General features: G+C 44.1%; 1 protein-coding gene across 1 annotated transcript; it reads left to right on the forward strand.

Moving 5' to 3' along the window:
* Positions 1 to 5,537: 5,537 nt before the first annotated feature.
* chek1 (checkpoint kinase 1) lies at positions 5,538 to 56,370 on the forward strand. The gene is made up of 13 exons (XM_038986416.1): positions 5,538 to 5,910; positions 9,168 to 9,233; positions 17,317 to 17,431; positions 21,241 to 21,349; positions 21,466 to 21,530; positions 22,371 to 22,440; positions 22,533 to 22,721; positions 23,002 to 23,106; positions 29,025 to 29,178; positions 29,458 to 29,620; positions 32,499 to 32,630; positions 55,473 to 55,574; positions 55,695 to 56,370. Exons 2-13 carry the CDS (start codon positions 9,169 to 9,171, stop codon positions 55,788 to 55,790), a joined length of 1,365 nt encoding a protein of 454 aa, XP_038842344.1. The 5' UTR covers positions 5,538 to 5,910; position 9,168; the 3' UTR covers positions 55,791 to 56,370.
* Positions 56,371 to 72,089: the final 15,719 nt, after the last annotated feature.

The raw sequence follows: 72,089 nt of genomic DNA on the forward strand, positions 1-72,089 counted from the left end.
AATATAATAGAGACAGTAAATGTAGCTGATATTTTGTAATATAATTGTAATAGTAGATTTAGCTGATCTGCCATAATTTAAATGAGACAGTAGATCTAGCTGGTCTGTTATATTATAAAAGAGGCAGTAGATCAAGCTGGTCTGACATAATATAATAGAGACAGTAGATCTAGCTGGTCTGTCATAATATAAATGAGACAGTAGATCTAGCAGGTCATTCGTAGTATAATTGAGAGAGTAGATCTATCTGGTCTGCCATAATATAATTGAGACAGTAGATCTAGCTGGTCTGTCAAAATATAATAGAGACAGTAGTTCTAGCTGGTCTGTCATAATATAATAGAGACAGTAGATCTAGCTGGTCTGTCATAATATAAATGAGACAGTAGATCTAGCAGGTCTATCATAATATAATAGAGACAGTAGATGTAGCTGGTCTGTCGTAATATAATATAGACAGTAGATGTAGCTGGTCTGCCGTAATATAATAGAGACAGTAGATCTAGCTGGTCTGTCATAATATAAATGAGACAGTAGATCTAGCTGGTCTATCATAATATAATAGAGACAGTAGATGTAGCTGGTGTGTCATAATATAATAGAGACAGTAAATCAAGCATGTTTTTCATAGTATAATTAAGAGAGTAGATCTAGCTGGTCTGTCATAATATAATAGAGACAGTAGATGTAGCTGGTCTGTCGTAATATAATATAGACAGTAGATGTAGCTGGTCTGTCGTAATATAATAGAGACAGTATAACAAGCATAAATTAGTAGAGACAGTAGATCTAGCTAGCCTGCCATGATATAATAGAGACAGTAGATCTAGCTGGTCTGTCGTAATATAATAGAGACTGTAGATGTATATAGTCTGTCATAATATACTAGAGACAGTAAATCCAGGTAGTCTTTCGTAATATACTTGAGACAGTAGATTTAGCTGGTCTATCATAATATAATAGAGACAGTAGATGTAGCTGGTGTGTCATAATATAATAGAGACAGTAGATGTAGCTGGTCTGTCATAACATAATATAGACAGTAGATCTAGCTGGTCTGTCATAATATAATAGACATAATAGATCTAGCTGGTCTGTCATAATATAATAGACATAATAGATCTAGCTGGTCTGTCATAATATAATAGACATAATAGATCTACCTGGTCTGTCATAATATAATAGAGACAGTAGATGTAGCTGGTCTGTTATAATATAATAGAGACAGTAAATCAAGCATGTTTGTCGTAGTATAATTGAGGCAGTAGATCCAGCTGGTCTGCCATAATATAATTTAGACAGTAGATCTAGCTGGTCTGTCATAATATAATAGAGACAGTAGATGTAGCTGGTCTGTCATAATATAATAGAGACAGTAGATGTAGCTGGTCTGTAATAATATAATATTGACAGTAGATTTAGCTGGTCTGGCATAATATAATAGAGACAGTAGATGTAGCTGGTTTGTCGTAATATAATAGAGCCAGTAGATGTAGCTGGTCTGTCATAATATAATAGAGACAGTAGATCTAGCTGGTCTGTTGTAATTTAATTGAGACAGTAGATCTAGCTGATCTGTCATAATATATTAGAGACTGTAGATCTAGCTGGTCTGTCATAATATAATAGAGACAGTAGATCTAGCTGGTCTGTCATTCAAAAATAGAGATAGTAGATCTAGCTGGTCCGTCACAATATAAAAGAGACAGTAGCGAAGTAATTACAATTTAGCAAATTAACACTGGAGTGATAGGTGTGCAGATGATGATGTGCAAGTAGAAGTACTTGTGTGCAAAAGAGCAAAAAAGTAAATAAAAACAATATGGGGATAAGGTAGGTAGTTGGATGGGCTATTTACAGATGGGCTGTGTACAATTGCAGCGATTGGCTAAGCTGCTCAGATAGCTGATGCTTAAAGTTAGTGAGGGAGATATAAGTCTCCAACTTCAGCAATTTTTGCAATTCGTTCCAGTCATTGTCAGCAGAGAACTGGAAGGAAAGGCGTCCAAAGGAGGTTTTGGCTTTTTGGATGACCAGTGAGATAAACCTGCTGAAGCGCGTGCTACGGGTGGGTGCTGCTATGGTGACCAGTGAGCCGAGATAAGACGGAGCTTTACCTAGAAAAGACTTATAGATGACCTGGAGCCAGTGGGTCTGGCGACGAATATGTAGCGAGGGCCAGCCGACAAGAGCATACAGGTTGCAGTGGTGGGTGGTATATGGGGCTTTGGTGACAACACAGATGGCACTGTGATAGAGTGCATCCAGTTTGCTGTGTAGAGTGTTGGAGGCTATTTTGTAAATGACATCGCCGATGTCAAGGATTGGTAGGATAGTCAGTTTTACGAGGGTATGTTTGGCAGCGTGAGTGAAGGCGGCTTTGTTGCGAAATAGGAAGCCAATTCCAGATTTAATTTTGGATTGGAGATGCTGAATATGAGTCTGGAAGGAGAGTTTACAGTCTAACCAGACACCTCGGTATTTGTAGTTGTACACATATTCTAAGTCAGAACCGTCCAGAGTAGTGATGCTAGTCGGGCGGGTGGGTGCAGGCAGCGATCGGTTGAAGACATGCATTTAGTTTTACTAGCGTTTAAGAGCAGTTGGAGGCCACAGAATGAGTGTTGCATGCCATTGAAGCTCGTTTAGAGATTTGTTAACACAGTGTCCAATGAAGGGCCAGATGTATACAGAATGGTGTCGTCTGCGTAGAGGTGGTTCAAGGAATCACCCGCAGCAAGAGCAACATCATTGATACATACAGAGAAAAGAGTCGGCCCGAGAATTGAACCCTGTGGTAGAGACTGCCAGAGGTCCGGACAACTGGCCCTCTGATTTGACACACTGAACTCTAACTGAGAAGTAGTTGGTGAACCAGGCGAGGCAATAATTTGAGAAACCAAGGCTGTTGAGTTTGCCGATAAGAATACGGTGATTGACAGAGTCGAAAGCCTTGGCCAGGTCAATGAAGACGGCTGCACGGTACTGTCTTTTATCGATGCCGGTTATGATATTATTTAGTACCTTGATCGTGGCTGAGGTGCACCCTTGACCAGCTCGGAAACCGGATTACACAGCGGGGAAGGTACGGTGGGATTCGAAATGGTCAATTCTCTGTTTGTTAACATGGCTTTCGAAGACTTTAGAAAGGCAGGGCAAGATGGATATAGGTCTATCACAGTTTGGGTCTAGAGTGTCACCCCCTTTGAAGACGGAATTTCGGACAATACAAAAGAGAGGTTGAACAGACTAGTAATAGGGGTTGCAACAGTGGCGCCGGATAATTTTAGAAAGAGAGGGTCAAGATTGTCTAGCCTAGCTGATTTGTACAGGTCCAGGTTTTGCAGCTCTTTCAGAACATCTGCTATCTGGATTTGGGTGAATGAGAAGCTAGAGAGGCTTGGGCAAGTAGCTGTGGGGTGTGCGGAGCTGTTGGCCGGGGTTTGGGTAGTCAGGAGGAAAGCATGGCCAGCCGTAGAGAAATGCTTATTGAAATTCTCGATTATCCTGGATTTATCGGTGGTGACAGTCTTTCCTAGCCTCAGTGCAGTGGGCAGCTGGGAGGAGGTGCTCTTATTCTCCATGGACTTTAGTGTCCCAGAACTTTTTGGAGTTAGAGCTACAGAATGCAAATTTCTGTTTGAAAAGGCTAGCCTTTGCTTTCCTAACTGACTGTGTGTATTGGTACCTGACTTCGCTGAAAAGTTGCATATCGCGGGGACAATGCTATTGCAGCACGCCACAGGATGTTTTTGTGCTGGTCGAGGGCAGCCAGGTCTGGGGTGAACCAAGGGCTATATCTGTTCTTAGTTCTACATTTTTTTTAAAGGGGAATGCTTATTTATGATGGTGAGGAAATTACTTTTAAAGAACAACCAGGCATCCTCTACTGACGGGATGAGGTCAATATCCTTCCAGGGTACCCGGGCCAGGTCGATTAGAAAGGCCTGCTCGCAGAAGTGTTTTAGGGAGCGTTTGACAGTGATGAGGGGTGGTCGTTTGGTCGCAGACCCATTACGGATGCAGGCAATGAGGCAGTGATCGCTGAGATCTTGATTGAAAACAGCAGAGGTGTATTTGGAGGGCAAGTTGGTCAGAATAATATCTATGAGGGTGCCCATTTTTACAGATTTATGGTTGTACATGTGTAGGTTCCTTGATAATTTGTGTGAGATTGAGGGCATCTAGCTTAGATTGTAGGACGGACGGGGTGTTAAGCATATTTACCTTTAGCCTTTGCTTTCCTAACTGACTGTGTGCTCCTGACTTCCCTGAAAAGTTGTACATCGCAGGGACTATTCAATGCTAGTGCAGTACGCCACAGGATGTTTTTGTGCTGGTCGAGGGCCTGTATAATTATTTCAAGCAAAGATATCCAGTTTAGGTCACCTCACAGAACGAACTCTGAAGATAGATGGGGGGCAATCAATTCACATATGGTGTCCAGGGCACAGCTGGGACCTGAGGGTGGTCTATAACAGGCTGCAACAGTGAGAGACTTATTTCTGGAGAGATGGATTTTTAAAAGTAGATGTTCGAATTGTTTGGGCACAGACCTGCAGGCTATCTCTGAAATAAACTAAAGTAAAACATTAAATAAAAAGTAATAAAATAACAATAACGAGGCTATATACAGGGGGTACCGGTACCGAGTCAGTGAGCAGGGGTACAGGTTAGTCGAGGTAATGTGTACATGTAGGTGGGGGTGAAGTGACTATGCGTAGATAATAAACAGCGAGTAGCAGCAGTTTAAAAAAAAGGGGGCGGGGGGGGGGGGGGGTCAGTGTAAATAGTCCGGGTGCTCATTTGAAAAATTGTTCAGCAGGCTTCGGGGTAGAAGCTGATAAGGAGCCTTTTGGACCTAGACTTGGCGATCTGGTACCGTTTGCTGTGCTGTAGCAGAAAGAACAGTCTATGACTTGGGTGACTGTGATATATGTTTCAGTAAGATTGGATTTTTGTAAAAATATCATTTGTTATCAACTGTACTGCAGGGATGGAATGGAGTCACAGAAAAATTAGGTGGTGGTCGCAGCTGAAGAGAGGTATTTGGGTGTGCGAGACTTGACATCAGAAGATTTGCAGGGAGTGTCCTATCCTTTCAGGCCTGAGGTTTTTTTATTCAACCTTTATTTAACTAGGCAAGTCAGTTAAGAATAATTTCTTATTTACAATGACAGCCTACCGGGGAACAGTGGGTTAACTGCCTTGTTCAAGGGCAGAACGACATATTTTTACCTTGTCATCTCAGAGATTCGATCCAGCAACCCAACTCTCTAACCACTAGACTACCTGCCGCCCCAGGACCAAATATATTTAAATAGTGGAGTAGTGTGGTGGGTTTTTAGTGGTAGGGTGTTTGTTTATTTATTAATACATTTATTATTATAATAATTATTTCAAGCAAAGAATAAGGGAGTTATACTCCAGTCTAGTAGGTGGCGGTAATGCAATATTTATTGGATGCTAAACGCCTTTAAACCTTATTGAAGAAGAAGATTTGACGACTTGCACATGCGCAGTTCGGCGTGAGAAAACCGTTAGACCCGACGACGTGTTCCTACGCATGAGTTTAGCTAGCTAACTTCGCCATGACATCGCCTACAAGTGTGATTGGGGACTTATATTGGAGAAGCAGTTTTAGCCTATCTTCATACTGTACTGTCTTTGGAGGTGTCTATCTATGGTACAAACTCTGTGATTGTAACCTCTGCCTTCTCTTTTACTTCCGTAAACATACCGTTTACAGGAACTGACGCTGTAGTAAATACCACCGGAACGGAAGTCCATGTAGCGCGCCAAATTTGTTGTGCAGCTGCGTTGGAGTTAACTTCGCTTTCAAGATTTTAGATAATATATATATATATATATAAATGCTGATAAGGAACCAGGACTGCTGAAAGACTCAAGGTAAACAACACACGGTCATGTGGCCAACACAGACTAGTTTGCGCTTACTTGACAGGAATTGGGGAGAGCTATTAAAGCCAACGTCAGTAAGGTTTAGACAAAGTGTGGTTTTGTTAACAAAGTAACTTGACTAGCTAGCATGTTTGGCAACGCGTATTTTAGCTAACTGACGTGAATTTCAATTGTTGTCGATATTGTATAGTTTAATACTTCGGTTAGATATAGAATGACTTACCGCGTTTACATACTCGTCGGTACTAGGAAACTCGGGCATTTCCTACTTGCTAATTGGTTGTAGTTATACACGTTGAACCAGTTTGCAAGTCGGACATTTCCGATTTTCCAAGTTCCGACTAGTACGTGAACGCGGCAACAGTAAATTTAAACTACGGTATAACTGAACCAGAATCTGCAGAGGAGAGGGTGAATGACTGAGGAAAACCTCTCACCTGTGCACAGATTCTGGTTCACCGTATAACGTTACCTGTCATATAGCGAACTAAATTGATAATGATATTGCTTCCTATTGTAGTTAGTCATGTTAACGTTAGTGTTGTTTTGAGTACTAGTTGGCTATGCAGCTAGTGACGTTGGCGCAGGTTTGTGCAAACTAGCTAGCCAGTAGCGTTAGCATTGGTTTTGGTTGGCTTGGTTTAGCTAACTGCCTTTGTTAATTAAAAGCAGTTAGAACAGATTATTTACAGTCACGGGCTTGGATGGATTGGTACAGAGAAGCTCAGAGCGGTGTTCGAATACTCATACTAACCGTACTATTTGTGACGTAAATTCAGTATGTAGTATACTTATTGGTCATAGTGTGGATATAGTCAGTATGCCAAACGTTCCTGGATGTCGTACTAAATTCTCCAAAATACGAAGTATACAAACAGTGGACACTATTTCTGCACTTTTAGAGCCCATAATACAATTCTTCCTAAAATGGGCGTGGCTTCACGTTTCCGACGAGTGAATACAAATTCATTGCTTTAACCAGTTATGACAAATGTAAAGAAATGTTGAGCAATGTAATAAAGTAATAACTTTTTAAATCAAATTACATTTTATTGGTCACATACATGTAACCGATGTGAAATGACTAGCTAGTTAGCGGTGCTGCGTGCTAATAGCGTTTCAATCGGTGACATCACTCGCTTTGAGACCTTGAAGTAGTGGTTCCCCTTGCTCTGCAAGGGCCGCGGCCTTTCTGGAGCGATGGGTAACGATGCTTCGTGGGTGTCAGTTGTTGATGTGTGCAGAGGGTCCCTGGTTCGCGTCGCGGTCGGATGGAGGGATAAACTGTTACATACACGTAGGTAGCAGATGTTATTGTGAGTGTAGCGAATTGCTTGTGCTTACAGGTTATGTTGGATGACAATTTGTTAGTTATGGTATCCTTATGAACCGCGTATCATTACAGCAGTATGTAACGGTAACGGTAATATATGTAAGCTAGCTACCTAACGTTAGTTGGCTACTATTAAATAGATCTTGCCAGTATATTAACTATGTGCTATCCAACTACCTACATTTTATTGATTTGATTAATCTCGTCATTCTTAGATTAGGTAAATGGTGGTGTAGTGGTCCTGCGTTTCAATGGACATTGTTAATTCACTCTGGCTATCTACTCTGATTTCGGAGCACTCTCGTCTGTGTGCCAGAGCGCAGAATATTGGATGAATGTCCAAACGCTCAACACCCATTGAATATAACCAGTGCCAGTAAATGTGGGCAAAAAAAAGTAATTAAATTGTTGCCAGCAGCACATTTAGTCACCAACGCTCAGGATAACATGAAAACAGTCTAACCAGCTCTGCTGGGGCAAGTAAAATGGTCAGTGAGGTGTTCTCTCATTTGTGTCTGGAAGTAGCTAGCAAGCTAGCCAACGTTGGCCAGTTAGCTTGGGTGCTTGACTGCCGTTGTGAAGTCAATCCTGCTCATTGGCCAGAGCGTCCAATGTGCATACTGAACGCTCTGAATTTACGAACAGAATGGAACAATCTGACAACGCTCTGAATTTACGAACACCTAGAGTGCATTCTGGCACTCCAGAATGAATTTACGAACGCCTAGAGCGTATTCTGGCACTCCAGATTGAATTTACGAACGCCTAGAGCGCATTCTGGCACTCCAGAATGAATTTACGAACGCCTAGAGCGCATTCTGGTACTCCAGATTGAATTTACGAACGCCTAGAGCGCATTCTGGCACTCCAGATTGAATTTACGAACGCCTAGAGCGCATTCTGGCACTCCATAATGAATTTACGAACGCCTAGAGCGCATTCTGGCACTCCAGATTGAATTTACGAACGCCTAGAGCGCATTCTGGCACTCCAGAATGAATTTACGAACACCTAGAGTGCATTCTGGCACTCCAGATTGAATTTACGAACGCCTAGAGTGCATTCTGGCACTCCAGAATGAATTTACGAACACCTAGAGCGCATTCTGGCACTCCAGAATGAATTTACGAACGCCTAGAGCGCATTCTGGCACTCCAGAATGAATTTACGAACGCCTAGAGTGCATTCTGGCACTCCAGAATGAATTTACGAACGCCTAGAGCGCATTCTGGCACTCCAGATTTGAATTTACGAACGCCTAGAGTGCATTCTGGCACTCCAGAATGAATTTACGAACGCCTAGAGTGCATTCTGGCACTCCATAATGAATTTACGAACGCCTAGAGCGCATTCTGGCACTCCATAATGAATTTACGAACGCCTAGAGCGCATTCTGGCACTCCAGATTTGAATTTACGAACGCCTAGAGTGCATTCTGGCACTCCAGAATGAATTTACGAACGCCTAGAGTGCATTCTGGCACTCCAGAATGAATTTACGAACGCCTAGAGTGCATTCTGGCACTCCAGAATGAATTTACGAACGCCTAGAGTGCATTCTGGCACTCCAGAATGAATTTACGAACGCCTAGAGCGCATTCTGGCACTCCAGAATGAATTTACGAACACCTAGAGCGCATTCTGGCACTCCAGAATGAATTTACGAACACACCCAAAATCGTATAATGTCTAGCTAGTAATTTGTTTTGCTAGCAATACGTTGCATAGCAACAGCATCATCTTCCGGTAGACAGGTGAAGCGCTTGTACGCTCAACTGAAAGGATACCGTTCAGATACAGTATACTAAAATGAACTAATAGTATACAGTATGTTAGTATGGGTATTCGAACACAGCTCATGACTTGCTATCAAACATCCTTTCTAACGTGTGTGCGCACATGCATACATGCAGCATGGCGGTACCTTTTGTGCAGGACTGGGACCTCATCCAGACGCTGGGAGAAGGAGCATATGGAGAGTGAGTACACACACACATTGTATGGTTGAGAGGGACGAGGCAAAAGGAATGGCAAATAAGTCTGGCTGCACAACCGATTGGCAAACGTACTGCAAATTTAGAAATCATGTGATTTAAACTGAATAAAAAGAAGAAACTACACTATGAAACAGAGATGAAGAATGATAGTAAAAAGCTTTGGAGCACCTTAAATGACATTTTGGGCAAAAAGACAAACTCGGCTCCATCATTAATTTAATCAGATGGCTCATTCATCACAAAACCCTCTGATATTGTCAATTACTTCAATTATTTTTTCATTGGCAAGATTAGCAAATTTAGGCATGAGATGCCAGCAACAAAAGCTGACAGTGCACTACCGGTCAAAAGTTTTAGAACACCTACTCATTCAAGGGTTTTTCTTTAGTTTTTACTGTTTTCTACATTGTAGAATAATAGTGAAGACATCAAAACTGTGAAATAACACACATGGAATCATGTAGTAACCAAAAAGTGCTAAACAAATCAAAAATATATTTCATAATTGAGATTCTTCCAATAGTCACCCTTTGCCTCTCAATCAACTTCATGAGGTAGTCACCTGGAATGCATTTCAATTAACAGGTGTGCATTGTTAAGTTAATATGTGGAATTTCTTTCCTTCTTAATTTGTTTGAGCCAATCAGTTGTTGTGACAAGGTAGGGGGGTATACAGAAGATAGGGCTTGGTCTTTTTACCAGATAGGGCTTGGTCTTTTTACCAGATAGGGCTTGGTCTTTTTACCAGATAGGGCTATTTGGTGAATTCCAAGCCCTATTTGGTAAAAGACCAAGTCCGTATTATGTAAAGAACAGCTCAAATAAGCAAAGAGAAACGACAGTCCATCATTTTTTTTTTTTTTCTCTTCTTTAGGGGTGGATCAGCTTAATATTGCGGAAAGAATGTTGCTTCCAATGTAATTGTCTGCATCATTTCCAATCCCCCATATTTTTTGGGGTAAATATATATATCCATACACGTATGCATACATATACACATATATACATACACATACCTATATAGACATACATACTTTTTTAAAGAGTATACCTTTATTATTATTCCCCGCAAACCCTACCACCGATCCCCCAATTGGAGTAAACTGATAAACATTTCTGTTTTTACCTTCAATTTATACATCTTATACACATTTTACAGACACAGTCTACTTTATAATAGTTCTCTCTTGTTTGTTCTTAGTCCTTCCTCTATTTCTGTTGTCCATCCAGTTTGATTTCCACTTGTAACTGTGCTATTTCACAAAGGCTCCGCACCTATACACATTTCACAGATCCCGTATGCCCTACATTGTTTATCTTGTTATTAGTCCCACCCTTCAGCTCCACTCAACCTTTCCCATCTATCTTCCAACATCATCCATTTCGGATTTTTATTTGCCATATATTTTTCAACTGTGCTGTGATGCTTCACAAAAGATTTGAATCTTCCTATTCTCAAAGCTTCCACGGATTGTAAATTAAAAATAAACATTTTTGCTAAAATAATTATTATATTATTGATTGATTGATTGACTATGGCTTTTCAAATCCCCCAGTATTGCTATCTGTAGCGTTAGTTCTACGCAAATGTTGCAATTCTTCAACCATTCCTGGACCTGTGACCAAAAACGAGCTACATACGGACAATACCAAAATAAATGGTCTAATGACTCTGCCTCCTCACAGCAGAATCTGCAGAGCTGGGAAGATTGTATCCCCCATATATATAACATTCTATTAGTTGCAAGAATTTTGTACAATAATTTAAATTGAAAAATTCGAAGTTTTGAATCCGGCGTTGTTTTGCGTATCAATTCATAAACCATGTGCCATGGAATGGGTACATCGAAAATCTCTTCCCAACTATTTTGCAATTTATATGGCACAGCTGTCAGTTTTTTGGTCCTTAAATTAAATTGGTATATGTTTTTATTTATCACACTTTTCTTTAACCATTTATGTTCTTTAATATAGGGCCGACATACAAGTTCCTTACTTTTTTCCCCTTCTACTTGCCTCTTCCATTTTTGTGGTAATGCTGCAATTAATTGGTTGTAATTTTGGGTAGAGCAGACATTTCCATATGTCTGTGTTAGCTGCATGTGTGACATTACTCCACCAGTCCTATTTATGATATCATTCACAAAAATTATACCTTTTTTAAACATTTCTTCGATAAATACAGTTTTTTTATCAATTACTATATTTGAATTTAACCACAATATTTGTTGTACTATTTGTTCCGTCCTTTCAGGTGGATTAAACTGAAATTGCAACCAACTTTCTAAGGCTTGTTTAAAAAATAAAGATATTTTGGAGATTATTTCCTTTTCAAACAACCGAAAGTGAGCAGGTGTAATCTGAATAAAGGGAAAAAGGCCCTTCTTGAACATAGGATGAGACATTCGTACCAATCTACTAGAGAACCAGTTTGGATTTAAGTATAACTTTTGTATGACTGATGCCTTTAGTGAGAGGTCTAATGCTTTAATATTTAATAATTTCTGCCCTCCGAATTCATATTCGTTATATAAATAGGCCCTTTTAATTTTATCTGGCTTGCCGTTCCAAATAAAATTGAATATTTTTTGTTCATATAATTTAAAAAGCAGGTCACTAGGTGTAGGCAAAACCATAAGCAAATAGGTAAACTGTGATATGATTAAAGAGTTAATCAGGGTGATTTTCCCACAAATAGACAGGTATTTTCCTTTCCATGGTAGCAAGATCTTATCTATTTTTGCTAACTTTCTATAAAAATTTATTGGAGTGAGATCATTTCTTTCTTTTGGGATTTGTATACCGAGTATGTCCACATCTCCGTCAGACCATTTAATTGGTAAACTACATGGCAATGTAAAATGTGTATTTTTTAGTGATCCAATACGTAATATGGTACATTTATCATAATTTGGTTTTAATCCAGAGAGGATAGCAAATGTATCTAGATCCTCTAAGAGGCCGTGGAGAGACTCTAGTTGTTTTTTTTTTTAAAGAAAACATGAATCATCAGCGTACAATGACACCTTAGTTTTTAGGCCCTGGATTTCTAATCCCTTAATATTAATGTTTGATCTAATTTTAACAGCTAACATTTCGATGGCAATAATAAATAGATATGCCGATAGTGGACAACCTTGTTTTACTCCTCTAGATAGTTTAAAACTTTCTGAGATGTAGCCATTATTTACTATTTTACACCTAGGGTTACTATACATCATTTTAACCCATTTTATAAGAGATTCCCCAAAATTGAAATATTCTAGGCATTTATATATAAACTCCAGTCGTACTTTATCAAAGGCCTTTTCAAAATCAGCTATGAAAACCAGGCCTGGTGTCCCGGATATTTCATAGTGTTCTATTGTTTCCAGTACTTGCCTTATATTATCTCCAATGTATCGTCCATGTAAAAAACCTGTCTGATTAGGATGAATAATATCTGACAACTTTTTTTATTCTATGCGCCAAGCATTTTGCTAGGATTTTTGCATCACAACACTGAAGTGTAAGAGGTCTCCAATTTTTTAAATGGACTGGATCTTTATATATACCACTTGGGTCCTGTTTCAGTAATAATGATATCACACCTTCTTGTTGCGTGTCTAATCTATCATTTATATAGGAGTGGTTAAAACAAGCTAATAATGGTCCTTTGAGTATATCAAAAAAAAAAATTGTATACTTCCACTGGTATGCCATCCAGTCCTGGAGTTTTCCCATCCTTAAAGGCCCCAATTGCCTCAAGTAGTTCCTCCTCTGTAATTAGGCCTTTACATGAGTCTTTCTGTACAGATGTTAATTTTACATTATTATTAGGGAAAAAATCCATACAATTAGTTTCAGTTAGTGGAGATGGAGGAGCCTGAAACGAAAACATATTCTTAAAGTACTTTACTTCCTCTTTCAAAATATCATTTGGTGAATCATGCGTGACTCCATCATTTGTAACAAGTTTTAATACGTTTTTTTTGGTAGCATTTCTATATTGAAGATTGAAAAAGAATTTGGTGCATTTTTCCCCATATTCCATCCAGTTCGCTTTATTTTTATAATATATTACACTGGATCTTTCTTGAATAAGTTCCTCCATTTCTTTTTGTTTTTCCTCTAACTTATTCTGTGCCTCTATGGTACCGTTTTTATTGTTATCTAACTGTACTGTTAGTCCTTCAATTTCCTTTGTTAATATGGACTCTTTTGATCTAAATTGCTTTTGTTTTATAGATGAGTACTGAATTGCATGGCCTCTAAAGGCACACTTAAAAGTGTCCCATACAATATGGGGATCTGCTGTACCTATGTTATGTCTAAAAAAAGTCAGTTATAAATTCTTCTGTCCTAGTTCTAAACAATTTATCATCTAGTAGGCTTTGATTAAATTTCCAATATCCTCGCCCACGTGGAAATTCTGTAAGAGTAATATATATGCCAATTATGTGATGGTCCGACCGCATTATGTCCCCTATCAAACACTTTTTAACTTTTGGTGCCAGAGAGAATGATATAAGAAAGTAGTCAAGGCGACTAGCTTGATTAAGCCTCCGCCATGTATATCTCACTAGGTCAGGGTATTTAAGTCTCCATATATCCACTAATTCCAATATATCCATGACATTCCTGATTTCCTTAAGTGCCTGAGGGTGATAGTTTGTAGTGTGATTTCCTTTCCGGTCCATAGAGGTATTTAAGACCGTATTAAAATCTCCCACTATAATAATAGAGTCTAGTGTTGCTTGTAGAGTTGATACATTCTTATATATATTGTCAAAGAAGCTTGGATCATCATTATTCGGACCGTATAGGTTAATAAGCCATATATGTTTATTGTCCAATAACATATTTAAAATAATCCATCTACCTTGAGGATCTGTTTGGACAAGTTGCACATTTGGATCAAAGTTATTATTAATTAAAACCATCACCCCTTTTGAATTTCTTTGCCCATGGGAGAAATATATTTCGCCCCCCCAGTTCTTTTTCCACAAAACTTCATCTAAAACTGTCGAATGGGTTTCCTGTAAACAATAGATATTATAATCCTTCTCTTTTAGCCAGGTAAATACTGATCGTCTTTTCTTATTATATGATAAGCCATTACAATTGTAACTGGCTATACTTATTTCACCACTTACCATAATGAGACACACCTTTCAATTATTTTTATCAAAATATATGTTTGTAAACGTCCTATTAAAAAGTAACATAATGATTGAGTGTCTATATAGTTGTACCATGACATTTGCATCTCCACTAAGCAAACCTCCAATTGGTCCCCACTATTCCACCCGCCAAAAGCCCCCATCTCGAGTTGGGTTGTCATCCCAATGCCCGGCAGACCACCCCCGACCCCCCGCATCCCACAGCCCCGGACCGACTGGGATCCATCCTTCGAAAAGTGCACACAGCGCCATCCACCGAACCGAAGCAGATCCATTGCCAAATGCATTTCCATCGCCCTCACCTCGATTTGTATTATATATAGCTGTGGATCATCCTCTATAGTCCCTAACATCTTTTACTTCTTCCTTCGCAACAGTTGTGGGATACACACATACACCCACACACATTCAGCCCTTACCCCCACACAACCATAAGCTCACCCTCTCAACAATCCAGTCCATCATTACTTTAGGACATGAAGGTCAGTCAATATGGAACATTTCAAGAACTTTGAAAGTTTCTTCAAGTGCAGTCGCAAAAACCTTCAAGCTCTTTGATGAAACTGGGTTTCATGAGGAACGCCACAGGAAAGGAAGACCCAGAGTTACCTCTGCTGCAGAGGGCAAGTTCATTCGAGTTACCAGCCTCAGAAATTGCAGCCCAAATAAATGCTACAGAGTTCAAGTAACAGACACATCTCAACATCAACTGTTTAGAGGACACTGTGTGAATCAGGCCTTCATGGTCAATTGCTGCAAATAAACCACTACTAAAGGACACCAATAAGAAGAGACTTGCTTGGGCCAAGAAACACGACCAATGGACATTGGTGCAACTTTGGTCTTGAGTCCGAATTTGAGATTTTTGGTTCCAACCACCATGTCTTTATCAGGCGCGGTGTGGGCGAACGGACGATCTCTGCAGGTGTATTTCCCACCGTAAAGCCTGGAGGAAGAGGTGTTATGGTGTGGGGGTGCTTTGCTGGTGTCACTGTCAGTGATTTATTTAGAATTCAAGGCACACTCAACCAGAATGGCTACCACAGCATTTTGCAGCGATACGCCATCCCATCTGGTTTGGACTTAGTGCGACTATCATTTGTTTTTCAAAAGGACAATAATCCAACACACCTCCAGGCTTTTGTAAGGGCTATTTTATCAAAAGGAGAGTGATAGAGTGCTGCATCAGATGACCTGGCCTCCACAATCCCCCGACCTTAACCAAAATGAGATGGTTTAGGATGTGTCAGACAGCAGACTGAAGAAAAAGCAGCCTACAAGTGCTCAGCATATGTGGGAACTCCTTCAAGATAATTGGAAAAGCATTCCAGGTGATGCTTGTTGAGAGAATGCCAAGAGTGTGCAAAGCTGTCATCAAGGCAAAGGGTGGCTATTAGAAGAATCTCATATAATATTTCGATTTGTTTAACACTTTTTTTTTGGTTACTACATGATTCCATATGTGTTTTTCATAGTTTTGATGTCTTCACTATTACTCTACAATGTATAAAATATAAAAAATAAAGAAAAACCCTTGAATGAGTAGGTATGTCCAAACTCTTGAGACACACACACACACAGGTATTTGGCTAAGGTGTATGTAAACCTCCGACTTCAGCTGTGTGTGTGTGTGTGTGTGTGTATGTATATTTTTTAATTTAAAACACAGGGTGTGTCTATGGAAAAATACACTTTTAAAAACTTTGTCCAATTGATTGGTCGAATGAAGACTGCTTTTTTGTTGTTGTCAGACTGCCCTAGCCAACTTGAATGCTAGGTGTCTTTTTGCAGACTATCAACAGTAGCCAGCATGTTGCTAGTATGTTCACTATTGAAGTTCTCAGCCAGTAGATTTATTATTTTTGCTTCGGACTGCTTGCATGTGCTTTAAGGCATCGCCTCATGTACTGCTCGAAGTTGAGTCTCGGGAGTGTGGTCGTGCTTGAATGGCCAAATCATATTGCTCAAATGCTAATAGCATGACATTTCCGTGTGTAGTCTTCAATGGTAGACTTCGCAGGGAAATGTTGAACTGGAATGCAAAAATCTGTTAAAGTTACTGGCCACGAGATGTTTTTACTGGCCCCGGGCTAGCGGGCAATTAATGTCGGACACTGGATGCTAGCTAGCTAGTAGCAGGCACGCTACAAGCTAAATCACCAGCGAGTGATATGTAGAGAAATGTTGTTTATTTCTTCCAACCATCTCCCTGTCTATCAGTCTGTGTCTGCCCCCCGTGTTTCCCAGTTCGTCTGTCTGCCCCCCGTGTTTCCCAGTTCGTCTGTCTGCCCCCCGTGTTTCCCAGTGCGTCTGTGTCTGCCCCCTGTGTTTCCCAGTGCGTCTGTGTCCGCCCCCCGTGTTTCCCAGTGCGTCTGTGTCCGCCCCCCGGGTTCCCAGTGCGTCTGTGTCTGCCCCAGCAATCCCATTGCGTCTGTGTCCGCCCCCCGTGTTTCCCAGTTCGTCTGTCTGCCCCCTGTGTTTCCCAGTGCGTCTGTCTGCCAGTGTGTGTGTGGCCGCCCCCCCGTGTTTCCCAGGTAGACAATGCTCGCCAATGGTAAGATAATTTTGGACTATTGATAAGTGTCAGTTGGGAGGTAGATTGAGCACCTTCTTAATGCTCATTTTGTCAGAAACACCTACAGCCTCGAGTGATCACTATGGAGCACATCAGCAAGAGGCCACTCCATAAAGGGCCAAGTGTTCAGTTTGAGATTTAGCCTATGACTGTTGTGGATAGAACTTCATCGCCCTCTAGTGGTCATACTTAATAGGACTATGTTCTGCATTGTGAATTTGTGTTTTTTTTTTTTTCGTTCTATCGGTTTAATGGAAAGCAGATTATTATTTTTTTCATTTGTCACATCCCTAGTGTGTGTGGTATTCATGGTGTGTGTGTGTCTCAGGGTGAGGCTGCTGGTGAACAGACAGACAGGAGAGGCTGTAGCGGTGAAGGTTATTGATACGTCTCAGGGGAAGGAGTGTTCTGAGAACGTCAAGAAAGAGATCTGCATCAACAAGGTACCTATCTGATTGTCTGGTATGTCTGGTATGACTGTCTGGTATGACTGTCTGACTGTCTGGTATGACTGTCTGACTGTCTGGTATGACTCTGTCTGGCTGACTGTCTGGTATGTCTGTCTGGTACAAGGTTGGGGAGTAACGGATTACATGTGACGGGATTGCAAAAAACGGTAACTGTAATCCGTTACTTTACCAGCTAAAAAATTGTAACAGATACTTTAGAAAATCTAGATGATTACTTTTAAAATGTTTGCGGAAAAAAACTTCTCTATTTTCTCAGACATTTTAAATCAGCATTGAAAAAGGCGCAAGTTTAAGTTTGTTCCACCTGAGCGAGTCTGACCACAAGTCAGAGACCACTATGATGTCAGAGACCACTATGATGTCAGAGACCACTATGATGTCAGAGACCACTATGATGTCAGAGACCACTATGATGTCAGAGACCACTATGATGTCAGAGACCACTATGATGACACACCAAATGGGTTTGATGGATGGCAGAAAAAGAGCAGGAATAGTCACTTTTCGGCGAAATTTTCCGTTTTTAATCCAAAATGGGTGACCTACGTGATTCGTTGTATATCCAATGAAAAAAGTTTGGGCGGGGGGGCTTTTAATCACTACTAGCTGTAAGTGACCGAGTGATGCGCTTTTGGAGCAATACTGGCTCTATCCAAGGCTCAGCCAATCGTTCACATAATAGATTGCAGCACCCGACTGAAGAGAGATGAGACAACCAGTTTGCTAGGTGTACAGCATCAGCGTGCACTCTGGAAAGACCGCAGAGAGTAGAAAGGCTGTTTGGCAGTTACAGCAGCGCATCCCCTGAACGATAACGAAGAGGTAACGTTAGGTGAGACACCTGACTACGGAGACCGGGGTGAGAAGGTGATGAAGCGTACTTCATGAGCTGTAACCGAAAAACAACTGACATTTGGAAAGTTTGAGCTGAGGGAGAAAGTGTGGTGGAACAAGTATGATTTGCATTGTTAAGTATCTTGTTAGCTGGATCGAATTCTCCGTTAGCTAGTCAGAGAAATGTTGAGCAACAGTAGCCAACTTAACTGATCAAATAATTGCGTTTATGGTGTGAAAAATTAGCTGGCTAAGTGTCAGACGGCTAACGTTAGCTAGCTAACGTTACAACATCAGATTTAAAATCTCTTTTTCAAGAGCGTCCTGGCCAAGATAGGCAGCACCAAGTCATTACAAAAATTACAGACAGACATCATGAAAAACTACAAGTAATCTAGTAAAAAACGTTTAATTCACAAGAGCATAACAAAATCAAAAACAGCAAATGAAAAACATTGACAGGTCAGGGAATCAGCCTCAAAATCTTTCATCAGTGATTTAAGAACACCAATCGGGACGAGTTCTTCCAGTTTAAAAGTATTTTGTAAGGCGTTCCAATACGATGGCGCAGAGTACATAAAAGCCCTTTTACCAAATTCAGTTCGGACATTTGGAACAGTTAGCAGGATAAAGTCCAGCGAACGAAGAGAGTACCCACCACATTTCTGAACAATAAAAATGCCCAAATAAAAAGGTAGTAAACCCAAAATGGCTTTGTAAATAAAAGTATACCAGTGACTGAGCCTACGAGTGACTAGAGAAGGCCAGTCAACCCTGGTATACAAAGTGCAGTGATGCGTAAGGGTTTTGCAGTTTAAAATAAATCTCAAAGTGCCATGGTAAAGAGTGTCAATTGATCTCAAACACTGAGCGGAAGCATTCATATATAAAATATCCCCAGTTGGCTTTTCATAGCCGAGCATTCAGAGGTCGAGACTAGAGGTCGACCGATTAATCGGAATGGCCGATTTTTAATTAGGGCCGATTTCAAGTTTTCATAACAATCGGTAATTTTGGACAATGATTTTGTCGATTTTTATTTAAAAAATATGTATATATATTTTATTTTTACACCTTTATTTAACTAAGCAAGTCAGTTAAGAACACATTCTTATTTTCAATGACGGCCTAGGGACGATGGGTTATAACTGCCTTGTTCAGGGGCAGAACGACAGATTTTTACCATGTCAGCTCAGGGATTCAATCTTGCAACCTTGCGGTTAACTAGTCCAACGCTCTAACCACCTATCTCACGAGGAGCCCGCCTGTTACGCGAATGCAGTACGAAGCCAAGGTAAGTTGCTAGCTAGCATTAAACTTATCTTATAAAAAACAATCAATCATAATCGCTAGTTATAAGTACACATGGTTGATGATATTACTAGTTTATCTAGCGTGTCCTGCGTTGCATATAATCAATGCAGTGCGCATTTGCGAAAAAGGACTGTCGTTGCTCCAACGTGTACCTAGCCATAAACATCAATTCCTTTCTTAAAACCAATACACAAATTATATATTTTTAAACCTGCATATTTAGCTAAAAGTAATCCAGGTTAGCAGGCAATATTAACCAGGTGAAATTGTGTCACTTCTCTTGCGTTCATTGCACGCAGAGTCAGGGTATATGCAACAGTTTGGGCCGCCTAATTTGCCAGAATTTTACGTAATTATGACATAACATTGAAGGTTGTGCAATGTAACAGGTATATTTAGACTTATGGATGGCACCCGTTAGATAAAATACGGAACGGTTCCGTATTTCACTGAAAGAATAAACGTCTTGTTTTCGAGATGATAGTTTCCGGATTCGACCATATTAATGACCAAAGGCTCGTATTTCTGTGTGTTATTATGTTATGATTAAGTCTATGATTTGATAGAGCAGTCTGAGCGGTGGTAGGCACCAGCAGGCTCGTAAGCATTCATTCAAACAGCACTTTCGTTTCCTGTTTATGACTTCAAGCCTATCAACTCCCGAGATTAGGCTGGTGTAACCGATGTGAAATGGCTAGCTAGTTAGCGGGTTGCGCGCTAATAGCATTTCAAACGTCACTCGCTCTGAGACTTGGAGTAGTTATTCCCCTTGCTCTGCATGGGTAACGCTGCTTCGAGGGTGGCTGTTGTCGTTGTGTTCCTGGTTCAAGCCCAGGTAGCGGCGAGGAGAGGGGATGGAAGCTATACTGTTACACTGGCAATTCTAAAGTGCCTATAAGAGCATCTAATAGTCAAAGGTTAATGAAATACAAATCGTATAGAGAGAAATAGTCCTATAATTCCTATAACTACAACCTAAAACTTCTTACCTGGGAATATTGAAGACTCATGTTAAAAGGAACCACCAGCTTTCATATGTTCTCATGTTCTGGGCAAGGAACTGAAACGTTAGCTTTCTTACATGGCACATATTGCACTTTTACTTTCTTCTCCAACACTTTGTTTTTGCATTATTTAAACCAAATTGAACACGTTTCATTATTTATTTGAGGCTAAATTGATTTTATTTATGTATTATATTAAGTTAAAATAAGTGTTCATTCAGTATTGTTGTAATTGTCATTATTACAAATAAATAAAAAAAATCGGCCAATTAATCGGTATCGGCTTTTTTTGGTCCTCCAATAATCTGTATCGGCGTTGAAAAATCATAATCGGTCGACCTCTAGTCGAGACAGCAGGTGCGGTAGAGACAGAGAGTAGAAAACAGAAGGTCTGGTATGTCTGCCTGCCTACCTGTCTGCCTGCCTACCTGTCTGCCTGCCTACCTGTCTGCCTGCCTACCTGTCTTGTCTGCCTGACTTATGTCTTTGTCGTTTATTTATCATCTGAACAAAAATATATATTGGTCATTGTTTAAATTATTATTATATATTTTTTTTTAAATCGATGACCAATATATCATAAATTTTTTTGCTTTCTGATGGATTTCTTGGTTGTGTGTTTTGTTACAGGTTCTGTCCCACCCTAACGTAGTGCGTTTCTTCGGCCACCGGAGGGAGGGGCCGACTGTCTATTTGTTCCTGGAGTACTGCAGCGGTGGAGAGCTATTCGACAGGATTGGTGAGACTGACAGAGCCAGCAGCCAATCACAGCACTGAGATTGGCTGATTGGATCCTATCACAGGCTGGGGGCCATCTCACACTTAAACAACTCTACTTCTCTCTCTCTCTCTCAGAGCCTGATTTGGGGATGCCAGAGAGAGAAGCTCACCGGTTTTTCCAGCAGTTGATAGCAGCTGTGGTGAGTGACAGTTATCTAGGAGGGTTAGAGGTCGGGGTTAAAGGGTCTACACACGTTAGGTAGGCAGATAGAGTGTAGCGCGGTGTTGTTGCAATGTCCTTTTTTCTCAATACGCTCCGGCTTTCGATGTACTTCTGTGCTCCCTGAAAAGTGAAACGCGCCGTATCCTGGCGGAGCTGTAGTGTTGTCGCTTGGTTCCTTGATCTATATGCTATTCATTATAGTAGCAGATACAATCTCAGGAGGACGGTCACGTGCGCCAGCAAGGCAGAGGTCCCGAGTTCACACCAGGTATGGGCCGGATTGGGAGGAAGTGGTACTCCCGAAGCAATCAGCATCCTTTACATAGGCCTAGCTATTCTTTAAATATGCAGGGGCCTAGTGGTCGGGGGCCCTAGTGGTTGGGGGCCCTAGAGTAGACTTGCAGTCTTGATCGTCCATGGTCTTCTGTAGCTCAGTTGATAGAGCATGGCGCTTTTGGGTTTGATTCCCGGGACCACCCATATGTAAAATGTAATTTTAGATAAAAGCATCTGCTAAATGGCATATACTAGATTTAATCACTCTCTCTCTCTTCCCCCGCTCGCGCTCTCTCTCTCTCTTCCCCCGCTCGCTTTCTCTCTCTCTCTCTCTCTCTTCCCTCTCTCTCTCTCTTCCCTCTCTCTCTCTCTCTTCCCTCTCTCTCTCTCTCTTCCCTCTCTCTCTCTCTCTTCCCTCTCTCTCTCTCTTCCCTCTCTCTCTCTCTTCCCTCTCTCTCTCTCTCTCTCTGTCTCTTCCCCCGCTCGCTCTCTCTCTCTCTCTCTCTCTCTCTGTCTCTTCCCCCGCTCGCTCTCTCTCTAGGAATATCTCCACAGTGTAGGTATCACCCACAGAGACATCAAGCCTGAGAACATTCTCCTGGACGATAAAGGTGTGTGTGTTTCGACTCAGTGTGTGTGCTAGTTGTGCTCATTTTACTTTGACATAATGGTGTATACTGTGTTCTGCTACGTGTGTGTGTAGATAACCTGAAGTTGTCAGACTTCGGTCTAGCTACGATGTTCCGTCACCGTGGGCGAGAGCGGCGTCTGAACAGGCTGTGTGGAACGCTTCCGTACGTCGCGCCTGAGCTGCTCAGCAAGTTAGAGTTCAGCGCTCAACCAGCTGACATCTGGGCCTGTGGCATCGTCCTCACCGCCATGTTGGCTGGAGGTAAGGGTGGTGTGTGTAAACTCAAATACGACACAACGACAAGGTTCCAGTTTAACAACGTTTACTCAATCGTATTAGTACAATACATGGTTGCCATTGCACTCAGGCCAGGTTCATCTGCAACGAGACTCCTGCGCATGCACACTAATAACAGAGTGATGGCACCGTAATAACAGAATATAGGGATACTTCAAATATGAACTTAACAGTTTGTGTGACGTTGTCATTGGAAAGTTGCTCTGGAACCTCTGTGTGCGTGACAGTGTTGCTATGGTTACAGAGTTGCCGTGGGACCAGCCCAGCGAAAGCTGCCAGGAATATTCTGATTGGCTGCAGAAGAAGACCTACCTCTCCCCCTGGAAGAAGATTAAACACACACCCCTCAGTAAGACCCCCACTATAGGTCACCCCCCCCCCCCCCCCAGTAAGACACTGCAACTACTATAGCCCCCCCCCCCCCCGTAAGACACTGTAACTACTATAGCCCCCCCCCCCCCCCGTAAGACACTGTAACTACTATAGGTCCCCCCCCCCAGTAAGTCACTGTAACTACTATAGGTCCCCCCCCCAGTAAGTTACTGTAACTACTATAGGTCCCCCCCCCCCAGTAAGTTACTGTAACTACTATAGGTCCCCCCCCCCCAGTAAGTCACTGTAACTACTATAGGTCCCCCCCCCAGTAAGTTACTGTAACTACTATAGGTCCCCCCCCCAGTAAGTCACTAACTACTATAGCCCCCCCCCCCCCCAGTAAGACACTGTAACTACTATAGCCCCCCCCCCCCCCAGTGAGACACTGTAACCACTATAGGTCCGTCCCCCCAGTAAGACACTGTAACCACTATAGGTCCCCCCCCCCAGTAAGTTAATGTAACTACTATAGGTCCCCCCCCCCCAGTAAGTCACTGTAACTACTATAGGTCCCCCCCCCAGTAAGTTACTGTAACTACTATAGGTCCCCCCCCCAGTAAGTTACTGTAACTACTATAGGTCCCCCCCCCAGTAAGTTACTGTAACTACTATAGGTCCCCCCCCCAGTAAGTTACTGTAACCACTATAGGCCCCCCCCCCCAGTAAGACACTGTAACTACTATAGGTCCCCCCCCCCAGTAAGTTACTGTAACTACTATAGGTCCCCCCCCCCCAGTAAGTCACTGTAACTACTATAGGTCCCCCCCCCAGTAAGTTACTGTAACTACTATAGGTCCCCCCCCCCCAGTAAGTCACTGTAACTACTATAGGTCCCCCCCCCAGTAAGTTACTGTAACTACTATAGGTCCCCCCCCCAGTAAGTTACTGTAACTACTATAGGTCCCCCCCCCAGTAAGTCACTAACTACTATAGCCCCCCCCCCCCCCAGTAAGACACTGTAACTACTATAGCCCCCCCCCCCCCCCAGTGAGACACTGTAACCACTATAGGTCCGTCCCCCCAGTAAGACACTGTAACCACTATAGGTCCCCCCCCCCCAGTAAGTTAATGTAACTACTATAGGTCCCCCCCCCCCAGTAAGTCACTGTAACTACTATAGGTCCCCCCCCCAGTAAGTTACTGTAACTACTATAGGTCCCCCCCCCAGTAAGTTACTGTAACTACTATAGGTCCCCCCCCCAGTAAGTCACTGTAACTACTATAGGTCCCCCCCCCAGTAAGTTACTGTAACTACTATAGGTCCCCCCCCCAGTAAGTTACTGTAACTACTATAGGTCCCCCCCCGAGTAAGACACTGTAACTACTATAGGTCCCCCCCCCAGTAAGTTACTGTAACTACTATAGGTCCCCCCCCCAGTAAGTTACTGTAACTACTATAGGTCCCCCCCCCAGTAAGTTACTGTAACTACTATAGGTCCCCCCCCCAGTAAGTTACTGTAACTACTATAGGTCCCCCCCCCAGTAAGTTACTGTAACTACTATAGGTCCCCCCCCCAGTAAGTTACTGTAACTACTATAGGTCCCCCCCCCAGTAAGTTACTGTAACTACTATAGGTCCCCCCCCCCAGTAAGTCACTGTAACTACTATAGGTCCCCCCCCCAGTAAGTTACTGTAACTACTATAGGTCCCCCCCCCAGTAAGTTACTGTAACTACTATAGGTCCCCCCCCCAGTAAGTTACTGTAACTACTATAGGTCCCCCCCCCAGTAAGTTACTGTAACTACTATAGGTCCCCCCCCCAGTAAGACACTAACTACTATAGCCCCCCCCCCCCCAGTAAGACACTGTAACTACTATAGCCCCCCCCCCCCCCCCCCCCCCAGTGAGACACTGTAACCACTATAGGTCCGTCCCCCCAGTAAGACACTGTAACCACTATAGGTCCGTCCCCCCAGTAAGACACTGTAACCACTATAGGTCCCCCCTCCCAGTAAGATACTGTAACTACTATATAATATACTATATACTACTATAACTACTACTATAGGTCAGTCTAGAAGGTTGTCTGTGTCCATACTCCATGGTTCTATGTGTTTGTGTGTGTGTGTGTATATGTATATATATACACACAGTGGGGAGAACAAGTATTTGATACACTGCTGATTTTGCAGGTTTTCCTACTTACAAAGCATGTAGAGGTCTGTAATTTTTATCATAGGTACACTTCAACTGTGAGAGACGGAATCTAAAACAAAAATCCAGAAAATCACATTGTATGATTTTTAAGTAATTAATTTGCATTTTATTGCATGACATAAGTATTTGATACATCAGAAACCTTTGTTTGCAATTACAGAGATCATACGTTTCCTGTAGTTCTTGACCAGGTTTGCAGACACTGCAGCAGGGATTTTGGCCCTCTCCTCCATACAGACCTTCTCCAGATCCTTCAGGTTTCGGGGCTGTCGCTGGGCAATACAGACTTTCAGCTCCCTCCAAAGATTTTCTATTGGGTTCAGGTCCGGAGACTGGCTAGGCCACTCCAGGACCTTGAGATGCTTCTTACGGAGCCACTCCTTAGTTGCCCTGGCTGTGTGTTTCGGGTCGTTGTCATGCTGGAAGACCCAGCCACGACCCATCTTCAATGCTCTTACTGAGGGAAGGAGGTTGTTGGCCAAGATCTCGCGATACATGGCCCCATCCATCCTCCCCTCAATACGGTGCAGTCGTCCTGTCCCCTTTGCAGAAAAGCATCCCCAAAGAATGATGTTTCCACCTCCATGCTTCACGGTTGGGATGGTGTTCTTGGGGTTGTACTCATCCTTCTTCTTCCTCCAAACACGGCGAGTGGAGTTTAGACCAAAAAGCTCTCTTTTTGTCTCATCAGACCACATGACCTTCTCCCATTCCTCCTCTGGATCATCCAGATGGTCATTGGCAAACTTCAGACGGGCCTGGACATGCGCTGGCTTGAGCAGGGGGACCTTGCGTGCGCTGCAGGATTTTAATCCATGACGGCATAGTGTGTTACTCATGGTTTTCTTTGAGACTGTGTTGTTGCCTTCTCACCAAGCTGCCTGCCTATTGTCCTGTAGCCCATCCCAGCCTTGTGCAGGTCTACAATTTTATCCCTGATGTCCTTACACAGCTCTGTGGTCTTGGCCATTGTGGAGAGGTTGGAGTCTGTTTGATTGAGTGTGTGGACAGGTGTCTTTTATACAGGTAACCAGTTCAAACAGGTGCAGTTAATACAGGTAATGAGTGGAGAACAGGAGGGCTTCTTAAAGAAAAACTAACAGGTCTGTGAGAGCCGGAATTCTTACTGGTTGGTAGGTGATCAAATACTTATGTCATGCAATAAAATGCAAATGAATTACTTAATCACATTGTATGAATTTTTTCTGGATTTTTGTTTTAGATTCCGTCTCTCACAGTTGAAGTGTACCTATGATAAAAATTACAGACCTCTACATGCTTTGTAAGTAGGAAAACCTACAAAATCGGCAGTGTATCAAATACTTGTTCTCCCCACTGTGTGTATATATATATATAGAAATAGAATCATGGAGTTGACACATCTATATTTATGTCTATCTATTGATGTGTCTAAACTCCATTGTTCTAAATACAGTTGAAGTCGGAAGTTTACATACACCTTTGCCAAATTCATTTAAGTTCTGTTTTTCACAATTCCTGACATTTAATTCTAGTAAATATTCCCTGTCTTAGGTCAGTTAGGATCACCACTTTATTTTAAGAATGTGAAATGTCAGAATAATAGTAGAGAATTATTTCAGCTTTTATTTCTTTCATCACATTCCCAGTGGGTCAGAAGTTTACATATACTCAATTAGTATTTGGTAGTATTGCCTTTAAATTGTTTAACTTGGGTTAAACGTTTCAGGTAGCCTTCCACAAGCTTCCCAGAATAAGTCGTGGAAATTTTGGCCCATTCCTCCTGACAGAGCTGGTGTAACTGAATCATGTTTGTAGGCCTCCTTGCTTGCACACGCTTTTTCAATTCTGCCCACACATTTTCTATGGGATTGAGGTCAGGGCTTTGTGATGGCCACTCCAATACCTTGACTTTGTTGTCCTTAAGCCATTTTGCCACAACTTTGAAAGTATGTTTGGGGTCATTGTCCACTTGGAAGACCCATTTGCAACCAAGCTTTAACTTCCTGACTGATGTCTTGAGATGTTGCTTCAATATATTCACATACTTTTTCTTTCTCATGTCACCATCTATTTTGTGAGGTGCACCAGTCCCTCCTGCAGCAAAGCACCCCCACAACATGATGCTGCCACCCCCGTCCTTCACGGTTGGGAAGGTGTTCTTCGGCTTGCAAGCCTCCCCCTTTTTCCTCCAAACATAACAATGGTCATTTTGGCCAAACAGTTCTATTTTTGTTTCATCAGACCAGAGGACATTTCTCCAAAAAGTACAATCTTTGTCCCCATGTGCAGTTGCAAACCGTAGTCTGGCTTTATTATGGCGGTTTTGGAGCAGTGGCTTCTTCCTTGCTGAGCGGCCTTTCAGGTTATGTCGATATAGGACTCATTTTACTGTGGATATAGATACTTTTGTACCTGTTTCCTCCAGCATCTTCACAAGGTCCTTTGCTGTTGTTCTGAGATTGATCTGCACTTTTCTCACCAAAGTATGTTCATCTCTAGGAGAGAGAACGCGTCTCCTTCCTGAGCGGTAATTTGTGGAGTGGTTGAAAAACGAGTTTTAATGACTCCAGCGTAAGTGTATGTAAACTTCCGACTTCAACTGTATATATTGATGTGTCTAAACTCCATGGTTCTATATAGAGAGATGTGTATATATAACACACACACTACCTTTTAAAAGTTTGGGGTCACTTAGAAATATCCTTGTTTTTTGAAGGAAAAAAAAGCTATTTTCTTTTGTCCATTAAAATAACATCAAATTGATCAGAAATAGTGTAGACATTGTTAATGTTGTAAATTACTATTGTAGCTGGAAACTGCAGGTTTTTTTTATGGAATATCTACATAAGCGTACAGAGGCCCATTCTCAGCAACCATCAATCCTGTGTTCCAATGGCATGTGTTAGCTAATCCAAGTGTATCATTTTTAAAAGGCTTATTGATCATTTAGAAAACCCTTTTGCAATTATGTTAGCACAGCTGAAAACTGTTGTTCTGATTTAAAGAAGCAATAAAACTGGCCTTTTTAACTAGTTGAGTATCTGGAGCATCAGATACCATCCCCGCAGGAGGCCTTTTGGTAGGCTGTTATTGTAAATAAGTATTTGTTCTTAACTGACTTGCCTACTTAAATAAAGACACCCCCGCAAAACACCAGTCTCAACATCAACAGTGAAGAGGTGACTCCGGGATGCTGGCCTTCTAGGCAGAGTTGCAAAGAAAAAGCCATATCTCAGACTGGCCAAAACAAAGAAAGATTAAGATGTGCAAGAGAACACACACTGAACAGAGGAATTCTGCCTAGAAGGCCAGCATCCCGGAGTCGCCTCTTCACTGTTGACGTTGAGACTGGTGTTTTACGGGTACTAATTAATGAAGCTGCCAGTTGAGGACTTGTGAGGCGTCTGTTTCTCAACCTAGACTCAACTTGTCCTCTTGCTCAGTTGTGCACCGGGGCCTCCCACTCTTTCTATTCTGGTTAGAGCCAGTTTGCGCTGTTCTGTGAAGGGAGTAGTACACAGCGTTGTACGAGATCTTCAGTGTCTACACTGTATTTCTGATCAATTTGATGTTATTTTAATGGACAAAAAAATTGCTTTTCTTTCAAAAACAAGGACATTTCTAATTGACCCAAAACTTTTGAGTGTGTGACATACACACACCAATGGATAGAACCGTTGAGTTTAGACATGCATGTATGTGTGTCTTAACTCCATGGTTATATATAATTTTATTTATTGATGTGGGTTTAGGCCTACTATCTAAACTACTCCAGGCCTTGCCAGAAGAGAGGCTGTCTATCTCTGATCTCAAGACTGACCCATGGTTCAGTCAGACCTTCTCACCCTTAGCCTCTAACAACAAACTACTACGCTCTGACAGACTACTACTACACAGGAACAACAGGTGGGTTATTTTATAACTGTTATTGTTTGTGTGTGTGTAGTGGTGTTTGTGTCTAATGTTGCTACCTAGCGCATTGGGCCAGTCACTGAACGGTTGCTAGTTCGAATCCCAGCGCAAACAATGTGTAGAATTTGCCGATGTGCCCTTGAGCAAGACACTTAACCCTAATTTCTCCAGGGTCGCCGTTGACAGTGGCAGACCCTGGCTGTGACCACACTCTCCGAGGGTGTCTCAGGGGGAGTTGGGAGCAGCGGATTAATGGTGTGTGTGTGTGTGTAGTGATAGGGTGCAGTTCTCCAGCTCCCAGCCAGACCCAGCACTCGGTGTGTGGGAGGGAAGTGTGTGTGTCGGAGTGCCAGACCAGGTCAGCTTCTCTCAGCCGGCCAGACCAGACAACATGCTGCTGGGGAGTCAACTAATGGGCACGCCTGGAGCCAGCCAGGTACCACACACACACTGTATACGAACACACTAGTGTTGCACGGTATACTGAACTTTGGTACTTTTTATTTTCTAGAACATGGAAGAACAGTTCTGTACTAGAATTTAGATACTTCTGTCAAAATGTCTCACGTCGTATATAGTGATTGAGAGGATCACATTTAGTTTGTCACATGCACCGACTACAACAAGTGTAGACCTTACCATGAAATACTTACAAGCCCTTAACCAACAATGCAGTTCAAGAAATAGTTAAGAAAATATTTCCCAAATAAACTAAAGTAAAAAATGTCATAAAATAACAATAATGAGGCTATATAGAGGGGGTACCAGTACTGAGTCAATGTGCGGCGGTACAGGTTAGTCGAGGTAATTGTTTAGGTAGAGGTAAAGTGACTGCATAGATAATATACAGAGTAGCAGCAGTGTAAAAACAAAGGGGGGGGGTTTCAATGTAAATAGTCCGGGTGACCGTTTTATTAATTGTTCAGCGGTCTTATGGCTTGGGGGTAGAAGCTGTGAAGGAGCCTTTTGGACCTGGACTTGGCGCGCCAGGTACCGCTTGCCGTGCGGCAGCAGAGAGAACAGGCTGTAACTTGACATTCAAGTTTAACATTCAAGTAATGTCAAAGGTAATGATATTGAACTTCCAATTAATTTGACTTTGATAAAAACAATCTGTTTCCCTTCATTTGGAATAAGCAATCTCTTCTTTTATAAAAGTGCCGCTGTCCCACTAGAGTCAAAAATGCACCTTGACTAACCGGTGCCCCCTATATATTGCCTCGCTATTGTTATTTTACTGCTGCTCTTTAATTCTTTGCTACTTTTATTTATTTATTTTTCTTATTTTTCTTAACTGTTGGTTAAGGGCTTTCACTGTTATATTTGGTGCTTGTGACAAATTACTTTTTATTTTTAAGACTCATTCACACACTGTCAGTTCGGGGCTCGAGCAAAGATGAGCTTGACTGGTAGAGACGTGAGTCGGGGGAGAAAGTGAATTAATAACATTTTTGATGACAATCAGCTTTGAAATCAGCAATATTTTGTGTTATGATACACACGGTATCACAAACAAGGTACTAGGGTATGTGAATTGATGTTAGCTTCAGCTGTATACTAGCAAGGGAAGTTAGCCCACAAAGCTGGAAGCTACAGGTGTCTTCTTGCATTGTAAAGTGTTGTAGCACTAATGTAACAGAAATGAACAGTTTAACATGTCTACGTGCATTATTGAAATGTGTTAACTTCTGTGCAGCATGAGTGGAGATGAAGCCCAGACTCCCAGTGAGTTCAGTGGTTCCTCAGGACAGACAAGAGCCAGTATGAGAGGGGAGCTAACATGATACGGCCCAAGACTCCAAGTGACTCAAGTGGTTCCTCATGACAGGCTAGAGCTAGCGGAGCAGGCACGGCGCTCTGGCACTTTAAGGAGACATGGGCTGTGTTGAAAGACAGACTTGATCCTCGATCAGGGGAGATGTGAAGCACATTTTGACAGAGGTACCAAAAGTAACACGGCACTCCTAGTGGCCGGGGACTTTAATGCAGGCAAACTTAAATCTGTTTTACCTAATTTCTACCAGCATATCACATGTGCAACCAGAGGGGAAAAAACTAGACCAATTTTACTCCAAACACAGAGAAGCGTACAAAACTCCCTCGCCCTCCATTTGGCAAATCTGACCATAATTCTATCCTCCGGTTTCCTGCTTGCGAGCAAAAACGAAAGCAGGAAGTACCAGTGACTCGCTCAATACGGAAGTGATCAGATGACGCGGATAGTACTTTACAGGACTGTTTTGCTAGCACAGACTGGAATATGTTCTGGGATTCATCCAATGGCATTGAGGTGTATACCACCTCAGTCACCGGCTTTATCAATAAGTGCATCGATGACATCCCTACAGTGACCGTACGTACATTTCCCAACCAGAAGTCATGGATTACAGGCAACACCCACACCGAGCTAAAGGCTAGAGCTTCCGCTTTCAAGGAGCGGGACACTAATCTGGGCGCTCATAAGAAATCCCGCTATGCCCTCAGACGAGCCATCAAACAGGAAAATTGTCAATACAGGTCTAAGATTGAATCGTACTACACCGGCTCTGACACTCGTCGGATGTGGCAGGGCTTAAACTTTTACGGACTACAAAGGGAAACTCAGCCGTGAGCTGCCCAGTGACGAGAGCCTACCAGATGAGCTAAATGCCTTTTATGCTCGCTTTTAGGCAAGAAACACTTAAGCATGCATGAGAGCACCAGCTGTTCCGGATGACTGTGATCACGGTCTCCGTAGCCGATGTGAGCAAGAACTTTTTAAACAGGCCAACATTCACAAAGCCGCTGGGCCAGACGGATTACCAGGACGTGCACTCAAAGCATGCGCGGACCACCTGGAAAGTGTTTTCACTGACATTTTCAACCTTTCCCTGACCGAGTCTGTAATACCTATATGTTTCAAGCAGACCACCATAGTCCCTGGGCCCAAGAAAACAAAGGTAACCTACCTAAATGATTACCGCCCCGTAGCACTCATGTCGGTAGCCATGAAGTTCTTTGAAAGGCTTGTCATGGCTTGTATCAACACCATCATCCCAGAAACCCTAGACCCACTCCAGTTTGCATACCACCCCAACAGATCCACAGATGACGCAATCTCAATCACACTCCACACTGCCCTTTCCCACCTGGAAAAAAGGAACACATGTGAGAATGCTGTTCATTGACTACAGCTCAGCGCCCAAGAAGCTCATCTCTAAGCTAAAGACCCTGGGACTTAACATGAAATCATTTGTGTGTTATGTTCCGGTATTATTGCTGGTTTTCTATATCAATTAAACATATCTCCTTGTCGCTCTCTCTCGTGTGTGTAGACCCCGTGGCAGCGGCTGGTTCGGAGGATGACGAGGTTCTTTACGACTCTGGACTCTTCAGCTTCCTTCTCCGCTCTGAGGGACACCTGTATCGACCTGGGCCACACCTTCAAACACACCTGCACCAACCAGGTACACACACACCCCTTCAGACACACCTGCACCAACCATTTTTACATTACACACCAGGTACACACACACACCTTTTTAAAGACACCTGCACCAACCAGGTACTCACCCACTTTCAAATACACCTGCATCAAATACTAGTTTTGTCTGACTCGGCACAACTCTAAATTAAAACATTTTGTTGGTAGCATTGGTGCTCCCAATTCACAGAAGTTATGAAAACAATAAAAGAGTTCGGAGCACCATAAAATATTTTGGAGGGATGCAGCCTATATTGATTCTAGCTACTTTTGAAACATCTGCCCTAGAAATGAATATGTAACTCTGTAAAGACATGTTTTATAAACTCTAAAATGTTGGTTTATGAATGTAAAATGCGTCCTGCCAATGGAGATGCATCCAACTGCAGTGCCAATTTGCAATAGGAAAAAATATGTAGAGCCGGTAATATGGGTTACAACTGCGAGTGTAGCGAAATGCTTGTGCTTCTAGTTCCGAATGTCCAGCAATATCTGACATGTAATCTAACAATTCCACATCAACTACCTAATACACACAAACAAGTAAATTAATGTAATGGATGAACAATGACAGAGCAGCATAGGCAAGATGCAATAGATGGTATAAAGTATATACATATGAGATGAGTAATGCATGATATGAAAACATTATTAAAGTGACTAGTGATCCATGTATTAAAGTGGCCAATGATTCGAGTCAGTATGTAGGCAGCAGCCTCTGTGTTAGTGATGGCTGTTTAACTTCTCTGGGATATGTGGGACGGTAGCGCCCCACCTAACCAACAGCCAGTGAAATTGCAGGGCGCCAAATTCAAAACAACAGAAATCTCATAATTTAAATTCCTCAAACATACAAGTATTATACACCATTTTAAAGATAAACTTCTCGTTAATCCAGCCACAGTGTCTGATTTCAAAAAGGATTTACGGCGAAAGCACACCTTGCGATTATGTTAGGTCAGTACATAGCTACAGAAAAACAGCCATTTTTCCAGCCAAAGAGAGGAGTAACAAAAAGCAGAAATAGTTCAAATTAATCACTAACCTTTGATGATCTTCATCAGATGACACTCATAGGACTTCATGTTACACAATACATGTATGTTTTGTTCGGTAAAGTTCATATTTATATCCAAAAATCTGAGTTTAGGCAGGATGCTACTGTCTCACTTGGCCAAAAGCCAGAGAAAATGCAGAGCGCCAAATTCAAATAAATTACTATAAAAATCAAACTTTCATTAAATCACACATGAAAGATACCAAATTAAAGCTACACTGGTTGTGAATCCAGCCAACGTGTCAGAATTTAAATAGGCTTTTCTGCGAAAGCAAACGATGCTATTATCTGAGGATAGCACCATTGTAAACAAAGAGAGAGAAGCATATTTCAACCCTGCAGGCGCGACACAAAACGCAGAAATAAAAAACAACTTCTGTCTGTGTGGATCATTTCAGTTTGTCCGTGATGTGAACGCCGAGGAACTTAACTTTCCACCTTTTCCACTGCGGTCCCTCTGTGGATAGGGGGGTGCTCCTTCTGCTGTTTCCTGAAGTCCACGATCATCTCCTTTGTTTTGTTGACGTTGAGTGAAAGGTTGTTTACCTGACACCACACCTCCTCCCTGTAGGCTGTCTCGTCGTTGTTGGTTATCAAGCCTACTTCTGTTGTCGTCTGCAAACTTGATTGAGTTGGAGGCGTGCATGGCCGCGCAGTCGTGGGTGAACAGGGAGTACAGGGGAGGGCTGAGCACGCACCCTTGTGGGGCCCTAGTGGGTTTTTTTGTTGTTTTTTTCACTTTTATTTAACCAGGTAGGCTAGTTGAGAACATACAGTAGAAAAATAAGTCTGTGTACAATGTGAGCAAATGAGGTGAGATAAGGGAGGTAAAGGCAAAAAAAAAAGGCCATGGTGGCGAAGTAAATACAATATAGCAAGTAAAACACCAGAATGGTAGATTTGCAGTGGAAGAATGTGCAAAGTAGAAATATAAATAATGGGGTGCAAAATAAATAAATAAATACAGTAGGGGAAGAGGTAGGTATTTTGGCTAAATTATAGATAGGCTATGTACAGGTGCAGTAATCTGAGCTGCTCTGACAGCTGGTGCTTAAAGCTAGTGAGGGAGATAAGTGTTTCCAGCTTTAGATATTTTTGCAGTTCGTTCCAGTCATTGGCAGCAGAGAACTGGAAGGAAAGACAACCAAAGGAGGAATTGGCTTTGGGGGTGACCAGTGAGATATACCTGCTGAAGCGCGTGCTACGAGTGGGTGCTGCTATGGTGACCAGTGAGCTGAGATAAGGCGGGGCTTTACCTAGCAGAGACTTGTAGATTACCTGTAGCCAGTGGGTTTGGCGACGAGTATGAAGCGAGGGCCAACCAACGAGAGCGTACAGGTCGCAGTGGTGGGTGGTGTATGGGGCTTTGGTGACAAAACAGATGGCACTGTGATAGACTGCATCCAATTTGTTGAGTAGAGTGTTGGAGGCTATTTTATAGATGACATCACTGAAGTCGAGGACCGGTAGGATGGTCAGTTTTACAAGGGTATGTTTGACAGCATGAGTGAAGGATGCTTTGTTGCGATATAAGAAGCCAATTCTAGATTTAATTTTGGATTGGAGATGCATAATGTGAGTCTGGAAGGAGAGTTTACAGTCTAACCAGACACCTAGGTATTTGTAGTTGTCCACATATTCTAAGTCAAAGCCGTCTAGAGTAGTGATGTTGGACAGGCGGGCAGGTGCAGGCAGCGATCGGTTGAAGAGCATGCATTTAGTTTTACTTGTATTTAAGAGCAATTGGAGGCCACGGAAGGAGAGTTGTATGGCATTGAAACTCATCTGGAGGTTAGTTAACACAGTGTCCAAAGAGGGGCCAGAAGTATACAGAATGGTGTCGTCTGCGTAGAGGTGGATCAGAGACTCACCAGCAGCAAGAGCAACATCATTGATGTATACAGAGAAGAGAGTCGGCCCGAGGATTGAACCCTGTGGCACCCCCATAGAGACTGCCAGAGATCCGGACAACAGGCCCTCCGATTTGACACACTGAACTCTATCAGAGGAGTAGTTGGTAAACCAGGCGAGGCAATCATTTGAGAAACCAAGGCTGTTGAGTCTGCCAATAAGAATGTGGTGATTGACAGAGTCGAAAGCCTTGGCCAGGTCAATGAATACGGCTGCGCAGTAATGTCTCTTATCGATGGCGGTTATGATATTGTTTAGGACCTTGAGCGTGGCTGAGGTGCACCCATGACCAGCTCGGAAACCAGATTGCATAGCGGAAAGGTACGGTGGGATTCGAAATGGTCGGTCATCTGTTTGTTAACTTGGCTTTCGAAGACCTTAGAAAGACAGGGTAGGATAGATATAGGTCTGTAGCAGTTTGGGTCTAGAGTGTCACCCCCTTTGAAGAGGGGGATGACCGCGGCAGCTTTCCAATCTTTGGGAATCTCAGACGATACGAAGAGAGATTGAACAGGCTGGTAATAGGGGTTGCAACAATTTCGGCAGGTAATTTTAGAAAGATAGGGTCCAGATTGTCTAGCCCAGCTGATTTGTAGGGGTCCAGATTTTGCAGCTCTTTCAGAACATCAGCTATCTGGATTTGGGTGAAAGAGAAATGGTGGGGGCTTTGGCGGGTTGCTGTGGAGGGTGCCGGGCAGTTGACCGGGGTAGGGGTAGCCAGGTGGAAAGCATGGCCAGCCGTAGAAAAATGCTTATTGAAATTCTCAATTATAGTGGATTTGTCGGTGGTGACAGTGTTTCCTATCTTCAGTGCAGTTGGAAGCTGGGAGGAGGTGTTCTTATTCTCCATGGACTTTACAGTGTCCCAGAACTTTTTTGAGTTTGTGTTGCATGAAGCAAATTTCTGCTTGAAAAAGCTAGCCTTGGCTTTTCTAACTGCCTGTGTATATTGGTTCCTAGCTTCCCTGAAAAGTTGCATTTCACGGGGGCTGTTCGATGCTAATGCAGAACGCCATAGGATGTTTTTCTGTTGGTTAAGGGCAGTCAGGTCAGGAGAGAACCAAGGGCTATATCTGTTCCTGGTTCTAAATTTCTTGAATGGGGCATGCTTATTCAAGATGGTGAGGAAGGCATTTAAAAAAAATATCCAGGCATCCTCTACTGACGGGATAAGATCAATATCCTTCCAGGATACCTCGGCCAGGTCGATTAGAAAGGCCTGCTCGCAGAAGTGTATTAGGGAGTGTTTGACAGTGATGAGGGGTAGTCATTTGACCACAGACCCATTACGGATGCAGGCAATGAGGCAGTGATCGCTGAGATCTTGATTGAAAACAGCAGAGGTGTATTTGGAGGGCGAGTTAGTTAGGATGACATCTATGAGGGTGCCCGTGTTTACGGATTTGGAGTTGTACCTGGTAGGTTCATTGATAATTTGTGTGAGATTGAGGGCATCAAGCTTAGATTGTAGGATGGCCGGGGTGTTAAGCATGTCCCAGTTTAGGTCACCTAGTAGCATGAGCTCAGAAGATAGATATAGGGCAATCAATTCACATATGGTATCGAGGGCACAGCTGGGGGCAGAGGGAGGTCTATAGCAAGCAGCAACAGTGAGAGACTTGGTTTTTAGAGAGGTGGGTTTTTAGAAGTAGAATCTTGAATTGTTTGGGTACAGACTTGGATAGTAATACAGAACTCTGCAGGCTATCTTTGCAGTAGATTGCAACACCGCCCCCTTTGGCAGTTCTATCTTGGAGGAAAATGTTTTAGTTTGCGATGGAGATTTCAGGGTTTTTGGTGGTTTTCCTAAGCCAGGATTCAGACACGACTAAGACATCCGGGTTGGCAGAGTGTGCTTCTAATGTTAACATGCATGAACCAAGGCTTTTACGGTTACAGAAGTCAACAAATGAGAGCACCATGGGAGTGGGGCTTGGCACTGCAGGAGCTGGAGGGTCTTGTGTTGAGGGTCAGCGAAGTGGAGATGTTGTTTCCTACCTTCACCACTTGGGGGCGGCCCGTCAGGAAGTCCAGCACCCAATTGCACAGGGCGGGGTTGAGACCCTAGGGTCTCAAGCTTGATGATGAGCTTGGAGGGTACTATGGTGTTGAATGCTGAGCTATAGTCAATGAACAGCATTCTTACATAGGTGATCCTCTTGTCCAGATGGGATAGCGCAGTGTGATTGCGATTGCATCGTCTGTGGACGATGCAATCGCAAATAGCAAATTGAAGTGGGTCTAGGCTGGCCGGTAAGGTGGAGGTGATATGATCCTTGACTAATCTCTCAAAGCACTTCACGATGACCGACGTGAGTGCTACAGGACGATAGTCATTTAGTTCAGTTACCTTTGCCTTCTTGGGTACAGGAACAATGGTGGCCATCTTGCAGCATGTGGGAACAGCAGACTGGGATAGGGTGAGAGTGAATATGTCCGTAAACACACCAGCGAGTTGGTCTGCGCAGGCTCTTAGGACACGGTTGGGCCGGCAGCCTTGCGAGGGTTAGCACATTTTTAAATGTCTTCCTCACATCGGCCATGGAGGAGGAGAGCCCACTAGTGGGCTTTTGAACATAGTCTAGTGGTTTTCTCTGTAGCTTGCTTTTTTTTGTCTTGGGCAGTTTTTATATATATCTTTTTTTAAATTAGGCCCACTAGTGCTCCCTAATTAAAATTCTAAGTCTCACAGCAAAACATTTAGAAAAATTTGCCACCAGATTGGTCGCAGCTGTAGCTTTTTTTTTTGCTGTGAAATGTGCCTGGGAGGCATCGCAATCTACAAATAAGGATTATGAATATGCACACTACCCCTTGTGGGGAAAGTAAGAACTGCCATTGAACATCTATTTTCAATATCTTCAATCTAATCAGTCAAATGTATTCATGAAGCCCTTTTTACATCACAAAATGCTTATACAGAAACCCAGCCTAAAAACCCCAAACAGAAAGCAATGCAGATGTAGAAGCACAGTAGCTAGGAAAAACACAACATGAAAATCAAATTTTATTTGTCACATGTGCCGAACAGGTGTAGACCTTATTGTGAAATGTTTACTTACAAGCCCTTAACCAGCAATGCAGTTCAAGAAATAGAGTTAAGAAAATATTTACAAAATTAACAAAAGTAAAAATGTAATAAAAAGCAACTCAATCAAATAACAATAACGAGGCTATATACAGGGGGTGTTGTACATTTAGGTAGAGGTAAAGTGACTGCATAGATAATAAACAGCGAGTAGCAGCAGTGTAAAAACAAAGGGGGTTCAATGTAAATAGTCTGGGTGGCCATTTGATTAATTGTTCAGCGGTCTTATGGCTTGGGGGTAGAAGCTGTGAAGGAGCCTTTTGGACCTACACTTGGCGCTCCGGTACCACTTGCCGTGCGGTAGCAGAGAGAACAGTCTATGACTTGGATGACTGGTGGTCTTGGACAATTTTTTGGGGCCTTCCTCTGTCACCGCCTACTATATGGGTCATGGATGGCAGGAAGCTTGGTTCCAGTGATGTACTAAGCCGTACAGACTACCCTCTGTAGTGCCAGACAGTTCGGATGCCGAGCAGTTGCCATACCAATCGGTGATGCAGCCGGTCAGGATGCTCTCGATAGTGCAGCTGTATAACTTTTTGATGATCTTGACCTATGCCAAGTCTTTGCAGTCTCCTGAGGGGGGGAAAGCTGTTGTCGTATCCTCTTCACGACTGCCTTGGTGTGTTTGGACCATGATAGTTTGTTGGTGATGTGGACACCAAGGAACTTGAAACTCTCGAACCGTTCCACTACAGCTCTGTCGATTTTAAATTGGGGCGTGTTCGGACCCTTTTTTTTTTTTTTTCGTCGTCCACAATCGGCTCCTTTGTCTTGCTCACGTTGAGGAAGAGGTTGTTGTCCTGCCACCACACTGCCAGGTCTCTGACCTGCTCCCAATAGGCTGTCTCATCGTTGTCGGTGATCAGGCCTACCACTGTTGTGTCGTCAGCAAACGTATTATTATTATTATTCTACCTTTATTTCAACAAGGAACACAGATTGAGACCAAGGTCTCTTTGACACCTGGGCCCTGCGTATACATGTTTACACATACAGGTTAGGTACAACGGTTAAAAAACTAAACAAGACAAACAAAACGATCATAGATGACACAGAACTACAGCTGCAGATTACATTTACACAGGTTATTCCCCTAACAGCACAAGAACTTGCATTACCCGAAACTTAATGATGGTGTTGGAGTCGTGCTTGGCCATGCAGTCGTGGGTGAACGGAGTACAGAATGAGACTAAGCACGCACCCCTGAGGGGCCCCAGTGTTGAGGATGAGCGTGGCAGATTTTTTGTTGTTGCCTACCCTTAGCACCTGGGGGCAGCCTGTCAGGAAGTCCAGGATCCAGTTGCAAGGGGAGGTGTTTAGTCCCAGGTTCCTTAGCTTATTGATGAGCATTGAGGGCATTATGGTGTTGAACGCTGAGCTGTTGTCAATGAATAGCATTCTCACATAGGTGTTCCTTTTGTCCAGGTGGGAAAGGTCAGTGTGGAGTGCTATTGAGATTGCGTCATCTGTGGATCTGTTGGGGCGGTATGCGAATTGGAGTGGGTGTAGGGTTTCCGGGATAATGGTGTTGATACGAGCCATGACCAGCCTGTCAACGTACTTCATGTCTACCAACGTGAGTGCTACAGGGTGGTAGTCATTTAGGCAGGTTACCTTCGCTTTCTTGGGCCCAGGGACTATGGTGGTCTTTTTGAAACATATGGGTATTATAGACTCGGTCAGGGAGAGGTTGAAAATGTCAGTGAAGATACTTGCCTGTTGGTCCGTGCATGCTCTAAATGCACGTCCTGGTAATCCGTCTGGCCCTACGGCTTTGTGAATGTTGACCTGTTTTAAAGGTCTTGCTCACATCTGCTTCGGAGAGTGTGATCACACAGGCGTTTGGAACAGCAGGTGCTCTCATGCATGCTTCAGTGTTGCTTTCTTCAAAGCGAGCATAAGTCATTAACCTCTCTAGGGGGTGTGGGATACTAGCGTCCCACCTGACCAACATCCAGTGAAATTGCAGAGTGCCAAATTCAAAAACAGAAATACTCATTATAAAAATTTGTATAACACTTGTATGTTTCATATCTTTTTAAAGATAAACTTCTTGTTAATCCAACCACAGTGTCAGATTTCAAAAAGACTTCACGGCGAAAGCAAACCATGTGATTATCTGAGAACAGCGCCCAGCAGACAAATCATTACAAACAGTAACCAGCCAAGTAGACGAGTAACAAAAGTCAGAAATTGCGATTAAAATTAATCACTTACCTTTGATCTTCATATGGTTACACTCACAAAACTACCAGTTACCCAATAAATGTTAGTTTTGTTTGATCAAGTCCCTCTTTATATCCAAAAACCTCAGTTTTGGAGAAATTGGTGAAATTGCAGAGCGTGAAACTCAACAAAACAGAAATTCTCATAATAAACATGCATAAAAGATACAAATGTTATACACCAGTTTAAAGATAAACTTCTTGTAAATCCAACCGCTGTCAGATTTCAAAAAGGCTTTACGGCGAAAGCAAACCATGCGATTATCTGAGAATAGTGCCCAGCAGACTAATCATTACAAACAGTTAGCAGCCAAGAAGAGAAGTAACAAAAGTCAGAAATAGCATTGAAGTGTATCACTTACCTTTGATGATCTTCATATGGTTGCACTCCCAAGACTCCATGTTACACAAATGTTCGTTTTTGTTCGATAAAGTCCCTCTTTATATTCAAAAACCTCCGTTTTGTTGGTGCGTTTTGTTCAGTAATACATTGGAACAAAGCCCGGTCACAACATAAATGTTCGTAGAAACATGTCAAATGATGTTTATAATCAATCCTCATGTTTTTGTCATAAATAATCGATCATATTTCAACCGGACAAAAGCTTCGTCAATAGAAAAGGAGAAACAGGAAAGGCGTGCTCCCGATCACGCGCTGGACTCATGTCTGGACGTTTCCACTGTACTCTCATTGAAAGTGCTGTTTCTCCCTCATTTTTCAGAGTAAAAGCCTGAAACAATGCCTAAAGACTGGCCACATGCTGTGGAAGCCATAGAGATTGTGAACTGCGTCATAAGTCTTTGTATGGTGGATAGGCTTTCAATGGAAAAAAGACATTTCAAAATAATAGCACTTCCTGGATGGATTTTCCTCAGGTTTTTGCCTGCCGTATCAGTTCTGTTATACTCAGACATTATTTTAACAGTTTTGGAAACTTTAGAGTGTTTTCTATCCAAATCTACCAATTATATGCATATCCTTGCTTCTGAACCTGAGTAGCAGGCAGTTTACTTTGGGCACTCTTTTCATCCAAAATTACGAATGCTGCCCCCTACCCTAGTGAGGTTAAGCTTGTCTGGTAGGCTTGTGCCACTGGGCAGCTCGTGGTTGGGTATCCCTTTGTAGCCGGTAATAGTTTCTAAGCCCTGCCACATCCGACTAGCTTCAGAGGTGGTGTAGTAGGATTGACGCTTTGCCTGTTTGATGGTTCGTCTGAGGGCATAGCAGGATTTCTTATAAGCGTCCGGATTAATGTCCCGCTTCTTGAAAGCGGCAGCTCTCTAGCTCTTAGCGCGGTGCTGGCGTTGCCTCTAATCCTTGGCTTACGTACGGTCACTGTGGGGACGACGTGTAAATGCACTTATTGATGAGTTCCTTTCCTGTAACAATTTTGTCATCTGACCACTTCCATATTGAGCGAGTCACTGGTACTTCCTGCTTTAGTTTTTGCTTATAAGCAAGTGCCGTTACACTAATGAAAGGCTGGAACCCAGGAAGAAACCTAGAGAGGAACCAGGCTCTGAGGGGTCGCCAATCCTCTCCTGGTCGTGTGGAGTTTATATGAGTATGTGGCCATTAAGGCCAGATTGTTCTTCAAGATGGTCAAACTTTCATAATGACCAGCTGGGTGAAATTATAATCAGTGGTTGTAGAGGGTGCTACAGGTCAGCACCACAGGAGTAAATGTCAGTTGGCTTTTCATAGCCGAGCATTGAGGTCGAGACAGCAGGTGCAGTAGGGAGAGGGAGGGATAGAGGGTCGAATACAGCATGTCCGCGGACAAAGTAGCACGTCTGGTGAACAGGTCAGGGTTCTATAGCCACAGGCAAAACAGCAGAAACTGGATCAGCAGCACGACAAGGTGGACTTTTTATGGAGACAACCAGGAGTCATCAGGCCAGGTAGTCTTGAGGCATGGTTCTATGGCTCAGGTCCTCCAAGAGGGTAGAGAGACATTTTGAGAGGGAGCATACTTAAGTTCACACAGGACACCAGATAAGACGGGAAAATTACACCAGATAGGACAGACTGACCCTAGCCCCCCGGCACATAGACTTTTGCAACATAGATACTGGAGGGTGAGACTGAAGTTTATTTATCGCTTTCAGTGGGTAGCCGGAGGTAGTATTGCAGTATTCTAATCTAGAAGTGATGGATTAGCTCTTCTGCATAATATTTGGACAAAGGGTTTTGCAATGTTACGATGATGGGAAAAAAGCTGCCCTTAAAATATTCTTGATACGTTCGTCAAGAGATCAGAGTCCAGAGAAACGTCGAGGGCCTTCACATTTTTAGTTGAGGCGACTGTACAACCAAGACTGTCAGATCAAACGGCAGATTTTTGTTTCTTGGGACCTAGAACTAGCATCTCTGTTCTGTCAGAGTTTAAAATTAGAGGTAGAATATATAGTGAAAACAATAGTGGTCCTAAAATGGAACCTTGAGGAACACCGAATCTTACCATTTGTCAGAGGTCAAACCATCCACAGAGACGGTGATATCTTTCCGACAGATGAGATCTGAACCAGGGAAGAACTTGTCCTTGTAGACCAATTCGGGTTTCCAATCTCTCCAAAAGAATGTGGTGATCGATGGTGTCAAAAGCGGCACTATGGTCTAGGAGCATGAGGACAGACGCAGAGCCTTGGTCTGACACCATTAAAAAGTAATTTACCACCTTCACGAGTGGTCTCAGTACTATGATAGAGTCTAAGACCAGACTGAAGCGTTTCGTATACATTATTTGTCTTCAGGAAGGCAGTTAGTTACTCTGTAACAGCTTTTTTTTTTTTTATGAGGGGAATGGGACATTCGATATAAGTGTTTAAAAAATATATATATTTAATGTTTTTTCAACAAACAAACAAAAATCGGCTCAATGTTTGTATTTTTCAGGAGAGGCTTTATTACTGCCACTTTTAGTGAGTTTGGTACACATCCGGAGAATAGGGAGCCTTTTATAACCAGGGCTGTCCACAACAAAAAATATATATATTTGTCAACGGAGTGTCATCCTGTTCTTTCGAGCAATCGATTAGTCTAAATGTTTAACCTTATTTTTATTATATATAGACACACACCTAATGTGTTTGGGAAAAAAATCACTACATATGCACTGAGCTTGTCTGATGCTTTAAGCACACTGTTTTATTAAATAATTAAGACACAAATTACTCAAAGAGCCCGATGGTCACACTGGGTTAAAAAAAATGACAGCGAGTGCCTGTGTGATTGGCGCACGTTGTCTCGCTCTCCCTACTGCAGCGAAACGGCAGCACAGCAAGTGTTCATAGCGCTGTCTGTGCTGAAGCTGCTACATCATTTCAGCCATTGAGTTTCTTACTGAGAAGTTCCGTTAACGAAATCCCTAATTTGTTTAGGAAAAACATTCCCTCTACCCTTGCTCTCTTTATTGGAAACATGTAAGAATCACATGCATGTGCCCAATAGGGCCGGACCTATAGCCTATCGTAATCACATCAATAAATTGGTTATAACAAACTCCAAACCCAGTAACATGTTACAGCAAAATGGATGTGGAGGACGTGAAAAAGAAACTTGAAACGGGCAAATGTTTACTGGTTGCTCAGGAGGAAGTCAGATCTGTGGAAGATATTGGACTTAGCTGTGGAAACTACTGGAGATCCAGACAAAGGAGGGTATAGGAGCAGGTATTGTGTGCCAAACAGTTGCTGTTAGATTACAATATTATATTTTTTTCTAACAATTTAGAACTGTTAACAACAAGTGTACCAGATAGTCTGTTCTAACGAAAAAAGGAGTATATAAAGCCTTTATTACAGCAGATTAAAAACGGTTGCATTTGTGAATTGCGTTTTATTTATTGTTTAGGCTAATTGTTCCCTTTAATTTCATCTAAAATACTTGATTGCATTTCAAAGCATGAATGCATCGTATGTGCTGTGATGGCATGAATGATTGATAGATACAGTAGCCTATTGAAATGTGGGCCTCAGTAAGTTACGGTATTAAGGGTTAGGGTTAGGGTTAGGTTAGGGTTAGGTTAGGGTTATATAGGGTTACTATACAGAGGGTTAGGGTTAAGGCTGCTATACAGAGGGTTAGGGTTAAGGCTGCTATACAGAGGGTTGGGGTTAAGGCTGCTATACAGAGGGTTGGGGTTAAGGCTGCTATACAGAGGGTTAGGGTTAAGGCTGCTATACAGAGGGTTAGGGTTAAGGCTGCTATACAGAGGGTTAGGGTTAAGGCTGCTATACAGAGGGTTAGGGTTAAGGCTGCTATACAGAGGGTTACGGTATTAAGGGTTAGGGTTAGGGTTGGGTTAGGGTTAGGTTAGGGTTAGGTTAGGGTTAGGTTAGGGTTAGGTTAGGGTTATATAGGGTTACTATACAGAATGTTAGGGTTAATACTACTATACAGAGGGTTAGGGTTAAGGCTGCTATACAGAGGGTTGGGGTTAAGGCTGCTATACAGAGGGTTGGGGTTAAGGCTGCTATACAGAGGGTTAGGGTTAAGGCTGCTATACAGAGGGTTAGGGTTAAGGCTGCTATACAGAGGGTTAGGGTTAAGGCTGCTATACAGAGGGTTGGGGTTAAGGCTGCTATACAGAGGGTTGGGGTTAAGGCTGCTATACAGAGGGTTGGGGTTAAGGCTGCTATACAGAGGGTTGGGGTTAAGGCTGCTATACAGAGGGTTGGGGTTAATACTACTATACAGAGGGTTAGGGTTAAGGCTGCTATACAGAGGGTTGGGGTTAAGGCTGCTATACAGAGGGTTGGGGTTAAGGCTGCTATACAGAGGGTTGGGGTTAAGGCTGCTATACAGAGGGTTGGGGTTAAGGCTGCTATACAGAGGGTTGGGGTTAAGGCTGCTATACAGAGGGTTGGGGTTAAGGCTGCTATACAGAGGGTTGGGGTTAAGGCTGCTATACAGAGGGTTGGGGTTAAGGCTGCTATACAGAGGGTTGGGGTTAAGGCTGCTATACAGAGGGTTAGGGTTAAGGCTGCTATACAGAGGGTTAGGGTTAAGGCTGCTATACAGAGGGTTGGGGTTAAGGCTGCTATACAGAGGGTTAGGGTTAAGGCTGCTATACAGAGGGTTAGGGTTAAGGCTGCTATACAGAGGGTTGGGGTTAAGGCTGCTATACAGAGGGTTGGGGTTAAGGCTGCTATACAGAGGGTTGGGGTTAAGGCTGCTATACAGAGGGTTAGGGTTAAGGCTGCTATACAGAGGGTTAGGGTTAATACTACTATACAGAGGGTTAGGGTTAAGGCTGCTATACAGAGGGTTAGGGTTAAGGCTGCTATACAGAGGGTTAGGGTTAAGGCTGCTATACAGAGTTAGGGTTAGGGTTAATACTACTATACAGAGGGTTAGGGTTAAGGCTTCTATACAAAGGGTTAGGGTTAAGGCTGCTATACAGAGGGTTGGGGTTAAGGCTGCTATACAGAGGGTTAGGGTTAATGCTGCTATACAGAGGGTTAGGGTTAAGGCTGCTATACAGAGGGTTAGGGTTAAGGCTGCTATACAGAGGGTTAGGGTTAAGACTACTATACAGAGGGTTAGGGTTAAGGCTGCTATACAGAGGGTTAGGGTTAAGGCTGCTATACAGAGGGTTAGGGTTAAGGCTGCTATACAGAGGGTTAGGGTTAAGGCTGCTATACGGAGGGTTAGGGTTAAGGCTGCTATACGGAGGGTTAGGGTTAATGCTACTATACGGAGGGTTAGGGTTAAGGCTGCTATACGGAGGGTTGGGGTTAAGGCTGCTATACAGAGTTAGGGTTAGGGTTAAGGCTGCTATACAGAGTTAGGGTTAGGGTTAAGGCTGCTATACAGAGTTAGGGTTAAGGCTGCTATACAGAGGGTTAGGGTTAAGGCTGCTATACAGAGGGTTAGGGTTAAGGCTGCTATACAGAGGGTTAGGGTTAATACTACTATACAGAGGGTTAGGGTTAAGGCTGCTATACAGAGGGTTGGGGTTAAGGCTGCTATACAGAGTTAGGGTTAGGGTTAAGGCTGCTATACAGAGTTAGGGTTAGGGTTAAGGCTGCTATACAGAGTTAGGGTTAAGGCTGCTATACAGAGGGTTAGGGTTAAGGCTGCTATACAGAGGGTTAGGGTTAAGGCTGCTATACAGAGGGTTAGGGTTAAGGCTGCTATACAGAGGGTTAGGGTTAAGGCTGCTATACAGAGGGTTGGGGTTAAGGCTGCTATACAGAGGGTTAGGGTTAATACTACTATACAGAGGGTTAGGGTTAAGGCTGCTATACAGAGGGTTGGGGTTAAGGCTGCTATACAGAGTTAGGGTTAGGGTTAAGGCTGCTATACAGAGTTAGGGTTAGGGTTAAGGCTGCTATACAGAGTTAGGGTTAAGGCTGCTATACAGAGGGTTAGGGTTAAGGCTGCTATACAGAGGGTTAGGGTTAAGGCTGCTATACAGAGGTTTGGGGTTAAGGCTGCTATACAGAGGTTTTGGGGTTAAGGCTGCTATACAAAGGTTTGGGGTTAAGGCTGCTATACAGAGGGTTGGGGTTAAGGCTGCTATACAGAGGGTTGGGGTTAAGGCTGCTATACAGAGGGTTGGGGTTAAGGCTGCTATACAGAGGGTTGGGGTTAAGGCTGCTATACAGAGGGTTGGGGTTAAGGCTGCTATACAGAGGGTTGGGGTTAAGGCTGCTATACAGAGGGTTGGGGTTAAGGCTGCTATACAGAGGGTTGGGGTTAAGGCTGCTATACAGAGGGTTGGGGTTAAGGCTGCTATACAGAGGGTTGGGGTTAAGGCTGCTATACAGAGGGTTGGGGTTAAGGCTGCTATACAGAGGGTTAGGGTTAAGGCTGCTATACAGAGGTTTGGGGTTAAGGCTGCTATACAGAGGTTTTGGGGTTAAGGCTGCTATACAGAGGTTTGGGGTTAAGGCTGCTATACAGAGGGTTGGGGTTAAGGCTGCTATACAGAGGGTTGGGGTTAAGGCTGCTATACAGAGGGTTGGGGTTAAGGCTGCTATACAGAGGGTTGGGGTTAAGGCTGCTATACAGAGGGTTGGGGTTAAGGCTGCTATACAGAGGGTTGGGGTTAAGGCTGCTATACAGAGGGTTGGGGTTAAGGCTGCTATACAGAGGGTTGGGGTTAAGGCTGCTATACAGAGGGTTGGGGTTAAGGCTGCTATACAGAGGGTTGGGGTTAAGGCTGCTATACAGAGGGTTGGGGTTAAGGCTGCTATACAGAGGGTTGGGGTTAAGGCTGCTATACAGAGGGTTGGGGTTAAGGCTGCTATACAGAGGGTTGGGGTTAAGGCTGCTATACAGAGGGTTGGGGTTAAGGCTGCTATACAGAGGGTTGGGGTTAAGGCTGCTATACAGAGGGTTGGGGTTAAGGCTGCTATACAGAGGGTTGGGGTTAAGGCTGCTATACAGAGGGTTGGGGTTAAGGCTGCTATACAGAGGGTTGGGGTTAAGGCTGCTATACAGAGGGTTGGGGTTAAGGCTGCTATACAGAGGGTTGGGGTTAAGGCTGCTATACAGAGGGTTGGGGTTAAGGCTGCTATACAGAGGGTTGGGGTTAAGGCTGCTATACAGAGGGTTGGGGTTAAGGCTGCTATACAGAGGGTTGGGGTTAAGGCTGCTATACAGAGGGTTGGGGTTAAGGCTGCTATACAGAGGGTTGGGGTTAAGGCTGCTATACAGAGGGTTGGGGTTAAGGCTGCTATACAGAGGGTTGGGGTTAAGGCTGCTATACAGAGGGTTGGGGTTAAGGCTGCTATACAGAGGGTTGGGGTTAAGGCTGCTATACAGAGGGTTGGGGTTAAGGCTGCTTTACAGAGGGTTGGGGTTAAGGCTGCTTTACAGAGGGTTGGGGTTAAGGCTGCTATACAGAGGGTTGGGGTTAAGGCTGCTATACAGAGGGTTGGGGTTAAGGCTGCTATACAGAGGGTTGGGGTTAAGGCTGCTATACAGAGGGTTGGGGTTAAGGCTGCTATACAGAGGGTTGGGGTTAAGGCTGCTATACAGAGGGTTGGGGTTAAGGCTGCTATACAGAGGGTTAGGGTTAAGGCTGCTATACAGAGCCTACTAATGATAATGACCTGGTGGTTATACAAGGCTACTATACAGAGTCTACTAATGATAATGACCTGGTGGTTATACAAGGCTACTATACAGAGTCTACTAATGATAATGACCTGGTGGTTATACAAGGTTACTATACAGAGTCTACTAATGATAATGACCTGGTGGTTCTATACAGAGCCTACTAATGATAATGACCTGGTGGTTATACAAGGCTGCTATACAGAGCCTACTAATGATAATGACCTGGTGGTTATACAAGGCTACTAATGATAATGACCTGGTGGTTATACAAGGCTACTATACAGAGTCTACTAATGATAATGACCTGGTGGTTATACAAGGCTACTATACAGAGCCTACTAATGATAATGACCTGGTGGTTATACAAGGCTGCTATACAGAGTCTACTAATGATAATGACCTGGTGGTTATACAAGGCTGCTATACAGAGCCTACTAATGATAATGACCTGGTGGTTATACAAGGCTGCTTATACAGAGTCTACTAATGATAATGACCTGGTGGTTATACAAGGCTACTATTCAGAGCCTACTAATGATAATGACCTGGTGGTTATACAAGGCTGCTATACAGAGTCTACTAATGATAATGACCTGGTGGTTATACAAGGCTACTATACAGAGTCTACTAATGATAATGACCTGGTGGTTATACAAGGCTGCTATACAGAGTCTACTAATGATAATGACCTGGTGGTTATACAAGGCTACTATACAGAGCCTACTAATGATAATGACCTGGTGGTTATACAAGGCTGCTATACAAGACTACTAATGATAATGACCTGGTGGTTATACAAGGCTACTATACAGAGCCTACTAATGATAATGACCTGGTGGTTATACAAGGCTGCTATACAGAGCCTACTAATGATAATGACCTGGTGGTTATACAAGGCTACTATACAGAGCCTACTAATGATAATGACCTGGTGGTTATACAAGGCTGCTATACAGAGCCTACTAATGATAATGACCTGGTGGTTATACAAGGCTGCTATACAGAGCCTACTAATGATAATGACCTGGTGGTTATACAAGGCTACTATACAGAGCCTACTAATGATAATGACCTGGTGGTTATACAAGGCTGCTATACAGAGCCTACTAATGATAATGACCTGGTGGTTATACAAGGCTGCTATACAGAGTCTACTAATGATAATGACCTGGTGGTTATACAAGGCTACTATACAGAGTCTACTAATGATAATGACCTGGTGGTTATACAAGGCTGCTATACAGAGTCTACTAATGATAATGACCTGGTGGTTATACAAGGCTGCTATACAAGACTACTAATGATAATGACCTGGTGGTTATACAAGGCTGCTATACAGAGCCTACTAATGATAATGACCTGGTGGTTATACAAGGCTGCTATACAGAGTCTACTAATGATAATGACCTGGTGGTTATACAAGGCTACTATACAGAGCCTACTAATGATAATGACCTGGTGGTTATACAAGGCTACTATACAGAGCCTACTAATGATAATGACCTGGTGGTTATACAAGGCTGCTATACAGAGCCTACTAATGATAATGACCTGGTGGTTATACAAGGCTGCTATACAGAGCCTACTAATGATAATGACCTGGTGGTTATACAAGGCTGCTATACAGAGTCTACTAATGATAATGACCTGGTGGTTATACAAGGCTACTATACAGAGCCTACTAATGATAATGACCTGGTGGTTATACAAGGCTGCTATACAGAGTCTACTAATGATAATGACCTGGTGGTTATACAAGGCTGCTATACAGAGCCTACTAATGATAATGACCTGGTGGTTATACAAGGCTGCTATACAGAGTCTACTAATGATAATGACCTGGTGGTTATACAAGGCTGCTATACAGAGCCTACTAATGATAATGACCTGGTGGTTATACAAGGCTGCTATACAGAGCCTACTAATGATAATGACCTGGTGGTTATACAAGACTACTATACAGAGACTACTAATGATAATGACCTGGTGGTTATACAAGACTACTATACAGAGCCTACTAATGATAATGACCTGGTGGTTATACAAGGCTGCTATACAGAGCCTACTAATGATAATGACCTGGTGGTTATACAAGGCTACTATACAGTCTACTAATGATAATGACCTGGTGGTTATACAAGGCTACTATACAGAGCCTACTAATGATAATGACCTGGTGGTTATACAAGGCTGCCATACAGAGTCTACTAATGATAATGACCTGGTGGTTATACAAGGCTACTATACAGAGCCTACTAATGATAATGACCTGGTGGTTATACAAGGCTGCTATACAAGACTACTAATGATAATGACCTGGTGGTTATACAAGGCTACTATACATCCACGAAGCAGCCACAACCGTCAGTAAGAGTGTCTTTGAGTCTTTGAATGAAGAGATGGAGATAAAAGCTTGTCGCTTAACTGACCTGACTTTTAGTTTTCCTGAGCGTCTACTATAAAAAAAAAAATAACATCATTCCTAATGTTTAATATCCCTGCGCTCTCGCATGACTCCATTAAACAGGCAGAATAACTAGCTAAATTATTCCAAATGTTGTGACAGTGATTTAAAGATGCATTATGCAGAAATCACTTCACCATTTTCTGGTTGCAAGTTCATATCCCACCAGTTATGACATGTCGTCCATCTGGCCCCGCCCTAGTTCATATCCCACCAGTTATATGACATGTCGTCCATCTGGCCCCGCCCTAGTTCATATCCCACCAGTTATATGACATGTCGGCCATGTGGCCCCGCCCTAGTTCATATCCCACCAGTTATGACATGTCGGCCATCTGGCCCCGCCCTAGTTCATATCCCACCAGTTATGACATGTCGTCCATCTGGCCCCGCCCTAGTTCATATCCCACCAGTTATATGACATGTCGTCCATGTGGCCCCGCCCTAGTTCATATCCCACCAGTTATATGCCATGTCGGCCATCTGGCCCCGCCCTAGTTCATATCCCACCAGTTTTATGACATGTCGGCCATGTGGCCCCGCCCTAGTTCATATCCCACCAGTTATATGACATGTCGTCCATCTGGCCCCGCCCTAGTTCATATCCCACCAGTTATATGACATGTCGGCCATGTGGCCCCGCCCTAGTTCATATCCCACCAGTTATGACATGTCGTCCATGTGGCCCCGCCCTAGTTCATATCCCACCAGTTATATGACATGTTGTCCATGTGGCCCCGCCCTAGTTCATATCCCACCAGTTATATGACATGTCGTCCATGTGGCCCCGCCCTAGTTCATATCCCACCAGTTATGACATGTCGGCCATCTGGCCCCGCCCTAGTTCATATCCCACCAGTTATGACATGTCGGCCATCTGGCCCCGCCCTAGTTCATATCCCACCAGTTATATGACATGTCGTCCATGTGGCCCCGCCCTAGTTCATATCCCACCAGTTATATGACATGTCGGCCATCTGGCCCCGCCCTAGTTCATATCCCACCAGTAATATGACATGTCGCCCATCTGGCCCCGCCCTAGTTCATATCCCACCAGTAATATGACATGTCGCCCATCTGGCCCCGCCCTAGTTCATATCCCACCAGTTATATGCCATGTCGGCCATCTGGCCCCGCCCTAGTTCATATCCCACCAGTTATATGCCATGTCGGCCATCTGGCCCCGCCCTAGTTCATATCCCACCAGTTATATGCCATGTCGGCCATCTGGCCCCGCCCTAGTTCATATCCCACCAGTTATGACATGTCGCCCATCTGGCCCCGCCCTAGTTCATATCCCACCAGTTATATGACATGTCGCCCATCTGGCCCCGCCCTAGTTCATATCCCACCAGTTATATGCCATGTCGGCCATCTGGCCCCGCCCTAGTTCATATCCCACCAGTTATATGCCATGTCGGCCATCTGGCCCCGCCCTAGTTCATATCCCACCAGTTATGACATGTCGTCCATCTGGCCCCGCCCTAGTTCATATCCCACCAGTTATATGACATGTCGTCCATCTGGCCCCGCCCTAGTTCATATCCCACCAGTTATATGACATGTCGGCCATGTGGCCCCGCCCTAGTTCATATCCCACCAGTTATGACATGTCGTCCATCTGGCCCCGCCCTAGTTCATATCCCACCAGTTATATGACATGTCGTCCATTTGTCCCCGCCCTAGTTCATATCCCACCAGTTATATGACATGTCGTCCATGTGGCCCCGCCCTAGTTCATATCCCACCAGTTATGACATGTCGGCCATCTGGCCCCGCCCTAGTTCATATCCCACCAGTTATATGACATGTCGTCCATGTGGCCCCGCCCTAGTTCATATCCCACCAGTTATATGACATGTCGGCCATCTGGCCCCGCCCTAGTTCATATCCCACCAGTAATATGACATGTCGTCCATCTGGCCCCGCCCTAGTTCATATCCCACCAGTTATATGACATGTCGCCCATCTGGCCCCGCCCTAGTTCATATCCCACCAGTTATATACCATGTCGGCCATGTGGCCCCGCCCTAGTTCATATCCCACCAGTTACACACACGTCGGCCATATTGACCCGCCCTAGTTCATATCCCACCAGTTATATGCCATGTCGGCCATCTGGCCCCGCCCTAGTTCATATCCCACCAGTTATATGACATGTCGTCCATGTGGCCCCGCCCTAGTTCATATCCCACCAGTTATATGCCATGTCGGCCATCTGGCCCCGCCCTAGTTCATATCCCACCAGTTATGACATGTCGGCCATGTGGCCCCGCCCTAGTTCATATCCCACCAGTTATGACATGTCGGCCATCTGGCCCCGCCCTAGTTCATATCCCACCAGTTATGACATGTCGGCCATGTGGCCCCGCCCTAGTTCATATCCCACCAGTTATATGCCATGTCGGCCATCTGGCCCCGCCCTAGTTCATATCCCACCAGTTATGACATGTCGTCCATGTGGCCCCGCCCTAGTTCATATCCCACCAGTTATATGACATGTCGTCCATGTGGCCCCGCCCTAGTTCATATCCCACCAGTTATATGACATGTCGTCCATGTGGCCCCGCCCTAGTTCATATCCCACCAGTTATATGACATGTCGTCCATGTGGCCCCGCCCTAGTTCATATCCCACCAGTTATATGCCATGTCGGCCATGTGGCCCCGCTCTAGTTCATATCCCACCAGTTATATGCCATGTCGGCCATCTGGCCCCGCCCTAGTTCATATCCCACCAGTTATATGACATGTCGGCCATGTGGCCCCGCCCTAGTTCATATCCCACCAGTTATATGACATGTCGGCCATGTGGCCCCGCCCTAGTTCATATCCCACCAGTTATATGACATGTCGGCCATCTGGCCCCGCCCTAGTTCATATCCCACCAGTTATATGACATGTCGTCCATGTGGCCCCGCCCTAGTTCATATCCCACCAGTTATATGCCATGTCGGCCATCTGGCCCCGCTCTAGTTCATATCCCACCAGTTATATGCCATGTCGGCCATCTGGCCCCGCCCTAGTTCATATCCCACCAGTTATATGACATGTCGGCCATGTGGCCCCGCCCTAGTTCATATCCCACCAGTTATATGACATGTCGGCCATGTGGCCCCGCCCTAGTTCATATCCCACCAGTTATATGACATGTCGGCCATCTGGCCCCGCCCTAGTTCATATCCCACCAGTAATATGACATGTCGCCCATCTGGCCCCGCTCTAGTTCATATCCCACCAGTTATATGACATGTCGGCCATGTGGCCCCGCCCTAGTTCATATCCCACCAGTTATATGACATGTCGGCCATCTGGCCCCGCTCTAGTTCATATCCCACCAGTTACACACACGTCGGCCATATTGACCCGCCCTAGTTCATATCCCACCAGTTATATGCCATGTCGGCCATGTGGCCCCGCTCTAGTTCATATCCCACCAGTTATATGACATGTCGGCCATGTGGCCCCGCCCTAGTTCATATCCCACCAGTTATATGACATGTCGGCCATCTGGCCCCGCTCTAGTTCATATCCCACCAGTTACACACACGTCGGCCATATTGACCCGCCCTAGTTCATATCCCACCAGTTATATGCCATGTCGGCCATGTGGCCCCGCTCTAGTTCATATCCCACCAGTTATATGCCATGTCGGCCATGTGGCCCCGCCCTAGTTCATATCCCACCAGTTATATGACATGTCGGCCATGTGGCCCCGCTCTAGTTCATATCCCACCAGTTATATGACATGTCGGCCATCTGGCCCCGCCCTAGTTCATATCCCACCAGTTATATGACATGTCGGCCATGTGGCCCCGCCCTAGTTCATATCCCACCAGTTATATGACATGTCGGCCATGTGGCCCCGCTCTAGTTCATATCCCACCAGTTATATGACATGTCGGCCATCTGGCCCCGCCCTAGTTCATATCCCACCAGTTACACACACATCTTATCTAAACAGGTGCACACCCCTTTAACCCCTATTGCGTGTCTGTGTTTCCCAGGTAACGGTCAGTACTCTGGATAGACGGAACCATAAGTTGATATTTAAGGTTCATCTGATGGAACTGGACGAGAGAGTTTTACTGGACTTCAGACTATCCAAGGTAGGGGATACGGACGTGTGTGTGTGTAATACAACTGTGAATGTACTCAGTTGACTATATCTGCCCATCTTTGCAGTATCCTGCATCACTTCATGGATACTGATGGTGTGTGTGTTACAGGGCGATGGTCTGGAGTTTAAGCGTCTCTTCCTGAAGATCAAACAGAAGCTAAGTGACGTCATCAGCACCCAGAGAATACCACTTCCTGTCACATGATCAGATGCCATCTACGTCATGGAACACACACCAGAAGATATCAGGCGGTGTTTTACTATCCTCATGCGTACCGGAAATCCCAAAAAAGTCCCCACCAGGAGAGTAAAACAAGGAAAATTCTCCTTTCCCAGGTCCCCATGAGGATAGACCATTTTAAGCTAAGGTAAAATGATTTTGAATTAAATAGATTTCAGGTCCCCACAAGGATAGTAACACATATGGTGTGTGTAGTTGCAGTAGCTGCTACAGCTGGGACCATAAACAGAAAATGATCCTCACCGACCATACTAATCACTTATCACAGGCATTCTGCTGAAATGATTCATTATGATAAGTAGCCTTTACTAGAGAAATGTCCATTTTGAAATGAAAGAGGTGTGCTAATAGTCAATGGGACAATTGATAACTACAACCATCAAACTAGTAGTAGTTTAAAGGAGAATCTAAAACAAATGGTGGAGCACAATGTTATAAACGTATCTGAACGACTCTCTGAACGACTCTCTGAACGACTCTCTGAACGACTCTCTGTCTGACTCTCTGAACGACTCTCTGAACGACTCTCTGTCTGACTCTCTGAACGACTCTCTGTCTGACTCTGAACGACTCTCTGAACGACTCTCTGTCTGACTCTCTGAACGACTCTCTGAACGACTCTCTGTCTGACTCTCTGTCTGACTCTCTGAACGACTCTCTGAACGACTCTCTGAACGACTCTCTGTCTGACTCTCTGTCTGACTCTCTGTCTGACTCTCTGTCTGACTCTCTGTCTGACTCTCTGTCTGACTCTCTGTCTGACTCTGTCTGACTCTCTGAACGACTCTCTGAACGACTCTCTGAACGACTCTCTGAACGACTCTCTGAACGACTCTCTGAACGACTCTGTCTGACTCTCTGTCTGACTCTCTGTCTGACTCTCTGTCTGACTCTCTGTCTGACTCTCTGTCTGACTCTCTGTCTGACTCTCTGTCTGACTCTCTCGTGTTGGTGTGTAACCCTTATTGTGTATCAAATAAAATAAGTTGTGATAAGAACTGTACTTTATTTCAACCTGGAAGGCAGAACAGACAGGTGCTTAGGCTGCATTCACACCATCTCCTATATTCGTAAATACCAGCATATGACTTGGAAAAATACACTTGCACGCCCTTCCAACTGGTAATTACTAGTGGGAAACTCGTCTATCATCTCTGAGCTTCAACTTCTCCCACATGCTGAACTCTGACGTCACATACTAAGGAAATTACCTTGATAACAGCATTTTTGGAAGTTAAATGCAATAGCAAAACATTATTTATGAAAAACGATCTATTAGTTTGGTATTTGAACACTATAATGTTTTTGAGCATGAAAGCTGTACTATTAATACAAATTGTGTTTGCTGAGTTTCCCACTTGTTATGAACGCAGCATTATCCAGAATGTATGGATGTGTGTGATCTTCAGCCCGTTGCCATGACTGTGATGGTGACGTTGACAGGTTCGTTGTCCTCAGCGGGTAGAGGAGGTGAGACGGGGGAGGCTGCCCTAGGAGAGGACATGGATGGACCTAGAGAAGAGATGATTCATTTATCATAGAACTGATTGGATTTATTAACATGTTAAAGATCCAGTATATAACTTTTTGGGTGACGTGACCAAAATTCACATAGAAATGTGAGTTATAGATCTGTCATTCTCATTGTAAGCAAGTCTAAGAAGAGGTAGATCTGTTCAATGTGCTCTATATGCTTTTCTTAAATTTGCTTTTGTCTTAGTTTGTGTTTTGTACACCAGCTTCAAACACAATATTTTAGGCTATTGAAAAGATATTTCACAGCGGTTTGGGTATACAATGATATGCTCTGGATTAGAGCATCTGCTAAATGGCTACAATGTAAATATTTACACTTGTTTTGTTTTGTCTCAAACTGAAATTAGACACATTATAGAATTGTGGCAACCAATCACGGAGCGATTACTACTTTAATGACATGGGCCTGGTGGGAGATTACGTCTCATTATGTTAATGAGACATTAGGGTACCTGGGATAGGGGAGGGGCAATGTTCTGTAGCTCCTCCCTCTCCATCAACTCCTCCCATCACCTCATCATCAGGGAGGTTGATGTTCTCCCTGGACCGGCTGTGCTGCCTACACACACACATATTATATACACATTATGCACACATTATGTATATATACACATACTATATACAAATGATACCCACATTATATATATATACACACGTATTATATACACATATATATTTATAAACTCAGCAAAAAAATAAACGACCCTGTCTGTCAAAGATCATTTGTAAAAATCCAAATAACTTCACAGATCTTCATTGTAAAGGGTTTAAACACTGTTTCCCATGCTTGTTCAATGAACCATAAACAATTAATGAACATGCACCTGTGGAACGATCGTTAAGACACTAACAGCTTACAGACGGTAGGCAATTAAGGTCACAGTTATGAAAACTTAGGACACTGAAGAGGCCTTTCTACTGACTCTGAAAAACACCAAAAGAAATATGCCCAGGGTCCCTGCTCATCTGCGTTCAGTGCCTTAGGCATGCTGCAAGGAGGCATGAGGACTGTAGATGTGGCCAGGGCAATAAATTGCAATGTCCATACTGTGAGACGCCTAAGACAGCGCTACAGGGAGACAGGACGGACAGCTGATCGTCCTCGCAGTGTCAGACCACGTGTAACAACACCTGCACATGATCGGTACATCCAAACATCACACCTGCGGGACAGGTACAGGATGGAAACGACAACTGCCCCAGTTACACCAGGAATGCACAATCCCTCCATCAGCGCTCAGACTGTCCGCAATAGGCTGAGAGAGGCTGGACTGAGGGCTTGTAGGCCTGTTGTGAGGCAGGTCCTCACCAGACATCACCGGCAACAACGTCCCCAATGGGCACAAACCCACCGTCGCTGGACCAGAGAGGACTGGCAAAAAGTGCTCCACACTGACGAGTCGCGGTTTTGTCTCACCAGGGGTGATGGTCGGATTCGTGTTTATCGTCGAAGTAATGAGCGTTACACCGAGGCCTGTACTCTGGAGCGGGATCGATTTGGAGGTGGAGGGTCCGTCATGGTCTGGGGCGGTGAGTCACAGCATCATCGCACTGAGCTTGTTGTCATTGCAGACCATCTCAATGCTGTGCGTTACAGGGAAGACATCCTCCTCCCTCATGTGGTACCCTTCCTGCAGGCTCATCCTGACATGACCCTCCAGCATGACAATGCCACCAGCCATACTGCTCGTTCTGTGCGTGATTTCCTGCAAGACAGGAATGTCAGTGTTCTGCCATGGCCAGCGAAGAGCCCGGATCTCAATCCCATTGAGCACCTCTGGGACCTGTTGGATCGGAGGGTGAGGGCTAGGGCCATTACCCACAGAAATGTCCGGGAACTTGCAGATGCCTTGGTGGAAGAGTGGGGTAACATCTCACAGCAAGAACTGGCAAATCTGGTGCAGTCCATGAGGAGGAGATGCACTGCAGTACTTAATGCAGCTGGTGGCCACACCAGATACTGACTGTTACTTTTGATTTTGACCCCCCACCCCCCCTTTGTTCAGGGACACATTTTTCCATTTTTGTTAGTCACATGTCTGTGGAACTTGTTCAGTTTATGTCTCAGTTGTTGAATCTCGTTATGTTCATACAAATATTTACACATGTTAAGTTTGCTGAAAATAAACGTAGTTGACAGTGAGAGGACGTTTCTTTTTTTGCTGAGTTTATATACACACACATATTATATACACATACACAAATTACACTGCTCAAAAAAATAAAGGGAACACTTAAACAACACAATGTAACTCCAAGTCAATCACACTTCTGTGAAATAAAACTGTCCACTTAGGAAGCAACACTGATTGACAATAAATTGCACATGCTGTTGTGCAAATGGAATAGACAAAAGGTGGAAATTATAGGCAATTAGCAAGACACCCCCAATAAAGGAGTGATTCTGCAGGTGGTGACCACAGACCACTTCTCAGTTCCTATGCTTCCTGGCTGATGTTTTGGTCACTTTTGAATGCTGGCGGTGCTCTCACTCTAGTGGTAGCATGAGACGGAGTCTACAACCCACAAGTGGCTCAGGTAGTGCAGCTCATCCAGGATGGCACATCAATGCGAGCTGTGGCAAGAAGGTTTGCTGTGTCTGTCAGCGTAGTGTCCAGAGCATGGAGGCGCTACCAGGAGACAGGCCAGTACATCAGGAGACGTGGAGGAGGCCGTAGGAGGGCAACAACCCAGCAGCAGAACCGCTACCTCCGCCTTTGTGCAAGAAGGAGCAGGAAGAGCACTGCCAGAGCCCTGCAAAATGACATCCAGCAGGCCACAAATGTGCATGTGTCAGCATATGGTCTCACAAGGGCTCTGAGGATCTCATCTCGGTACCTAATGGCAGTCAGGCTACCTCTGGCGAGCACATGGAGGGCTGTGCGGCCCCACAAAGAAATGCCACCCCACACCATGACTGACCCACCGCCAAATCGTTCATGCTGGAGGATGTTGCAGGCAGCAGAACGCTCTCCACGGCGTCTCCAGACTCTGTCACGTCTGTCACATGTGCTCATGTGCTCAGTGTGAACCTGCTGTCATCTGTGAAGAGCACAGGGCGCCAGTGGCGAATTTGCCAATATTGGTGTTCTCTGGCAAATGCCAAACGTCCTGCACGGTGTTGGGCTGTAAGCACAACCCCCACCTGTGGACGTCGGGCCCTCATACCACCCTCATGGAGTCTGTTTCTGACCGTTTGAGCAGACACATGCACATTTGTGGCCTGCTGGAGGTCATTTTGCAGGGCTCTGGCAGTGCTCCTCCTTGCACAAAGGCGGAGGTAGCGGTCCTGCTGCTGGGTTGTTGCCCTCCTACGGCCTCCTCCACGTCTCCTGATGTACTGGCCTGTCTCCTGGTAGCGCCTCCATGCTCTGGACACTACGCTGACAGACACAGCAAACCTTCTTGCCACAGCTCGCATTGATGTGCCATCCTGGATGAGCTGCACTACCTGAGCCACTTGTGTGGGTTGTAGACTCCGTCTCATGCTACCACTAGAGTGAGGGCACCGCCAGCATTCAAAAGTGACCAAAACATCAGCCAGGAAGCATAGGAACTGAGAAGTGGTCTGTGGTCACCACCTGCAGAATCACTCCTTTATTGGGGGTGTCTTGCTAATTGCCTATAATTTCCACCTTTTGTCTATTCCATTTGCACAACAGCATGTGCAATTTATTGTCAATCAGTGTTGCTTCCTAAGTGGACAGTTTGATTTCACAGAAGTGTGATTGACTTGGAGTTACATTGTGTTGTTTAAGTGTTCCCTTTATTTTTTTGAGCAGTGTATATATATATATATACACACACACACAGTGCATTTGGAAAGTACTGTATTCAGAGCTCTTGACTTTTTCCACATTCTGTTACGTTACAGCCGTATTCTAAAATGTATTAAATGTTTTTCCTCATCAATCTACACACAATATCCTACAATGACAAAACAAAAACAGATTTTTAGACATTTTTGCAAATGTACTAAAAATAAGAAACTGATATCACATTTAGTATTCAGATCCTTTTCTCAGTACTTTGTTGAAGCACCTTTGGCAGCGATTACGGCGTCTAGTCTTCTTGTGTATGAAGCTACAAGCTTGGCACACCTGTATTTGGGGAGTTTCTCCCATTCTTCTCTGCAGATCCTCTCAAGATCTGTCAGGATGGATGGGGAGTGTCGTTGCACAGCTATTCTCAGGTCTCCCCAGAGATGTTCGTTTGGGTTCAAGTCCGGGCTCTGGCTGTGTCACTCAAGGACATTGAGACTTGTCCCGAAGCCACTCCTGCGTTGTCTTGTCTGTGTGCTTAGGGTCTTTATCCTGTTGGAAGGTAAACCTTCACTCCGCTCTGGAGCAGGTTTTCATCAAGGATCTCTGTACTTTGCTCCGTTCATGTTTCCCTCGATCCTGACTAGTCTCCTAGTCCCTGCTGCTGAAAAACATCCCCATAGCATGATGCTGCCACCACCATGCTTCACAGTAGGGATGGTGCCAGGTTTTCTCCAGACGAGACGCTTGGCATTCAGGCCAAAGAGCTCATTATTGGTTTCATCAGACCACATGTTTCTCATGGTCTGAGAGTCCTTTAGGTGCCTTTTGGCAAACTCAAAGCGGGCTGTCAGGTGCTTTTTACTGAGGAGTGGCTTCCGTCTGGCCACTCTACCATAAAGGCCTGATTGGTTGAGTGCTGCAGAGATGGTTGTCCTTCTGGAAGGTTCTCCCATCTCCACAGAGGAACTCTGGAGCTCTGTCAAGAGTGACCATCGGGTTCTTGGTCACCTCCCTGACCAAGGCCCTTCTCTCCAAATTGCTCAGTTTGGCTGGGCGGCCAGCTCAAAGAAGAGCGTTGGTGGTTCCAAACTTCTTCTTCTTATACACACACACATATTATATACACATTTTATATATATATTTATATATATATCGCACACACTTTTTCAGTTCTGCCCACACATTTTCTATGGGATTGAGGTCAGGGCTTTGTGATGGCCACTCCAATACCTTGACTTTATTGTCCTTAAGCCATTTTGTTACAACTTTGGAAGTATGCTTGGGGTCATTGTTCATTTGGAAGAACCATTTACGACCAAGCTTTGACTTCCTGACTTATGTCTTGAGATGTTGCTTCAATATATCCACATAATTTTCCTTTACATTTACATTTACATTTAAGCCTTTCTCATGTCACCATCTATTTTGTGAGGTGCACCAGTCCTTCCTGCAGCAAAGCACCCCCACAACATGATGCTGCCACCCCCGTGCTTCATGGATGGGATGGTGTTCTTCAGCTTGCAAGCCTCCCCCTTTTTCCTCCAAACATAACAATGGTCATTTTGGCCAAACAGTTCTATTTTTGTTTCATCAGACCAGAGGACATTTCTCCACAAAGTACAATCTTTGTCCCCATGTGCAGTTGCAAACCGTAGTCTGGCTTTATTATGGCGGTTTTGGAGCAGTGGCTTCTTCCGTGCTGAGCGGTCTTTCAGGTTATGTCGACATAGGACTCGTTTTACTGTGGATATAGATACTTTTCTATACTTCTGTTTCCTCCAGCATCTTCACAAGGTCCTTTGCTGTTATTCTGGGATTGATTTGCACTTTTCGCACCAAAGTTTGTCATCTCTAGGAGACAGAACGCGTCTCCTTCCTGAGCGGTATGACGGCTGCGTGGTCCCATGGTGTTTATACTTGCGTACTATTGTTTGGACAGATGAACGTGGTACCTTCAGGCGTTTGGAAATTGCTCCCAAGGATGAACCAAACTTGTGGAAGTCTACTTTTTTTTCTGAGGTCTTGGCTGATTTCTTTTGATTTTCCCATGATGTCAAGCAAAGAGGCACTGAGTTTGAAGATAGGCCTTGAAATACATCCACAGGTACACCTCCAATAGGCTAATTGACATAATTTGAGTCAATCAGAAGCTTAAAAGCCATGACATTATTTTCTGTAATTTTCCAAGCTGTTTAAAGACACAGTCAACTTAGTGTATGTAAACTTCTGACCCACTGGAATTGTGATACAGTGAATTATAAGTGAAATAATCTGTCTGTAAACAATTGTTGGAAAAAATTACTTGTGTCATGGACAAAGTAGATGTCCTAACCGACCTGCCAAAACTATAGTTTGTTAACAAGAAATTTGTGCAGTGGTTGAAAAACGAGTTTTAATGACTCCAACCTAAGTGTATGTAAACTTCCGATTTCAACTGTATATACACACATACTATATACACATGATACCCACATTTTATATATATACACACACAAGTGTTTTATACACACATTCTACATACACATGTTTTACACATGGCCTGTAGGACTCCATACTCACATTCCAAACAGCATGTCATGGAGTCCTGTTTAGAGACAGGAGAGTTAAGGTCAGATATTAAAACTGTTGTTTCCTGATAACTCCTGGTCAGGGTCACATTAAACTGTTGTTGTATTCTGATAACTCCTGGTCAGGGTCAGATTAAACTGTTGTGTCCTGATAACTACTAGGCAGGGTCAAACTGGACAGTTTTATCTCAATCTCTTCATTCAAAGACTCAATCATGGAAACTCCTGAACTGTGTCAGCTTGCTAGTCATGGTCATAATGTATTTGTATTTATTATGGATCCCCATTAGCTGCTGGCAAGGCAGCAGCTACTCTTCCTGGGATCCAGCAAAACATTACAATATGCCCCTGGGGTCAGGGTCATCATACTAGTTAGGGTCAGGGTCATCATGGTAGTTAGGGTCAGGGTCAACATGCTAGTTAGGGTCAGGGTCATCATGGTAGTTAGGGTCATCATGTTAGTCAGGGTCATCATGCTAGTTAGGGTCAGGGTCATCATGCTAGTTAGGGTCAGGGTCATCATGGTAGTTAGGGTCAGGGTCATCATGTTAGTCAGGGTCATCATGCTAGTTAGGGTCAGGGTCATCATGTTAGTCAGGGTCATCATGCTAGTTAGGGTCAGGGTCATCATGGTAGTTAGGGTCAGGGTCATCATGGTAGTTAGGGTCAGGGTCATCATGTTAGTCAGGGTCATCATGGTAGTTAGGGTCATCATGTTAGTCAGGGTCATCATGTTAGTTAGGGTCAGGGTCATCATGGTAGTCAGGGTCATCATGTTAGTCAGGGTCATCATGTTAGTCAGGGTCATCATGTTAGTCAGGGTCATCATGTTAGTCAGGGTCATCATGTTAGTCAGGGTCATCATGGTAGTCAGGGTCATCATGTTAGTCAGGGTCATCATGGTAGTCAGGGTCAGGGTCATCATGTTAGTCAGGGTCATCATGTTAGTCAGGGTCATCATGTTAGTCAGGGTCATCATGGTAGTCAGGGTCATCATGGTAGTCAGGGTCATCATGTTAGTTAGGGTCATCATGGTAGTCAGGGTCATCATGGTAGTTAGGGTCATCATGTTAGTCAGGGTCATCATGGTAGTCAGGGCCATCATGCTAGTCAGGGTCATCATGTTAGTCAGGGTCATCATGTTAGTCAGGGTCATCATGTTAGTCAGGGTCATCATGTTAGTCAGGGTCATCATGTTAGTCAGGGTCAGGGTCATCATGTTAGTCAGGGTCATCATGGTAGTCAGGGCCATCATGCTAGTCAGGGTCATCATGGTAGTTAGGGTCATCATGTTAGTCAGGGTCATCATGTTAGTCAGGGTCATCATGTTAGTCAGGGTCATCATGTTAGTTAGGGTCATCATGTTAGTCAGGGTCATCATGGTAGTCAGGGTCATCATGTTAGTCAGGGTCATCATGTTAGTCAGGGTCATCATGTTAGTCAGGGTCATCATGGTAGTTAGGGTCATCATGTTAGTCAGGGTCATCATGTTAGTCAGGGTCATCATGTTAGTCAGGGTCATCATGTTAGTCAGGGTCATCATGTTAGTCAGGGTCATCATGTTAGTCAGGGTCATCATGTTAGTCAGGGTCATCATGTTAGTCAGGGTCATCATGGTAGTCAGGGTCATCATGTTAGTCAGGGCCATCATGGTAGTCAGGGTCATCATGTTAGTCAGGGTCATCATGTTAGTCAGGGTCATCATGTTAGTCAGGGTCATCATGTTAGTCAGGGTCAGGGTCATCATGTTAGTCAGGGTCATCATGGTAGTCAGGGTCATCATGTTAGTTAGGGTCAGGGTCAGGGTCATCATGTTAGTCAGGGTCAGGGTCATCATGTTAGTCAGGGTCAGGGTCATCATGTTAGTCAGGGTCAGGGTCATCATGTTAGTCAGGGTCATCATGTTAGTCAGGGTCATCATGTTAGTCAGGGTCATCATGTTAGTCAGGGTCATCATGTTAGTCAGGGTCATCATGTTAGTCAGGGTCATCATGTTAGTCAGGGTCATCATGTTAGTCAGGGTCATCATGGTAGTCAGGGTCAGGGTCAGGGTCATCATGTTAGTTAGGGTCATCATGTTAGTCAGGGTCATCATGTTAGTCAGGGTCATCATGTTAGTCAGGGTCATCATGTTAGTTAGGGTCATCATGTTAGTCAGGGTCATCATGTTAGTCAGGGTCATCATGGTAGTTAGGGTCATCATGGTAGTCAGGGTCAGGGTCATCATGTTAGTCAGGGTCATCATGTTAGTCAGGGTCATCATGGTAGTCAGGGTCAGGGTCATCATGTTAGTTAGGGTCATCATGTTAGTCAGGGTCATCATGTTAGTCAGGGTCATCATGTTAGTCAGGGTCATCATGTTAGTTAGGGTCATCATGTTAGTCAGGGTCATCATGTTAGTCAGGGTCATCATGTTAGTCAGGGTCATCATGGTAGTTAGGGTCAGGGTCATCATGTTAGTCAGGGTCATCATGGTAGTCAGGGTCATCATGTTAGTTAGGGTCATCATGTTAGTCAGGGTCATCATGTTAGTCAGGGTCATCATGTTAGTCAGGGTCATCATGGTAGTTAGGGTCAGGGTCATCATGTTAGTCAGGGTCATCATGTTAGTCAGGGTCATCATGTTAGTCAGGGTCATCATGTTAGTTAGGGTCATCATGTTAGTCAGGGTCATCATGTTAGTCAGGGTCATCATGTTAGTCAGGGTCATCATGGTAGTCAGGGTCATCATGTTAGTCAGGGTCAGGGTCAGGGTCATCATGTTAGTCAGGGTCATCATGTTAGTCAGGGTCAGGGTCATCATGTTAGTCAGGGTCATCATGGTAGTCAGGGTCATCATGTTAGTCAGGGTCAGGGTCATCATGTTAGTCAGGGTCATCATGTTAGTCAGGGTCATCATGTTAGTCAGGGTCATCATGGTAGTTAGGGTCATCATGGTAGTTAGGGTCATCATGGTAGTTAGGGTCAGGGTCATCATGGTAGTTAGGGTCATCATGGTAGTTAGGGTCATCATGGTAGTTAGGGTCATCATGGTAGTTAGGGTCATCATGGTAGTTAGGGTCATCATGGTAGTTAGGGTCATCATGGTAGTTAGGGTCATCATGTTAGTCAGGGTCATCACGTTAGTTAGGGTCATCATGGTAGTTAGGGTCATCATGGTAGTTAGGGTCAGGTTCATCATGGTAGTTAGGGTCATCATGTTAGTTAGGGTCATCATGGTAGTTAGGGTCAGGTTCATCATGGTAGTTAGGGTCATCATGGTAGTTAGGGTCATCATGTTAGTTAGGGTCATCATTGTAGTTAGGGTCATCATGGTAGTTAGGGTCATCATGGTAGTTAGGGTCATCATGGTAGTTAGGGTCATCATGTTAGTTAGGGTCATCATGGTAGTTAGGGTCATCATGGTAGTTAGGGTCATCATGGTAGTTAGGGTCAGGGTCATCATGTTAGTCAGGGTCATCATGGTAGTTAGGGTCATCATGTTAGTTAGGGTCATCATGTTAGTTAGGGTCATCATGGTAGTTAGGGTCATCATGGTAGTTAGGGTCAACATGGTAGTTAGGGTCATCATGCTAGTTAGGGTCATCATGGTAGTTAGGGTCAACATGGTAGTTAGGGTCATCATGCTAGTTAGGGTCATCATGGTAGTTAGGGTCATCATGGTAGTTAGGGTCATCATGGTAGTTAGGGTCATCATGGTAGTTAGGGTCATCATGTTAGTTAGGGTCATCATGTTAGTCAGGGTCATCATGCTAGTCAGGGTCATCATGTTAGTTAGGGTCATCATGGTAGTTAGGGTCATCATGGTAGTTAGGGTCATCATGGTAGTTAGGGTCATCATGGTAGTTAGGGTCATCATGGTAGTTAGGGTCATCATGGTAGTCAGGGTCATCATGGTAGTTAGGGTCATCATGGTAGTCAGGGTCATCATGTTAGTTAGGGTCATCATGTTAGTCAGGGTCATCATGGTAGTCAGGGTCATCATGCTAGTCAGGGTCATCATGTTAGTCAGGGTCATCATGGTAGTTAGGGTCATCATGTTAGTCAGGGTCATCATGGTAGTCAGGGTCATCATGGTAGTTAGGGTCATCATGGTAGTCAGGGCCATCATGTTAGTCAGGGTCATCATGTTAGTCAGGGTCATCATGGTAGTCAGGGCCATCATGTTAGTCAGGGTCATCATGTTAGTCAGGGTCATCATGGTAGTTAGGGTCATCATGTTAGTCAGGGTCATCACGTTAGTCAGGGTCATCATGGTAGTTAGGGTCATCATGTTAGTCAGGGTCATCATGGTAGTTAGGGTCAGGGTCAACATGGTAGTTAGGGTCATCATGGTAGTCAGGGTCATCATGGTAGTTAGGGTCATCATGGTAGTTAGGGTCATCATGGTAGTTAGGGTCATCATGGTAGTTAGGGTCATCATGGTAGTTAGGGTCAGGGTCAACATGGTAGTCAGGGTCAACATGGTAGTCAGGGTCATCATGGTAGTTAGGGTCATCATGGTAGTTAGGGTCATCATGGTAGTCAGGGTCATCATGTTAGTTAGGGTCATCATGTTAGTCAGGGTCATCATGGTAGTTAGGGTCATCATGTTAGTCAGGGTCATCATGGTAGTTAGGGTCAGGGTCATCATGTTAGTCAGGGTCATCATGTTAGTCAGGGTCATCATGTTAGTCAGGGTCATCATGTTAGTCAGGGTCATCATGCTAGTTAGGGTCAGGGTCAACATGGTAGTTAGGGTCAGGGTCATCATGGTAGTTAGGGTCAGGGTCATCATGGTAGTTAGGGTCAGGGTCAACATGGTAGTTAGGGTCAGGGTCATCATGGTAGTTAGGGTCAGGGTCAACATGGTAGTTAGGGTCAGGGTCAACATGGTAGTTAGGGTCAGGGTCAACATGGTAGTTAGGGTCAGGGTCATCATGGTAGTTAGGGTCAGGGTCAACATGGTAGTTAGGGTCAGGGTCAACATGGTAGTTAGGGTCAGGGTCATCATGGTAGTTAGGGTCAGGGTCATCATGGTAGTTAGGGTCAGGGTCATCATGGTAGTTAGGGTCAGGGTCAACATGGTAGTTAGGGTCAGGGTCATCATGGTAGTTATGGTCAGGGTCATCATGTTAGTTAGGGTCAGGGTCATCATGGTAGTTAGGGTCAGGGTCATCATGGTAGTTAGGGTCAGGGTCATCATGGTAGTTAGGGTCAGGGTCATCATGTTAGTTAGGGTCAGGGTCATCATGGTAGTTAGGGTCAGGGTCATCATGGTAGTTAGGGTCAGGGTCATCATGGTAGTTAGGGTCAGGGTCATCATGGTAGTTAGGGTCAGGGTCATCATGGTAGTTAGGGTCAGGGTCATCATGGTAGTCAGGGTCATCATGTTAGTCAGGGTCATCATGGTAGTTAGGGTCAGGGTCAACATGTTAGTCAGGGTCATCATGTTAGTCAGGGTCAACGCCAGTTAGGGTCAGGGTCAACGCCAGTTAGGGTCAGGGTCAACGCCAGTTAGGGTCAGGGTCAACGCCAGTTAGGGTCAGGGTCAACGCATTAGTCAGGGTCAGGGCCATCATGCTAGTTAGGGTCATCATGTTAGTCAGGGTCATCATGCTAGTTAGGGTCATCATGTTAGTCAGGGTCATCATGCTAGTTAGGGTCAGGGTCATCATGGTAGTTAGGGTCAGGGTCATCATGGTAGTTAGGGTCAGGGTCATCATGGTAGTTAGGGTCAGGGTCATCATGGTAGTTAGGGTCAGGGTCATCATGGTAGTTAGGGTCAGGGTCATCATGGTAGTTAGGGTCAGGGTCATCATGGTAGTTAGGGTCAGGGTCATCATAGTAGTTAGGGTCAGGGTCATCATGGTAGTTAGGGTCAGGGTCATCATGGTAGTTAGGGTCAGGGTCATCATGGTAGTTAGGGTCAGGGTCATCATACTAGTTAGGGTCAGGGTCATCATGCTAGTTAGGGTCAGGGTCATCATGGTAGTTAGGGTCAGGGTCATCATGGTAGTTAGGGTCAGGGTCATCATGGTAGTTATGGTCAGGGTCATCATGGTAGTTAGGGTCAGGGTCATCATGGTAGTTATGGTCAGGGTCATCATGTTAGTTATGGTCAGGGTCATCATGGTAGTTATGGTCAGGGTCATCATGGTAGTTAGGGTCATCATGGTAGTTAGGGTCATCATGGTAGTTATGGTCAGGGTCATCATGGTAGTCAGGGTCATCATGTTAGTTATGGTCAGGGTCATCATGGTAGTTAGGGTCAGGGTCATCATGGTAGTTAGAGTCAGGGTCATCATGGTAGTTATGGTCAGGGTCATCATGGTAGTTAGGGTCAGGGTCAACATGCTAGTTAGGGTCAGGGCCATCATGCTAGTTAGGGTCAGGGTCATCATGTTAGTTAGGGTCAGGGTCATCATGTTAGTCAGGGTCATCATTCTAGTTAGGGTCAGGGTCATCATGGTAGTTAGGGTCAGGGTCATCATGCTAGTCAGGGTCATCATGTTAGTCAGGGTCATCATGGTAGTTAGGGTCATCATGTTAGTCAGGGTCATCATGCTAGTCAGGGTCATCATGTTAGTCAGGGTCATCATGTTAGTCAGGGTCATCATGTTAGTCAGGGTCATCATGTTAGTCAGGGTCATCATGTTAGTCAGGGTCATCATGGTAGTTAGGGTCAGGGTCATCATGCTAGTTAGGGTCAGGGTCATCATGGTAGTTAGGGTCAGGGTCATCATGGTAGTTAGGGTCAGGGTCATCATGGTAGTTAGGGTCAGGGTCATCATGGTAGTTAGGGTCAGGGTCATCATGGTAGTTAGGGTCAGGGTCATCATGGTAGTCAGGGTCATCATGTTAGTCAGGGTCATCATGGTAGTCAGGGTCATCATGTTAGTCAGGGTCATCATGTTAGTCAGGGTCATCATGGTAGTTAGGGTCAGGGTCATCATGCTAGTTAGGGTCAGGGTCATCATGGTAGTTAGGGTCAGGGTCATCATGGTAGTTAGGGTCAGGGTCATCATGGTAGTTAGGGTCAGGGTCATCATAGTAGTTAGGGTCAGGGTCATCATGGTAGTTAGGGTCAGGGTCATCATGGTAGTTAGGGTCAGGGTCATCATACTAGTTAGGGTCAGGGTCATCATGGTAGTTAGGGTCAGGGTCATCATGGTAGTTAGGGTCAGGGTCATCATGGTAGTTATGGTCAGGGTCATCATGGTAGTTAGGGTCAGGGTCATCATGGTAGTTATGGTCAGGGTCATCATGTTAGTTATGGTCAGGGTCATCATGGTAGTTATGGTCAGGGTCATCATGGTAGTTAGGGTCATCATGGTAGTTAGGGTCATCATGGTAGTTATGGTCAGGGTCATCATGGTAGTCAGGGTCATCATGTTAGTTATGGTCAGGGTCATCATGGTAGTTAGGGTCAGGGTCATCATGGTAGTTAGAGTCAGGGTCATCATGGTAGTTATGGTCAGGGTCATCATGGTAGTTAGGGTCAGGGTCAACATGCTAGTTAGGGTCAGGGCCATCATGCTAGTTAGGGTCAGGGTCATCATGTTAGTTAGGGTCAGGGTCATCATGTTAGTCAGGGTCATCATGCTAGTTAGGGTCAGGGTCATCATGGTAGTTAGGGTCAGGGTCATCATGCTAGTCAGGGTCATCATGTTAGTCAGGGTCATCATGGTAGTTAGGGTCATCATGTTAGTCAGGGTCATCATGCTAGTCAGGGTCATCATGTTAGTCAGGGTCATCATGTTAGTCAGGGTCATCATGTTAGTCAGGGTCATCATGTTAGTCAGGGTCATCATGTTAGTCAGGGTCATCATGTTAGTCAGGGTCATCATGGTAGTTAGGGTCAGGGTCATCATGCTAGTTAGGGTCAGGGTCATCATGGTAGTTAGGGTCATCATGTTAGTCAGGGTCAACATGCTAGTTAGGGTCAGGGTCATCATGGTAGTTAGGGTCAGGGTCAACATGCTAGTTAGGGTCAGGGTCATCATGGTAGTTAGGGTCATCATTGTAGTTAGGGTCATCATGGTAGTTAGGGTCATCATGGTAGTTAGGGTCATCATGGTAGTTAGGGTCATCATGGTAGTTAGGGTCATCATGGTAGTTAGGGTCATCATGGTAGTTAGGGTCATCATGGTAGTTAGGGTCATCATGGTAGTTAGGGTCATCATGGTAGTTAGGGTCATCATGGTAGTTAGGGTCATCATGGTAGTTAGGGTCATCATGGTAGTTAGGGTCATCATGGTAGTCAGGGTCATCATGGTAGTCAGGGTCATCATGGTAGTTAGGGTCATCATGGTAGTTAGGGTCATCATGGTAGTCAGGGTCATCATGGTAGTTAGGGTCATCATGGTAGTTAGGGTCATCATGGTAGTCAGGGTCATCATGGTAGTTAGGGTCAT

This window comes from Salvelinus namaycush, unplaced genomic scaffold (genome assembly GCF_016432855.1).
Source record: "Salvelinus namaycush isolate Seneca unplaced genomic scaffold, SaNama_1.0 Scaffold47, whole genome shotgun sequence".
In the NCBI taxonomy this organism is placed as follows: domain Eukaryota; kingdom Metazoa; phylum Chordata; class Actinopteri; order Salmoniformes; family Salmonidae; genus Salvelinus; species Salvelinus namaycush.

Coding starts and splice junctions, on each gene's coding strand:
- chek1 (XM_038986416.1), top strand. CDS start 9,169: ATGGCGGTACCTTTTGTGCAGGACTGGGACCTCATCCAGACGCTGGGA. Junction 9,234..17,316: donor GGAGAAGGAGCATATGGAGA/GTGAGTACACAC, acceptor TGTGTGTCTCAG/GGTGAGGCTGCTGGTGAACA. Junction 21,350..21,465: donor AGAGCTATTCGACAGGATTG/GTGAGACTGACA, acceptor TCTCTCTCTCAG/AGCCTGATTTGGGGATGCCA.